This window comes from Ursus americanus, chromosome 10 (genome assembly GCF_024610735.1).
Source record: "Ursus americanus isolate L20-20 chromosome 10, mUrsAme1.1.p, whole genome shotgun sequence".
Classification (NCBI taxonomy): Eukaryota; Metazoa; Chordata; class Mammalia; order Carnivora; family Ursidae; genus Ursus; species Ursus americanus.
Window position 1 is genome coordinate 58,353,149 of NC_142136.1, and position 60,948 is coordinate 58,414,096.

Consider the following 60,948-nt stretch of genomic DNA (forward strand, 5'->3'; position numbering starts at 1 on the left):
CGTAAACACCAAAGTGTAGGAAAAAAACACCAAACCCAGAAACGAAGAAAGCACTTCTTTCCCTTCTATTTCAAGAAATGCCTTTTGCTTATCAGAGTTTTGAACGGGAATCACAGGCTCTGAGGCATAAAGAGCACTTTGTTAAGTACTCTGTTAAGGGACTAATTGCTACCCACACCCCCAGGCATGAACACACACAGAGAGAGCTGCCAGTGACCCTCCTTAGCTGCCCTTTGATGAAGAATGTCAGCATCTGAAAATGTAACCGCTATCAGCCAGGATGTTAAAACCATATAATGTGGGGCTTTCCTGTACCCTGCCCAGCCCGCCCCCCCCCCCCCCCCCGCTTCAGCCAAATCACTTCAATAATGAAAAGCAAAAGAACAGTGCTGAGTGAAACTGAGACAGCTTGAGTATTTGATTTGGGCAAATGCTCCAACAAGTTCTTTTTACATCAAATTCCCAAATTATGGAGAGAAAACTGTGGTCCTAAGGAGGAGAGGTGAGAGCTGTCAGTGGCCCCTTGGAGTTTTCTGTCTCCTCCCATCCTTCCCGATGTCAGTCCCAGGCTCCTCCCTCATCCTTTAAATTTGTCCACGGGTGCCGTTTCCAGAGATGAATAAGGCAGGCCCACCCAGAGAGGGACCCCTAGCAAGCCAGCAGTGGGGCTGGGCTCTCCATTTGGAATGATTGTTGAGGAGGCTTTTAAACTTCATGGCAAGAAGGATTGTGGCCTTGAGAAATCTATAGCCTGCGAAAAGTTACCTTTATTCTTGGGAAGTCCCATTCAGCCTCTCCTCACTTTTACAAACTCGTGTAGATAGTAAGGGCACTAGTATGCGCCCCTTGGATCCCAGCAGAGAGGAATGTGGGGTAACAGTTGAACAGACAGGGCCTGCTCTCAGTAGCTGGAGCTGCATGCCAACACAGGCCACCCTCCACCTTCTCACTAGACAGCACCCTCCATGAGGTTGCCCCAGATGTCCTCAGCTAGTCCCGGCGGTCACTCTGCAGCAGCACGGAGCTGCCGTGTGCCCTTTGCAGTGGGTCACAGCTCCACAGTTTTCATCTTTGAGTGTCCTTTCTCTATCTCTGTTTTATGTTGCAAGAACCTGTCCACCTTAGTAACTTCTGCATCCATTAACACAAGAGATCAGTGACTCAACACTGACCTCCACTGGCTGGCATAGAAATCCTTAATCCCTTTCTCTCCAAACCTTGCACATTTCCACTGGCTGAGCAGGGAGCCCGCCAGCACTGTGCATGGAGAGCTAGTATTTCACTGTTGATTGAAAGTTAAAATGATTATAAATCCACCTCCCGGGGGTGTGTATGCAGATTCTGCAAAACTCTGGTCCGACGACATTGAGCTATGGGACCACAGACCTTGGAGCGCTTCAGGCCCCCCATGCTGCCGAAACCAAAACAGGACATGCCACCATTTTGCCTATACCAGGTTTGGATGCTCAAGGTGGAATTCACAGTGATCTGAGAAATCTAGGCCAATCTGTTTCCAGGGTGGTATCAATGACTACTCAATTGCCAACTAATGTATTTTTTTCTTTTAAATACCTTAAACTCAAATTGGCAATTGTAACCCCCTTTTCAATTGGTGTAGTAACCTCACCTGCAAAACACAAGATGTGCTAGATGCAATGTGGCAGATGCCTCTGCTGTCCTGGCAGGTGGGCGAGGAAGGTCTCCTTGGAGCAGTGCCACCAAGGATCGGTTGTGATTCTCCTCCTGGGAACCAGCCAGGTTTTTCTGGAGACATGAAAGGTTAAAGTCAACAAGGGGGCTTCTGCACCCTGAAAAATGTGCAAGCTCATTGTCTGTCCTGGAAATATGTCAGGAAATACTTACTGTATGCCTTTCAAATCCAGAACGGCCCTTCAGAAATTTGGGTGCTTGCTGACTAGAGTGGGAGCCTAGCTGTGACCTCCCCACTCAGGAGCTTAGAGTAAAACGAAGGGAGCAATTGGTGGAGGAGATTCTGACTTGGAAATAACTGCCATTTGGTCCCACTGAACAGAAAGGTCTAAGTAAACAATATAACAGGTGTTCCTGACTGTTGAAAAAACCAAGCCAAAAACTGTAACTCAGAGAGTAAACCTGTGTTATTCGGGTTAGGACCTGCATTTGGGACAGGATGTTGCCTTAAAACTGCCATGTTGAGGTGAATTTTAACCACAAATTTTAAAATATCCATTTGCGGCGGATACAAAACATTTAGTGAAATAGCTTTAGTAAATATTCTTATTGCTTCAATGCCTCTTATTAGATTTAAATATTTTATATAAAGTTTGAATAGGTAATACATACTAGTGGTACTAAATTAAAAGCCATAAAAGGACAATAAAAAGTAACTCCCCTTCTTATCTCTGTTCCAGAGTGAAGCAGTTCCTCTCCCCATAGGCGATCTCTATTCCTAATTACTTATGGATCTTTCTCGACATTCAATATGTCTGTATATATGTATATAATATATATACATAATTTTTGCACAGTTGTTACTAGACTTGGTATTTATACTTGTCTGTGCCTTCCTTCCCCACCCCCCCATAACAATACAGCTGGAATGACCTCCTATATGATTACATGAAAACACTTCCTTATTAGTTTTGATTGCATATTTCATTTATAGTATTCCATAATTTATTTAACCTGTACTCTACTGATAAACTTCTAGGCACTTTCCAATTTTTTCCACTTAGAAACAATATCTCAGGGGCGCCTGGGTGGCGCAGTTGTTAAGCGTCTGCCTTCGGCTCAGAGCGTGATCCCGGCGTTCTGGGATCGAGCCCCACATCAGGCTCCTCTGCTGGGAGCCTGCTTCTTCCTCTCCCACTCCCCCTGCTTGTGTTCCCTCTCTCACTGGCTGTCTCTCTCTCTGTCAAATGAATAAATAAAATCTTAAAAAAAAAAAAAGACTATCTCAATAAATCATTGATACATAAAAAATTTTTCACATTTGCAAATACATCTGTAGGAAAAAATATTGGAATTGGAGTTGATAGATCAAAGGTATATGTACTGGTCATTTTGATACTTACTGCCAAATCTCCTTCCACCTAGATTGTGCCAACTTATCCTCTTATCATCATTATATAAGATGGCTGACTCTCCTCTTCCTCATGGACCCAACATATTCTAAAATTTATTGATCTTTGCCAATCTGAGATAAAATGGAATATTCTTTTCTTTTCTTTTTAAGTAAACTCTAGGCCCAACATGCAGCTCCTGCTACGACCCCGAGATCAGATCTAGAGTCACATGCTCTACTGACTAAGTCAGCCAGGTGCCCCTGGGATATTATTTTCTCACCGTATTTTAACTTGAAATTCTCTAATTTTTCGTGAATTAAAAATGTTTTGTCCTTTTTTTTTTATTAGGTTGTTGGACGTTTTCTTACAGATTTATGAGAACTCTATGTTAAGATACTGTATGTTAAGGAAGTGAACTCACTAAAGCACTGTCAAATATGATAGCCAACAGCTACATGCAGCTCTTGAGCCCCTGACATGTGGCTCATCCACACTATGATGTACAATGAATTACAAAATACACACCACATATATAAGTACAAGAAGAAAAAGATTAGGAATGTCTCATTTATAACATTTTATTATTGGTTACCTATTAAAATGAAAACACTTTGGATGGGTCAAGTTAAATATAATAAACTATTAAGATAAATTTCATCCATTTCTTTTTACTTTTTTGACATAGCTACTAGAAAATTTGGAATCACGAAAGTATTTTGCATTATATCTCGATTGGACAATGCTAGTTATGAGTTCCAAAGTTTTGCGGAGTTATATATTTATGTTGTCAGATTTATCAGTCTTTTCTTATATGGCTTCTGAGTTTTGTGATATACTTTGAAAGATCTTCTCCACTATAGTCCTTTTGTAACTTTCCCATAGAGTGTCCTAGTATTTTTATGTTTTTATTATTTACATAGAAATCTTTGATTCATCAGAAAAGTATTTTGGGGGCGCCTGGGTGGCTCAGCTGGTTAAGCGACTACCTTCAGCTCAGGTCATGATGCCAGGGTCCTGGGATCAAGCCCCACATCAGGCTCCCTGCTCAGCGGCGAGCCTGCCTCTCCCTCTGCTACTCCCCCTGCTTGTGCTCTCCAGCTCTCTCTCTGCCAAATAAATAAATAAAATCTTTAAAAAAAATTATTTTGATGCAAGGCGTGAGGTTAGAATCCAATATTACTTTTGTCCGGAAGGCAACCCAACAGAATAACTGAGGTAGAATAAGTGAAATGTCTCACTTATTATATCTGATATATGTTAATATCTGGTGGGGCTAATACTACATACTTTTTTTTCCCTGAATTTTCCTGGTTATTCTTGCTTGTTTATTTTTCTATATGAACTTTAGAACCATATATAGATGTCAAATTCCATTGTTATAGTAACTGTATTAAATGTTTACATTAATTTGGAGAGAAATGAAAGCTGCATGATATTGAGTTTCCCTTCCAAGAATATTGTGTATCTTTACATTTATGCTGGTGCTTTTTTGTGTCTATGAGTAGCATTGTAAAAATTTCTTCATATAGATCTTCCACATCTGATAAATTTATTTCTAAATATTTTCTAGTCATGTTGTTATGAAAAATGAAGGTTTTTCTTCTATTAATACTTCTTTTATTTTAATATATGAAGGATGATGATTTTATATATTAATTTTGTAATCAAGGGCTTACCTACATTCCACTATTCTTTCTTTCTTTTTTTTTTTTTTTAAGATTTTATTTATTTATTCGACAGAGATAGAGACAGCCAGCAAGAGAGGGAACACAAGCAGGGGGAGTGGGAGAGGAAGAAGCAGGCTCCTAGCGGAGGAGCCTGATGTGGGGCTCGATCCCATAACGCTGGGATCACGCCCTGAGCCGAAGGCAGACGCTTAACCGCTGTGCCACCCAGGCGCCCCTCCACTATTTTTTCTTAATATTTTTTCAGTTGGATTACTTTCAATTGTAATTCAGTATTAAACCTTCTAATCTACAAACAAGTATGATTTATCTTTTTCTTTTCTAAATTGTATACATTTTGTTTCTTTCTTTTATGTTATTGAATTGGCCAGGATCTCCAGGTCAGTGTTTACTAGTAGTAGTGATAGTAGACATCCTTGTCCTGTTCCTGATTTTAATATGAATAGTTCTGAGGTTCACCGCTTAACATGATGCTAGATTTGGGATTAAGAAAAATGCATTTAATTATGTTAAGGAAGTATCAATTACCATTTTATTGATAGGGTTTTTTTAAAAAAGAAGAATAGATGTTGGGTTTTATCAAATGCCTCTCAGCATCTAGAAAAATGACTTTTAATCTATTAGTATGGTGAAAATAAATTAATAGGCTTCCTAGTATTGAACCATCCTTGCATCCCTGGAATAAGTCACACTTTGTCATGGTGTATTAGTTTTCTAATGCGCTACTGGGTCTTTTTTAATAATGTTTTGTATTGATTATTTTTGTGTAATATTCCTTAGACTGATGTCTATTATTTCAGTTTTTTTCTTTAGGAACATCAATTATATAATCAATTATGTTTAATTTATTTTGTACGTATTCCATATCTATCACATCATCCCTGTAACTTCTTGTGTGTTGATTCTTTATACTCCTTTTTTCTGATCCTGTCTTCCACATCCCTAGCTGTCTTTCATCAGTTCCCACCTTTGTGCAGCTTCCAAGCTGCACTTGACCTGCATTCTGTGATTTTTTTTTCATAGCTTCCCTTAATTCTGCCAGTACATGAATAAACTACTTCTGTTGCTTTGTCATTGTTTCCTGTGAAACTGCATATTGGTTTTAAAAAATTGAGGAATATTTGGTCACCATTTTCGTTTCTCTCATTAGACATCTTTTCTGGCAAATATTTCTTGATCGTCATTTAGTTTTCGTTTCTTTTCTGCTTTTTTCCTTCTCTTATTATCTTTTTATAGACCCTGAGTTGATTCTTTTTGATTAATCACATTAGAATAAGGCAAGTTTTTCCAAATCAGCTATTTTCAAAAGGCTTCTGTGAGAGAGGGGTGTAGACCATGTTCCAACTTGCAAGAGTTTTTCTTATGAGGAAGTGGGTTATGTTAGCCTTTAACTTTGTCCCGCCAATTGATAGCAGCAGATCTGGGCCATTCATAAAGCAAAGTCACTTTCCTCCTCACTGACACACCAACAGATGGCTTTCAGCAAGTATGGCTTTTTTGTACAGCTTTTCATTCAGTTTCGTCTCTTCTTTTTCTAGAAACCTAACCGGCCTGAGATCCAGACCAGAAGAGCTCTCATTCGAGCTGCTATACTCTTATTACTATAAAACAAGGGTCAACAAACAATAGCCCACAGGCCAGTGGCCTGTTTTTATAAAGTTTTATTGAAACACGGCCACGTCCATGTGTTCAGTACTGTCTACAGCCGCTAGAGCTCTACAGGGGCAGCGTTGAGAGGTCGAGACAGAGACCGTATGTCTACAAAGCCTAAAATATCTACCGTTGGGCTGTTTAAGAAAAAGTGTGCTGGTCTCTGTTGTAAAAAGCTGGGTTTACATTTCGATGTGTGTCACTTACGACTCTTTCTGTGCTCACTTCCACGGACAGTCTCCCTCTGCGGCTGGCTTTGCTGCCACTTGACCTTCGCTGAGTTTGCAAGTCTTTTATTTTATTTTTTGTTTGGGGGTCTCTGTTGTTTCCTAGATTTATAAAAGATAGATAGCCTTTGCATTACTGTTTTTCTTGTTTTCCTTTCTGCTTTTGAGTGGTTTTTCTGAGACGCCTGAATGAGAAAATGCTCATTTCACTCTGTATTCTTTGGTTGGCTGGTTTTTGGTCATTGGAGAGAGATCCCAGCGTCCTGTCTTTGTCCTAAATACATGTAGACTTTTTTCTCCTTAATTTAGTACTTTTTATGATATAATCATTTTGTATTTAAATATATACATTTATATAAGGTTGTGGCAAGGGGAGGGGGACGGTCCATGAAAGGTGAGAATATTTCTGGAGGAAATGTCACCTGAATGTAATTGCTATGAGGACAGAGCTCCACATCTGTCTTGTACACAACTGTATCTCCAGTACCCAGAGCAGGGTCTGGCACATAGTAGACAGCCAATATCCATGTGCAGAGTGAAGGGGTAGAAAGGCAAGCCTCTGGCTACAAGGTTTTTCATTTGGGTAGGTAGTGATGCCAAAAGATGAGATAAGAACTCCAGGTAGAGGAGTCAGTTTGATACAGGTAGAAGTGAAGAGGAGGACTGATTTACAAACCAGGTTTAGAAGTCAAAAGTTAAGCTGTAGTAACTGGGAATAGCATAAGGTATTCAAACGAAAAATTGCTGATATTCTTTGCAAACTGACCTTTTCTATCAAATCATGAAATTAAAATTCTATCTTCATTTCAGAGCAAAAAAGGAAGAAAGAAAGAAAGAAAGAAAGAAAGAAAGAAAGAAAGAAAGAAAGAAAGAAAGAAAGAAAGAAAGTAAAAAAGAAAGAAAGAAAAGTCAAAAGGAATAATAAGGGAAATAAAAAAGCCACAAAGAGAAACTACTATGGTATCTGGAGGTCCATTTTAAATTAGAAGGCACTTAAGCAAAATGTCCTTTCTGTGAGGACATTTAAAAAAAAAAAATAAGATCAATTTCCAGTTTCCCAGGTAATTCCCCACGTCCAGAAGCTTACCTACCTTCTTGACTGACCCAAGCATGAAAATGATAGTAACTTAACAGACCGATAAAGCTTAGTGACTTTTCCTCAGCAGTCGCTGGCCCCACAGGAAATATTAACCACTGCAGTTTTTATCTTGTATCTGATATTTTAAAAGTAAAATCTAAGAAATTCACTTGCATGTGTTTAGGTTGAAAAAAAAAGAAAGAAGTTTCACTCAATCTATTTCAGAAAATATAGGCACCTTGAGACTGAACATTTCTTTCAGTCTTGGCCCAAAGGCAATCACATTAGGGACATTGCATGCATTTGGGGTGATAAAAATTGAGCTGTGGTCTATCCTGTTGCATAATTTTCATTCTAAAATTACTTGCACTGGACATAATGACCCCATCAGTCAACCTATCATCTGGTTAGTTAAATGAAGTAAAATAATCTCAGCTGGTCTCAGAGGAGTGGGGCTGAGATTTCCTGTGGGTTTGTTCTAGATCTCTGTCGGCCAGCCAGCATTGGCTCTTACCTTCAGTCTCCACGGCAAAGACTACGCAGGCCGAGGGAGAAGCCGCTTTAGATGAGGTCTGTAACCCAAGATGGAAACACTTAACGAGGCCAAGTTTTTTGTGTTTTTTTTTCTTTCTTCCTGGTGGATCTAATGCACAGTGATTGTTCCTAATTAGGCGGTCTTACTTGAAAAGTCCTCCCCAAATGCCAGGAGAGAGCTCTCTTTAAGTGTCTTTGAAACAAAGATACATTGGGGTAGAGAGTCCGTTTTCACTTAAGAAATCACAGCTGCATAAACAATGTTTGTTCACTACAAGAAGAAAATTTATAGTATTTGTCAGGAAAAAATAAACACATTGGGGACTGTTGGTGACAGTGTCACACTTTGTGATCCTTTGAGCCAGCCAACACAAGAAACAGATCAACAATGGAGGCAACTTTCTCATAATGTTTTGAAGCAGCGTTTTTAGTTTGTTTTTACCTTACCCATTTTCTGTTTCACATTTCAAGAAGACCTATACTTCTATGGATGTTGAGAAAAGATAGTAGGGTAGGGTCATGGATCCTTCACTAGTCTCATTCTATACTTCCTCTCCTTAAAAAAAAAAAAAAAAAGATAAATTCTCAAGAATTTCAGTGGTTGTAGGCATTCGCTCCTGGTCTTGTGTTTTGACTCAGACTTAGAGCAATGTTTTCCAGAGTAAATTTCATGGAGAGTTAAAATTTGTTTTAAAACCAATACAGAGTTTCCATCTTTTAATTTTATAAAGAAAGGTCATTTAAACGAAACAGAATATTTCTATCATCTACTATAACCCTCGCTTTTTAGAAGAAATGAACGTTTTAATACCAAAAGAGAAAGGCAAGAAAAGCAAGCATAAAAATCTCAAAATAAAATTTCGCCAAATACATTTAACTATAGAGACAATTCAATCTATTTTCCTGATCCTTCTCATTTCACCATGGGAAGTTGAAGACCATGTCAACAATTGGCCCCTGGCCATGACTGGCATTTGGGATTCACTATAGAGGGAAAGGCCACAGAGAACTTCTAGTGGCGAGCGTTGTAGAAAGGGGAGGTGTTTGTTTGCATGCTGCCCATGCCTGGCCCTTTCATGGTCATCCATCACTACCCCATATCTCAGCAATCTCTAAGTGTTTAAAGGGGCCTTGGGGGATTCAACTGTTGTGAATTTTTTAGTGTAAAGCTATGGCAAAATTTATATCAAACAGCCCAAAAGTTTTAAATCTTTAAAGCCCAATGGAATTTCAAAGAGCTTAAATAAAGATGTTTTCTTTTTAATGATTAGACCCTAGAAAATGAATTTTAAAAGTAGTATTACTGTAAAAAGGGTTCTGAACATTTTTAGGACAACTTGTGGTACCAGTGAGAGCACATAGACTTCCTGGTGCTTTCATGCAGGAAGGGGTGCGTGTGTGCGTGTGTGTGCACAAACGTGTGTGTCTGTGTGCCTGTGTGCCTGTGTGCACCTGCCCATATGCATATGAACGTGCACACGCCCATGTAGCGCACCCTATGCATGTATGCACATGCATGTGCATGTGCACTTGTGTGTGGCCACTGGAAGCACCTGTCAGGGAGCACCCTGCTTTTGTTTGTGAGGGCCCCAGAGACTTGTTGCCATGACCTAATAGACTAACTCCAAGTTTTTGGTCCGCTACGGGGCGGGGGAGGGCATCTAAACAGAAAAAGGAGAGGCAGAATGGCGGAGTGTAGGCAGAAACTGAATGTTAAGGACCCAGAGAAGAAAGCAGGTAGCAGGAGAAGTAACCAGAGGGGTGCATGGAGGAAACACACCAAGGGGAAGTAGCGCCTACCTCAAGCTTCTTATACTGAGTCCTCAGGCCTCCACAGATGCGTGGCTGTACTGAGCGAAGCCTCAGGAGTTGTCTTTTACGTAGTACTCCTGTCTGTTTAGCAGAAATGCTTATACTGGTTTGGAACCTTCTGGCCGAGAAAGGATTGTAATGATTGACATTTCTGAGAGGAAATTCTGCTCATCTACAGAAATTTCCCGGCAAAGACTTCTGTGGTTAGGCCCAGGGAGAAAATGGACCCTTCCTACAGGGTTAGCCTTCATGCTCCCGTCTGCCTCTCACCAGCTTTTCCACCACGAGCCATGGGGCTTGGGAATGCTGAGCTGAGTAAAGAAAGACTGGCTACGTGGACAGCCTGATGTGTTTGAGTTTTAGGGTCTACCAGAGGGAAGACTCGATCAGGACTCAGAAGAACTGGAGGGTCTCTATGATCTTCAAAAAGTCACCTAAATTCTCTAGCCTTGTATTTAAAAATCTCTAAGACAAAGAAAACTGCTGTTTATCAGTGGTTTGGGTTTTGTTTTTATTAATTTGATTGTAGTATTTGCTTGGTACTTTTTCAATAGCAGAGTCCTGTTTCCCCTAGAAATGCTCTTTGAAACTGGATATAAATAAAATAACCATGAAGCCAACCTGATAATGCAGAGAATGTCATGGGGATGGGCTCTGGAAGCCACACCTGAGGCAGTCTGTGGACTTAGCCCATCTTATCCGTTCTGAGAAGCTCTTGTGGAAGTGGTGGGGTAGATGAGATCTGGCATCCTTCCGCCCCCACAGCAGCTAATGCTGTGCTCCGGTCCTAGAAAATCTATTTGGGGGTGTGTGTGGTTAATGTTTCAAAGATGCGTTTTAGTCTGTACATACAGATACAGGGTAAATGGCAAGAAAGGCCATGGCAAGATAAACAGCTTACTCCTCAATAAGCACGAGAAGAACAGTTACGAAGGTCCTGAGGTCCAGCACAGACCCGATACCCGATACGTAAGTCACCCCAGCAGAAAGGCGTAAACCTTAGTCTACTGAGTAAAAACAATTCAGAGTGTAATTTGTTGATATATGTGAATAATCACATATAGTTTTATGTGTAGAATCTACTTCATAGATTAATATATTTAAAGTAATGAAGAAAATCTTGATCTGGATGTAGTAAAAGCTATAGAATAAATGGAAAAATAATATGTCTTAAAATTAAAACTTCGGTTCAAAGTTGAATATGAGTTGTTGCCTATGAAAAGCAAATTCTCTCAAAAGATAAAAATGAAATAAATTATTCTCCTTTTCACTGAGAAATCTACAGATATCAGAAGTCTTCAATGTGGTGGTATGATAGCTGTGTCAGGTGAAATACACACTTAAATTTATGCATCTGAGTTTTATTAAAAATGCTGTTAACCTTGGGAAGAAGGATAACTAAGAGTTTAAATATTCTTTCTTGAATAACTAAAACATCTCCATAATTTTTTTGTCATTTTTTAATATCCAATATGTAAACACTTTAAGGTAAACAATAGAGATAGGGGCGCCTGGGTGGCTCAGTCAGTTAAGCGTCTGCCTTCAGCTTTCGTCATGATCCCAGGGTCCTGGGATGGAGCCTCGTGTCCCAGCTCCCTGCTCAGCGGGGAGCCTGCTTCTCCCTCTCCTTCTACTGCTCCCCCTGCTATGCTCTCTCGCTCTCTCTGTCAAATAAATAAATAAAATCTCAAAAAAAAAAAGTAAACAATAGAGATCTTTGGTTTAAATATTGAAGTGATGATTCTGGAACTTTTTGGTAAAATAAACAGGTGCTGTGTTTTATGGCTCAACCATCTTAGGAGACAATATGCATTATTTTATATAAGTTCTATTTATTTTCCATGAGATACTTACTTTATTTAAATTATACCAAGGTTCCCTCTGATTAGGTTGAGATACATTTTCTAAGAGATATTTCTGTCTATAAAGTCTTTCTCATCTATTTTACAATGAAATAGCAAATGCCATATTTTGATCTTTGAAATACCAATTTATATTAAAGAGACTAAGCTTTTATATCTCATGGCTAGGATAACAAAAACACGAAAATGGCATCTTAAGCAATATGTATTTTTAAATTGAGTGGAGCGTCAACATGGAAAGGTTTTAAATTAGCAAAGTATTACCAACCACACCTGGTAAGATCAAACAGGCAATATTTTACAATCGAATTTAAACTCCAGAAAAATGCATTAGAAATGTGAAAGGCTGGCTCTGCATCTATTTGAGCGAGGTCACTGTCACCACTATAATATTTTAAGAGGTCTCTTGTGAAGTGAAAATGTGGGAAATCACTTAAAAGGACAGAGTCACACTTGGAAATATTTAGTTCATGATATGTGTCATATGGGTTTTGGGAGAGTAGTCCACATGTGGAAATTCATTCTACCAGCCCAAGAAAAGAAAATGCTTTCACTCTAACAACTTTGATGAGGATTGTGATGGCAGTCGTTTTTGTCACCAAGAATTAACCAGCTTAGCAGAATTTCCAGATATGAGCATTATATGGATTTTACAAAGCTCTTTCATTTAAGAAATGAATTTTGGAAACAAGAAAGTGAGACAAATAGAAGTTGACTCCATGAGTCGTTAGCTCTCCTCTGCAATCCAGTTTAGTCTCAGTCTAGAAAAAGCCAGGCCTGACATTGATGGAGCGCTGAGCAACCCAGATTGTCCATCCATCCATTCATCCATCCATCCATCCATCCATCCATCTAATCATCCACTAATATTTTTGAGAGAACAACTATGGTGATTGAATTGAGTTTTAATTAATTCATAGAAATTATATGGTTTATTCATTAATATTTGGTAAATGAATACTTACTGATTTGTTGTTTATTCCTATAAGTTATGTTGTCTCTACAACAAACTAATAATAATGAACAATTATACTTAACATTTATAAATAAATCACAACTTTTCAAAGTCCTTTTGTCCTACTCATGTCAGCAATCCATGCGTGGTGTCTGTCAGTGGCATCTAAAATGGAGTGATTATCATCCCCTTGTGCAGACAAGATTGAAAACCCAAAGGCTAAGGGACATATCTGCAGTCACTCTATAAGTTAGCCCTAGAACCAGAGCTAGAATGCATGTTTTCTGACACCTGATGCTGTCTACTTCTTACTTTGATTCCCTGGTTCTACCTTTACTTCAAGGAGACAAAAGAAGCCATACCATCTCTCCCATGTCCTCTTGTGAGGAGGAGAAAAAAACTAGCCATGAGTCATAATGAGTAAAACAATGTGACATGGTATGACGACCATAAGCAGTGGAATCAGGCAGAAAAAGGTTTGTATCTTGGTATCAACACTGATTTCAGCAGGAGTTTGGGCAAGTTCCTACACCTCTCTGAGCCTCAGTTTCCCCATCTTTAAAATGAGGATAGTAATACTATTTTTGCAGGCTTCTAAGTAATAATTAAATGAGGTGCTTATAACATACACATAGTTTCAGGGCACCTGGGTGGTTCAGTCACTTAAGCGTCTGCCTTCAGCTCAGGTCATGATCCCAGGGTCCTAGAATTGAGCCCTCATCTGGTTCCCTGCTCAGCGGAGAGTCTGCCTCTCCCTCTCCCTCTGCCCCTCTCCTCCCACCCTGCTCATGCTCTCTTTCTCTCTCTCTCTCTCTCTCTCTCTCTCTCTCTCTCCTCTCAAATAAAATTTTTAAAAACACATACACATAGTTTCTGGCACATGGTGAATAACAAGTGAATAAGTGGGAGACATTTTTCATTAATAAAGGGGAAGATTGAATCTGCTTCCAACTAGACAATAAACAGTATATTATAAACATTGATGTAAAGTAGCCCAGTTTACTGGTCTCTATTGATTGTCCTATGAGAATCCCAGCCTTGTGGTCACTAGACCCCTTGGGTGACACACAGTAAAGCTGAGCAATAAATACTCAGTCTGCCAACCCAATTAAGGGCCCACAGCATACGGTGCCCATAGCTGTCCCAGAAACATAAGGTGAACACTCAACACTGTCTAGACCAGGGGTAGCAAGCTCTGGAGCCAGCCTCATAAATTAAATGAAAGAAGCAGACTGAGGTTTGACCGTGGGAAAATGGAAAGCATGCGTCCTCTTGGAAGGAGGGAGCAACACTGAACTCCAGGACACTGGAAGGGGTAGGGAGAGCAGAATGCATGGACAGTGTTTCCATCTCAATGTTTCAAGAGAAACTGGAAGTCCGGATTATGTGAACTCATCCAGTGTCTAAATGTGGCTGACAAAATCACTCTCTCTGGGTCCCATAAAACACATCCACATCCCAGTTGGGCACACAGACCAGTATTTGGGACTCTATTCTGCACCTCCAGGTAAGGGAAAGAACTCACTGGATTTCAAAGGAAAGCATAATGGCTTTTCAGTTCATATTTGTCTGCCCTTCTGTTCACATCAAATCACATGAATGACTTTTTCTGAACACAGAACATAATATCTACATTCTTATTGCCCTACGGTAGCAGAGTGAGAAAGTTTTGTGATCAGAATCTTGAATTGTGCAAGAAAATTCCTTGTGCTATTAACACTCATCCTTTGATGGAGTCTTAACTTATTTCTAAATTAAGTGTCTGCTGGCCAGTCTCCTGATGGACCCCTGGGAAAGAATCTTCCTTCCAGCTGGAGTACTGGAAGTGGCAAATCTGACCCTGAGAAACATGTTTGCCTACATCTTTAGACTCTGAGCTGTGTAACCTCCTGTTTTTCTCTTGTGACTGCCAGGAAGCTGAGAGCCAAATTTTCTAGCAACTCTTTGCATGTATTTTGTGTGCTTACCTTAGTCCTGCCTTCATATTAAATTTTTTGAAAAATCATTTATTTATTATTGAAGTGTAATTGATATACAGTGTTATAGTAGTTTCAGGTGTACAGCATATTGATTTAACAATTCTGTACATTACTCAATGTTCACCATGATACTCAGATAAGTATAATCACCATCTGTCACCATCCAAAATTATTACAATATTGTTGACTACATTTCCTATGTTGTACTTTTCATCCCCATAACTTATTTTATAACTGGAAGTTTGTGCCTCTTAATGCCCTTTATCTATTTCACTCATCCTGTCTCCATCTGGAAACCACCACTTAGTTCTCTGTATTCGAGTCTGTTTGTTTGTATGTCTGTTCATTTGTTTTGTTTTTTATATTTTACATATAAGTAAAATCATATGGTATTTGTCTTTCTCTGACTGACTTATTACACTTAGCATAATACCCCCTAGGTCCATCCATGTTGTCACAAATGGCAAGATTTCTTGTTTTTTTATGGCCAAGTATTGTCCTATTGCATATATATACATAAATATATACCACATTTTCTTTATTCATTCACCCATGGATAGATACTTGGGTTACTTCCATATCTTGGCTATTGTAAATTATGTTGCAATAAACACAGGGATGCATATATCTTTTTGAAGTAATTTTTTTCATTTTCTTTGAGTAAATACCCAGTAGTGGAATTACTAGGTCATATGGTATTTCTATTTTAATTCTTGGAGGAATCTCCATATTGTTTTCCACAGTGGTTGCAACAATTTATATTCCTATCAATAGTGCATGAGGGTTCCCTTTCCTCCATATTCTCGCCAACACTTGTTTTTCTTATCTTTTTGGTACTAGCCATTCTGATAGGTGTCAGATGATATCCGATGGTTTCGATTTGCATTTCCTTGATAATTAGTGATGTTGAGGCTCTTTTCATTTGTCTGTTGGCCATCTGTATGTCTTCTCTGGAAATATGTCTACTCAGGTTCTCTTCCCACTTTTTAATTAGATTTTTTTTGAGTTGTATGTTCTTTATATATTTTGGATATTAACCCCTTAACACATATATTATTTGCAAATATCTTCTCCAATTCAGTAGATTGCCTTTTTGTTTTGTTTATAGTTTCCTTTTCGGTGCAAAAGCTTTTTATTTTAGTATAGTCCAAATCGTTTATTTTTGCTTTCTTTTCCCTTGCCTGAAGAGGCATATTTCTAAATATGTTGTTAAGGCTAATGTCAAAGATTACCGCCTATGTTTTCTTTTAGGAGTCTTGTGGTTTCATGCCTCACATTTAGATTTGTAATCCATTTTGAGTTTACTTTTGTGTATGGTATAAGAAAGCGGTCCAGTTTCATTCTTTTGCATGTAGCTGTCCCGTTTTCCCAACAACATTTATTGAAAAGACTCTCTTTCCCCCATTGTATATTCTCGCCTCCTTTGTCATAGATTAATTGGCCATATAGGCATGGGTTTATTTCTGGGGTGTTTATCGATCTATGTATTTTTGTGCTTGTACCTTACTGTTTTGATTTCTATAGCTTTGTATCACAATCTGGGATTGTGATACCTTCAGCTTTGTGCTTCTTTCTCAAGATTTCTTTGTCTATTTGGGTTTTTTTATGGTTCCATACAGATTTTAGGATTATTTATTCTAGGGATTACATTGAATCTGTAGATTGTTTGGGGCAATATGGACATTTTAATAATATTAATTCTTCCAATCCATGAGCATATTAATATTTTATTCCTGATTCTGATTTTCTCCTTACATATTTTTATTTTGCTATATTGCATCTATTTTAGTGAGCTGCTTAATTCCCATTTTGGGAATGTGCTGTGGCAAGAATCAATTTTAAAAATAAATAGAAATAGAATGCTGCTTAGCAATTTAAAGGAAAAAACTATTGATACGTGCATCAGTTTGGATAGGTCTCAAGGACATTATGTTTAGTATAAAAGTCCAATCTCAAAAGGTGATATACGGTATGATTCCACTTGTATAAAATTCTTGAAAGGCAAAATTATAGAGATGGAGAACAGATTAGTGATTGTCAGAGATATGGTGGGTGGAGAGGGTGGATTCAACTGTAAAAGGGTAGCACAAGAGAGTTCCTTGGAGTGATGGAACAGCTTTGTATCTTGATCGTGGTGGTGATGACAGAAATTTATAATGGAATCAAATTTCGTAGAACTACACACACACACAAACACACACACGAGGACAAGTAAAAACTGATGAAAACTGAGTGAGGTCTGTAATCTGGTTAGCACTATTGTACCAATGGCAGCTTTCTAGTTTTGCTGTTGTACCACAGTCATATAAGATGACATCATGGCAGAAAGTTGGGTGAAGTTCACAAAACTCATGTGCTGTATTTTGCAACTTCCTATGAATCTGTAGTCCCTGGATAATCTATGAATATAATCTATAGATCTAGAATTATTTTAAAGTAAAAGATTAACAAGTAAATAAATGCATGACAAAGAGTTACCTGGACATGTAAAAGCACCTGAGTTATTTATTTGGCAAATTCTTTTCTTCTCTAGTGATTTTGATTTTGCTAAGGGCCTCTCATTTTCCCAGAACTCACTTTATTTGCAACAAACAGTTTTAAAACCTGTAGCTAAAGCACCCCTGGGAAATTGTGATGTAATAATTAGCGCTCAAAAAACCCACTTGGAAACATGTTAGATATGTAATCGTTGCTTAGAACAAGACGTCACCCTGGAATTTCTTATTTTTACCCATAACCATTGCTAATAAAGAAATCTCTCCACTCAAAAGTTTTTTTGAGCCTACTGAAATGAATGAAGAAAAATGAGAAGGGACACCTAAAAATTATGTGTATATTGATATAGAAAATTACACATAACCACATACATACACACTCCCACTGAACATGATTGGATTTGTTGTCAATTATTTTTCAGTTATTTCCATCCTGACCAGATCAAGTATTGAGCAGGTTCCGTCATCAAAACACCTGGAAACATAGAAACAGCTACGGTTTGCATTTAGAATAGATGATGTTTTGCATAGAGTTAGACCCAAATTAATGAGTAAATTTGAAGTAAACTGTCCCACAGGCCCACTGAGGCTGCATGTGAGTTTGTGAGTGTTTGGGGACTTAATGTCGAAGCCAGCCCTGAGAACAGGAGCAAAGCAGTGTTCAGTGCAACTTCATAACAGTAACTCCAGCCCCATCAACTTTATAGCTCCTGATACCACTAAATAGCAAAAACGCCCACCTTTTTATAAGAAAATTCACAAGTTTCATTTTGAGAACAGAAAGTGTTGTTAAAGCGGCTACAAAAAATACAGAATTTCATAATATAGAGTAATGGGAGTAACATAGCAACCATTTCCATTTAATTCAACAAAAGTGTGAGGGAAATTACATCAATTCTGAGCACCAATTCCAATGTGTATGTATGTTTTGGGCGGGAGGGGTTCCCCACGCCACCAAGCAATTCTTTGACACCAGTTGCGTGTCCTACAGTTCAACTGGATTCTGATACTACCAGCCAGAGAATACATCAAGTTAACCCACAGATTAAGGGCTCAGTCCCACAAAATGTCTTCCCCACTCCACATGCCAATCCCAAGCCCCACTTGATACCTGTGCTTCTGACTGACTGGCTGTGAATCAGATGTTGCCATCAGCTCCTTCTTGGGTTCTATTAATTTTCTCCCAGAACTCAGGAAACTAACACTCACTAGATTATCAGTTTCTTACAAAGGATATTAAGGGATATGAATTAATAGCCCAATGAAGAGTTACACAGGGCAAGGTCCCAAGGAAAGGAGCTCTGCCCTCATGAAGTTTGAGGCCTGGCACAATGGCACACAGAAGCATTCTGGTTTGCCAACCTGGAAGGTCTCAGAACACTGTCTCAGAATTGAACTATACCTGTATGTAGCAGGAATTCCTGTATTCCATGCACGTATAGTTCAATTCTGAGACACGTTCAAAATGTGAACTCCTGTCATGTTTTGGGTTCTTATGGAGACTTCCTGACATAGGCATGATTGGATGTATCCTTGGCCACTGGCATTCGATTTAACCTCCAGCTCCTGTCTCCTCCCAGAAGTTTGGGTGGCACTGAAAATTCCAACTCTCCAAACACAAGGTTGATTCCAATGGCAGTTAGCCTCCATCCTTAGGAGCTTTCAAAAAGTCACCTCATTAACATAACAAAAAACACGTTTACAGTTCTCAAGGCTTAGAAAATTCCAAGAGTTTTAAAAGCTCTACAAGGTTTATCTCATTCTCTCCTTTTTTCTTTTTTGTCTTTCAAACAACATTGCCTCAAGGCAGGAAAATGGATAGAAGAGTTTTATTCATATTATTCTAGGTAACTATTCATTCAATGTGAGTATAAATAGTTTCCTGTTATACACACATATAGTTCAATTCTGAGTTCCGCAGGAAATGGGTGACTAACAAATATCATATAGTCTGAGACTGTATGAAAGGCAAGAGAAAACATGAAAAATTGAGAAAAAGAACAAGAAACCAATATCCATTTATTTATGCATAAGATAATGTTTAGATACAAAAACCATAATGCAATTAATAGCCTTATGAATGGCTTTGCCCTCAAATTCTATGGAATATGGTCCAAGACATGGAGAAGATTGAGACTGAGAGATGACAAGATGCTGAAGACAGAGAATTGTGTATAAAATACCTGTCACATCAGCACTACCCAAATTATAAAGATGACATGAACAGCTTCATGTGTGAGAATCACTATATTTTTCATTTGAGCAAATCAACAAATGAACCAAACTCATTTGATGAACTCTTCAAGGTGAGTCAGTGGATATCCCCAAGGACATTAACTTTCCAAATTATTCTGCTTTCTTCATGTGTGGGATTACAGCACCTCACCTCAAGTGTACTTCCTTGCCTTCTCACTAGCCCCCCACACATACACACACACACACACACACACACACACACACACACACACACACACCAGATTGTTCCAAGTATATCCTGTACTCTTAAACTACATTCAGAGCTACAGTGACACATGCAGGAAAAAGAAGGGGATTTTGTAGAACCTCTTTTCTTCTCTTTGTATCAAACTTAAGTCAACATGGTTTTCTGTGACTTTTATCTAAGATCACTGTGAATTTACTTCTATACCAGATACTCTTTAAGCTCCAGACATTTTACAATGCTTTTCTAAGGAAAAAGAAAATGAAGCCATAATGATTATCAAAGTCTTCACCAAGGCAAGGGGAACAATTAGTGTTACTTCTGTGCTGGAAAAATTTCTGCCAATTTTGAAAGTATCTCCTGATTTAGGACTATAAGCTCAAATACAAGTTTGTCTGTAAGAAGAGAAACTTTAGAAACTATGGCTCAGTTTTAAATATCACTTCTATTGAGTATAGCAGAAAACAAGTCACATCAGACAAAGGTAAACTCTCTGGTAACACATGCCAGAGCGGTGACAGCCCAGACCTTTGGTTCTTATGTATATATTTTTTTAAAGATTTTATTTATTCATTTGACATAGAGAGACAGCCAGCGAGTGAGGGAACACAAGCAGGGGGAGTGAGAGAGGAAGAAGCAGGCTCCCAGTGGAGGAGCCTGATATGGGGCTCGATCCCAGAATGCCAGGATCACGTCCTGAGCCAAAGGCAGACGCTCAATGACTGAGCCACCCAGGCGCCCCTGGTTCTTATGTATATTTAAGTGCAACCAGGACTGTGGTAAATTTTTTGGCTGTAGAATGGAATACTGGGATCCCTGATGAGGATACCCAGATTATATGGAACACTTACTTGAAGTTCTGCTAAATTAAATGTGTCTTGAAACTCATGGGTCCAAAGAATTTATACTCCTCTCAGATAGATTTACTACATAAGTATCTGGCACTGGAGCATGAAGAACAATGGAAAATGGTGCTGATTGTTGGAGGGAAGTTTTGGATATGAAAGACTTGATTCTCACAGTCCTATGCTCTGTATGAAAAAAGTATCTTACAGTTTTCTCCTCTCCCAAGTCCTTCATTTAAACCAAGAAAACGAATCTACTTTGGACAGAAACTGTGCCAGATAGAAGAATGAGAGAACACTTATATGGGGGAAGAGAACTGATTCAGAGGAGGCAAAAGAAAATGAAACACAGCCAAAGGAACCTGAAGATAGTTTCTATGTCAGCATAAGGCATGTCATCAAAAGATGTAGGAGGAGGTTGATCTGGAAGCCTGTGGGACTTCCAGAGAAGTAGAGAAAGCAGTGAAAAGACCATCTAAGGAAAAAAGAAGGTGTGTAGGTACCATCTTGTCATTGTTTGCCCACCCTTGCTTAGGAAGTTCCCAGTATGGCCCCTCTTTTTACTCCATAAGCAAATGTGTTTCTACCATCCAGAAACCTACCATTATGGAGCATTGAAACATAAGAGTCTAGAGGAATAGAAGCATGAAGTATCCAAGGAGATCCAACAGAGAAAATATCAGATGACTCAACTTTTCTCAGCATTATGAAGAGACATCCAGAACCTGTCCTTATGCAAGCCTCACATACTGCTCAAGGCACCGTATGGTCTTAACCCAACAAACAAAAAAACTACAGCCTGACACCAAGATGAAAAAATCCCTCCAAACGTTGCTGGAGCCACAAAAATGTGGGAATCTTTATTAAGATGGTTGTTATTGTTGTTGCTGGTGATAAAGATGATGATGATGATGATATGGCTATGGAAGAAAATAGCCCACAATAATAAAGTTTAAAATGTACCTTTCTAAACAGACACTTATGTAACATTTGAGATAAAGGGGAAGAGGAAAAAGACTGCAAGGAAAAGCTGAGGAGAAAAGAACTACTCTTCAGAGAGACTTAGACTGGCCCCATCATTGTTACAATGAGCACCATGATCATTAACCATTTACTGAATAGTAACTACATGACTGTTTTTAAACCAACACTTAATCAAAATGTTCTGAATAATTTAATTCTTAAAATTGTCCTTTTAACTTTTTTCTTTGTGTTTAAAGAGTTACTGAAAGATGTAAGACTTGGAGAATACTAGAGGAATCAAATTCCTCGGTAAAATGCCACTTCTGATGGCATTTAGGGTTCACTCAGATAATTTCAGAAAATCTAATCTCATTATCTGTAATGTAATCACCTGTTACTATCTAAGGTCATATTCACTTGTTTGGGATATATGGTAATAGTCACACATTCTACTGATTAGGACATGGACATACCCTTTGGGGGCCACCATTCAATCCACTACAACGGTCAATATACACATAAATTTAGGCCATTACAAGATGGCTTTATGAAGAGAACAAAGCAGGGAGAAGGGATAAGAGAGTGATAGGGGATGCTATTTTTGATAAGGGTTAGAGAGGACCTCTTTAATGAGACCTACTTGAAGTAGATGGGAGAGAAGTCTTTCAGGCAGAGGAATGAGTAACACAAAGGCCCTAAAACTAGTTGTGTTTGAAGAAGTGAGTACAGCAAGGAGACTGATGTTGTTGGAGTAGAAATGTAGTAAGAAATGTGTCAGAGGCAGAATTTGAATTTTAATCTGAGTAAAAAAGGAAGCCATTGGTGGATTGAGAGTAGAGGAGTAATCAGTCTGATTTATACTACTGTGGCTGATAGATAATAAAGAAAATAAGTAACAGGGAGAGGGCACTGAAGTAGTGTAACCATTTAGGAAAGTACTGTGATACTCCAGGCAGGAATAGGACTAAGGTAGTGGCTATGGAAGTGGTGAGAAGTGATATGATTTGGGATATATTTTGAAGGTTGAGTCATTAGGATTTGCTGATTGAGTGCCTGCCTATATGTGAGAGTAATAGAAGAGTCAAGGATGATTTCAATGTTCTTTTTGCCTGTGTGGCTGGAAGGGTATAAGCCACCACCAAGTGAGAGTTAGAATATGGAGGAGAGGGGCGCCTGGGTGGCTCAGTCGTTAAGCGTCTGCCTTCGGCTCAGGGCGTGATCCCGGCGTTCTGGGATCGAGCCCCACATCAGGCTCTTCTGCTGGGAGCCTGCTTCTTCCTCTCCCACTCCCCCTGCTTGTGTTCCCTCTCTCACTGGCTGTCTCTCTCTCTGTCGAATGAATAAATAAAATCTTTAAAAAGAAAAAAAAAAGAATATGGAGGAGAAGCAGATTTAGGGATCAAGAATTCTGTTTTGAAATTGAAAAAGCCTTTTAAACATTCAAGTAGAGATACTCTGTAGTGATTTGGCTACAGGAATCTGGAGTTCAGGGTAAAAGACATATGTCTTGGCATCATTGGTGAATAGCTGGTATTTAAAATCACTGTGGAGTAAGTGTAATATAGAAAAAGGACCAAGACCAAAACTGAAGAACTCTAAAATTAAGAAGTCAGGGGAATGTGGAGGAAGTAAGAAACAGTTCTGTGAGTGAGTTAATGAAGTAAAACCATGAGAGTTGGCTGACCTGAAAACCAAAATAAGATGATTCAAGGAGGGAGTAGTCAACCATGTCAAAGCTGATGATAGATCAAGTAAGATGAAGATTGAGAATTTACCATGGAATTTATCAATGGGCAGTCACTGGGAGTCATGACCAGAACAATTTTTGGTGGAGTGTGGGCACAAAATCCATTTAGAGTGAGTTCAGAAGGGAATTGGGAAAGAAGAAGAAGAAGAAGAAGAAGAAGAAGAAGAAGAAGAAGAAGAAGAAGAAGAAGAAGAAGAAGAAGGGGAGGAAGAGGAAGAGGAAGAGGAAGAGGAAGAGGAAGAGGAAGAAGAAGAAGAAGAAGAAGAAGAAGAAGAAGAAGAAGAAGAAGAAGAAGAAGAATTGTAGACAACTAGTTTGGACAATTGCCATGAGTTTTGCCCTTAACAGGAAGAGAGAAATAAAGTAGTAGCTGAGGGGAATTGTTTTTTAAAGATTGGAGGAGATTCTATAAGATAATAGCAGCTGATAGAAATGCTCCGATTGAGAAGCAAGAAGTGATACTGCAGCAAAGGAATGAGTGCAAGAGGGAAGTGCTCAAATAAGAGAGAGGAAACAGGGTCCAGTGCCTGAGTGGTCAGTCAGCTTTGGGTAGCAGTAGGCCATATCTTTCTTATATAACAAAGGGGAACTCAGAGTATACAGTTGATCTGTTAATGTGAAGATGAACATGTTCTTCTGAGGGCTTTTATTTTCCCTGTGCAATGAAAAACAAGGTCATCAGCTGAGAATGAGGAGAATGGAGAAAGAACAAATGTGAGAAGGTGTGGGAAAACCTTCCCGAGAGAGTAAATCAAGCACAGCACTGAATTGTCTAGTGAATTTTCTAAGACATCACTATCCATAGAAATACAATGCAAGCTGTGTATGGAATTTCAAACTTTCTAGTAGCCACCTTAAAAAGGTAAAAATAAAACTGGTAAAATTAAGTTTAATAATATATTTTATTTAACCAAATATATTCAAAATAGTATCATTTCACATATATCAGTATAAAAAACTGAGATCTTTTACATTCCTTTTTTTTAGTATTAAGATTTTAAAAGCCAGTGTGCATTTTATATTTTCAAGTGTATCTCAGTTCAGACTAGCTATATTCAAGTGCTCAACAGCCACATGTAGCCAATGACTACCATATTGGATATTGCAGGCCTAGGAAATGAAGTAGTTCTAATGGATAACATGAGGGTCCCTTGAGATTGGGAGCCATGAATTGAAGTAAGATTTGCATGGCTGTGTGTTGTTGTCAAGCGACATTTCAGAACTCATATAGAGATGTGGAATAAGCAGAGAGTTGGTCTTGATCAGGAATGGAGTTTTGCCAGCAGTATTCAACCAAAGAAAAAGAGAAGAATGGAATTGGTGGCATGTACAACCAAATGATTATACAAATTGAGCAGAGAACATAAGCCACAGAAGTAAGAAGTGGGGGCAGTGTGAAAAGTTGGTAGAGACAACAGAAGTTCTAGTAGAGTCAAAGAACTTTTAGAATTGTAGTTGTTATGCAATATATAAATATGTTTAAAATAATCCCTGCCCTCAGCAAGCTGATCTTAGTTGCAGGTATAGCTTTGCTATAACATGGTATGTAATAACACCACTATGAGCTCAGAGGAAGAAGAAACCGTGTCCTCCTAAGATGATCCAGGAGAGTGCAAGGAGGAGGTGGTGGGTAAATCAGGACTTGAAGTATGGAATAGGGTTTTAATTGGTCTATGGTAAACACATTGTAAAATGAGGGAAAAAACACAAGAATAGATAGAAAGAAGCAAAAATGTTCAATATTTCTTGGGGATGAGAGTAAAAAAAAAGAAACAAGTCTTAATGTTACTATTTATTGAAAGAGCTATTGATTATAACGGGGAAAGCAGCCTATAAATAATGATAGGTCTTTAGAGAACAGTCCTGGGATAATTTCCCTGGGGAAAGAAAGACTTCACTATAAAATATGGTGACAGTCCCAGAATACAATGTTTCCTAGGAATGAGAGAACTAAGTACCAAAGACTGTTTCCAAGAAATAAATGCCCTTCTTTCCTGGCCCACCTCACCCTGATACACACACACACACACACACACACACACACACACACGCACAAACACACACCCTTCATCTTTCATTTAGAATTCAGTCTCATAAATGCAATTTGCTTCTAGGGAATGGTCAGTTACATCTAAAGAGAAGCAATATATTTACCTTTCATCATTATATCCTGGAATAAAGTTTTGGAACCAACGAGGATTAGAATATGTGGGATTAAAAAGTCTTTGAGTACTACTAACACTTTATTTTTTAAAAGCAGATCTACTCTCACCATACAGACCTAGTTTTTAATTCCTTCAGAAAATAAGCTGCACATACACAGTATACTTTTTTTTCTAAATCTGATGCCATTTCTATTAAACTTTCAAGGGAAAGGCAGCATTTCAATTTACTTTGGTTCTCAATACAGTCATCATTAAATAACAGGAAATTTAGTTTTTCCTAAGCATGTTCAGATCATTGTTGCAAAAAAAAAAAGTTAGCCTCTCTTTTCCCAGCTCTAAATATTTAGGGAAACCTGCCAGTGTATCCACTCCCTCCTGTTTTTCACAAGAATTTCCTACTTCAATTGGAATATTTAGAAACAGTAAGAAGAGCTACATGTTTCCACATGAGACTTTAATAATACTGTGCTTTGTATTTACATATCATATATCCTTCATACTTCATAGCTCATTATCATTGTAAATTTACAAATCAGTATATGAAAGCACAAGGCTTAGAAGCAACTCTTTTCCTGTCCAACAGTAAGTTATTAATGCCAGGATTGGAACTCATAATTACTGACACATGTGGTCCTACAACATCTTAAGATCATTTTCATAACATAAAATGAAGTGCTCAGCAAGTAGAACATATCAATTATCAAATATCCTATTTATTCAAGATAATTTTAAGAACCATGAAGCTTTAATCATATAACCATATATAAATAACCATATTAAATAACCATATTAAACCTCATAGGCCTACATTAATGTAAGTACAGATAAATGTATCATTTGATCAAAACTAATACTTAATATGAATTAGTAAATATATACATATATAAGCCAATCAGCCCCATGAAGTAGAATATATTCCAATCAAAAAGTAAGCAAATACATCAACATACTTAAAAATGTGAACTACTGCTTTAAAAAAATTTCACCAACATGCTATAATTCTAAAGGGTACAGATGCCATTGGTCAGACTGCTGTATATGTCATCAAGTCTCTCCTTACTGGGAATAAAAGCATCCATTGTCTGCTGATTCAATTAGGAACGTAAGACACCCAGTTCTCCTGGCTGTACCAGCTGTGGTTTTAATTCTGGTGTCTTGAACATTCATATGTCTGGGAGATTCTGTAAGATCTGTCTTAAAGAAGCACAGGCTACCACATGGGCATCTGAAGGAAGATTAGCAAGTGACTGAATCAGCTTCTTGACTATTGTCTTCAAACACTGGTGGGCAGCATTCAAATCTCTGTCAAACTGTTGTCCTTGAATTTGTAGAGCCAAATGACTGCAGATGTTTCTAAACTCAACACTATCCTGAAATAAACAGCAAACATAAGCAATTAGATAGGTTATGGGGACATTTGTTGTGTTTTGTCTACCCAGCTTCTATTCCCATCTCTTCTCATCACAGGATCTCAATTTTTCTCTGAGAGAACTACTCTTCTCCATTTTCAGCCTATGTGATTTGCCCAAAGCTGACCCCACCCACTCAACAACTCCAGGGGCCACGCCAGTCAGAGACTACCACCCCTCAGTCACTTTGGATTGACCAGGAATGGACAGGTGATCTAACACAGACTGATAAGCCACAGTTCTAGAATGTCTGTTAGACTGGGAAAGAGAAGCTTTCTTTCAGTGAGGCGTTTGGAAAGCATCCTGCCACCATAAGGGGAGAATCCAAATGAAAATGAAGCCAGCACAGGAAAAAAAAAAAAGAGAGGCAGAACCAAGGGATTAAAAGAGATTGATTCTAATTACATTCTCTGAGCACACTGATCCAGCTATACTCGAAAAATAAACCCCAGGAGTTTTTGGTTATCTGAGTCAATAAATATGCCTTTTTACTTAAGCCATTTGGAGTTGAGTTTTGTTATTTGTTCCTAACAGAGCTTTGAAGAATACACAAATAGCCTCTGTTCCTATTATTCCATACTCATAGTCTTCAAAATTCCAACACAGGATTTGGTATTTAATGAACATAGTGTCAAGAACTTTCCAATGCAAATTTAGAAGGAACAGTTCCCAGGTAGTTTAAGAGAACAAAATAACTAAATAGATTTTTTATTTTTTATTTATTTTTATTTTTTTATAATAATATTTTTTATTATATTGTTAGTCACCATACAGTGCATCCCTAGTTTTTGATGTAAAGTTCCATGATTCATTACTTGCGTATAACACCCAGTGCACCATGCAATACGTGCCCTCCTTACCCATCACCAGCCTATCCCATTCCCCCACCCCCCTCCCCTCTGATGCCCTCAGTTTGTTTCCCAGAGTCCATAGTCTCTCGTGGTTCATTCCCCCTTCTGTTTACCGCCCCTTTCTTCTTCCCTTTCTTCTCCTACCGATCTTCCTAGTTCTTATGTTCCATAAATGAGTGAAACCATATGATAATTGTCTTTCTCTGCTTGACTTATTTCGCTTAGCATTATCTCCTTCAGTCCCGTCCATGGTTTAATTCCCAAAAGTTTCACATTCTAAAATCCATTGTATAGAAATGGTACACTAGAATTATTCCAATATGAAAAAATAAAATTATTCCATATCAGAGATAATGTTGAATATATAATTTATTTTAAATATATGTAAGTGATTCTCCACAGACTTCTGGTTCTGGTAACATGGCACACTTAGTTTCCCCCAAAACCCTTTGGGGAAACTGAATTCTAAATAAAATAGAGCAAACATCCTTTCTGATATTGCAAGAAAACAATGGAAATCCCTAAGAGCAAGAGATAAAGGAAAAGTAGATTATTTTAGCTGCCCACCAACATTCATCAAAAAAAGAAAGTTAGTCTGGAGCTGGGTATGGGGTAGAGGATAAAGTTGCCCCAAGAATGCATAACTGTTGACCTATACTATACAACAGCTGAAGTTGGGAGCTGCCCTCTATACCATACACATGTTCTGGGAACACTCATGCTAAGAAATTAACTTAAAAATTGGAACTGGACTGAAATATCCATGGACGCATGGTAAAAGTAAATAAAAGCCTATTTCATGGGGTCATGTCCACAACCCATGCCCCACAGTAGTATTCCCATAACACTCTGTCAAAGACAAACTCAGAATATGAAATTTAAAATATAATCCACCATGATACGGCAGATACCAATACAGGGCAGGATTAAACTCCAAGTATTTCAGCTAGAAACTATAAAATATGTTTAAAGTGATTAAAAATATAAAAGAAGGAATAAAAAACATTTTAAGTAAAAACAGGCTTGGAAAAGAACAAAATACCATTTCTAGAAATGACAACTATTGTGACAAATTAAAAACTCAATAGACAATTTAAACACCTGAATAAATACATTCGAAGTGAGGAATAGTAAACTGGATGATGAATATGAGAAAATTACTCAGAATGCAAGATAAAAAGCCAGACATGAGAAATACGAATTTTGGGAAGTTAAACAACATGGATGATAGAATGATGAAGCCCAACAGATAACACTTCCAGGAGAGAGAAGAGAGAGGCTGGTGGAGAAGAGGAGAGACAATATTCAAAGAGAATAATGGATAAGAATTATTCAGAATTGATCCAAAACATGAATTCAGGTTTATGAACATAGATTCAGGAAGTAAAATGAGCCTAGAACAGAATAAGTTAAATGAGATTCAAATCTAAACTTATTAAGGCAAAACTACTCATAAAAGCAACCAGAGGGGAAAACAACTGATGGCTTTCAAGGGATGATAAGACAGACAGCCAACTACTAAGCTACAACGACCAAAGACAGAAAAGAATGGGAAAATTTTTCAAATAACTGTCAACATAGAATTTTTTTTAATCCAACAAAACTATTATTTAAACCATCAGGGCAAAATAAATATGCCTTCATTTAAAAGGACAACAGGAGTTACCACCCTCACTGTCATATTTTCCTAGAGATATAATTCAAGAGGGGGGAAATTCAAATCAAAAGGAAAGAATGAGATATAAGAAGAAACAATGAGCAAAGAAACTTAAAAATATGATGTAAATCTAAAGAAATGATTGTTCAAAACCAAAATTATAACAATTAACTTGGTACTTAAAAAAGCAAGATGGTTCCAAAATGCTGAATAGTAGTAACATATGGATGGAGTGGCATTCTAAGGCATTGTACATATCAGAAAGGTGGCAAAGTTGATACATTTCAGACTTATTAAGTATGCATGTGAGAAATGTAAGGGTGTTCATTAAAGTACAGAAATAATATGTAAAACTTCAAAATCAACAGACAAAAGTTATATTAAAACTTAACTGATCCTATTTTTAGAAGATAAAAATGAAGAAAGATACAAACATAAATCAAGGTGAATAGGAAGCACCAAATAAGACACCTTTTGAAATATAGTGGTTACCAGATTGGATTTTTAAAAATCTATTGATAAGTTCTTCACAAGAAACACATTCAAAACTAAAAATACCTCAAGGCTTAAAGTAAATGGATGCTAAAACATATACAAAGCAAAGAGAAGCCAAAACAAAGCCAGGAAAATCATTATTAGGGATAAATAAAGTATAATTAATAAAAGGAATTATTCTCCAAGAAGGTATAATAATTTTGTACTTCGTGTGTGCCTAAAATGATAATCTTAATTTACATTCAATCCACAAACATAAAAACTGATTTTTACCCAGCTTCCTCAGACACTGATAAATCAAACAATAAAATGATCAGCCTGGAGAGAAAAGACTGAAACACTAATCACAAGCTTGACCCAATAAAAATAAGCAAATAAAAATTATTCCTAAAGATATATGGAATATTTATGAAAGCTGACTATATTATAATATGCCAAAAAAATTTCTCAATGCATATCCAGAAGTCTGTATCATACAAATCACCATGCAAATAAATGAGAAATCAATAACATAACCTTCCCAATACATACATGACTTAAAAATCTACTTCCAGATAATTCATGGATCAGTGAAAAAATAATTGAAATTTTAAAATACTTTATACTGAACAATTATGGAAACAGTATATCACAAATTTGTGGAATTCACCCGCATTGAGAAATTCATACACTTAATACTGTGTAAGTACAGAATAATCACTGAAAAAGCATGAGCTAAGAATTCAACTCAAGAACTTAGGAAAAGAAAAAACAGATAATCCAAAAGAAAATGAAAGAAAGAACTAAGAGCTGAACTGAAGTTTAGAACTAGAATTTTCTTCCTAATTCTGTATAGAAAGAGAAGCTGTTCTTCCTAACAAAAAAACTCTGTGTTTTGGGTTAGAAGGACCTGGGTCTCTGGCAAAGTGTTTAGTAGAGAGGATCTTCTGGGAAACAAAACAAACGTTCATCTATTGAGTTGGGCCAACAATGGCAGCAGGACCCCAGTGTGAGTGAGGTGCTGGGATAGAAAGATCAACACAACACACCACAGTTCCTTTACTCAAGTATTCATAGGCTACCATGCTTCTTGTTTTTTCTTCCTCTTTAAAGCATTCTTGCTTCCCTGTCTTTGCGTGTTGCTCATTTCTGCTCAGAAGGTATCAAGGGGCTACTTAGATAATCTGTCCCATAGTTTATGGAGTAACCTATGTTACTGGAGCATATTGGTTGGGAATGGGAAAATTGAGGGGGAAAAATGTCTCTGGACTACTTCCCCTAGATCCACATCAAGGGAAATTGTCTGCTTGCTTTATAGAAGTAATCCAACTCTAAGTACAAAGTGGAAGGATCAAAGACAACATGCAAAGGGAAATTCAAAATTGAAGGAACCACTGAAATGTGTGCTGACGTGTGACTATTAGCCAGTCTGCAAAGGCATTCATCACCCAAATAAGATTAAAATGCCTTTAAAAATATGTTTGTGGGCCTAAAATCTGAAGTCAATTTCACGTTTACTGTAAAGAATCAAAGAAGGCATCGTTTGGGGAAAGTATACATATAATAAAATTCCACTGCTGGGCTGTACTGGTCCCTGAGGCCCTGGGTAAACTTCAAATCTCTGGCAAGCTTTGCAAAGTCTCTTTATTTTACCTTTTGGTACAGTATTTCTTTTTAATCCTTTCTCAAATATATTAACAGTCAAAGAAAACAAATTAATAGGCATAGGCTTTCCATGGGACTCTTAAGCCTAGGGATGGAAAAATAAAACAGGTGGTTGCTTTTCCTCCTTTCTGAAGGGTCTGAAGGCCAACTGTGAATCCAATGATCATGGCCACCAACCAAACTCTATTGATTCTGTTGCATAGGCGGGGGCCAAAAATTCACAGCGTTGAGTCAGTGACATATTGAATGGCTCATGGGCTTTCAGTAGAAAATCACATGATCGATATTCATGATGATTTCATGTATGGTGCTTTCCATTCAATGACAGAACACATCCTCCCAGCAGCTTTTATTTAGCAAGTCCCAAATGCTTCCAGAAATGATGTAATATCCTACGTGGGGTTTTGAGCACATTGCCAACATTAGAACACTCTGACTGAGCAATCTAAAGACAGGTTTTGGAACTTCTAAAGCCTTGTGTAATTTCAGATTCTGGATATGAAATGTATTGGATGCTCCAGTGGTCCAAACTGACAGGCAGCATTTACATTTTATAATGACTCAACTAAACTACTGGGGTAATGGCCTCAGCCTGTTGGACTCAGTTAATGAAACAGTTAAATTTATTTCAAACATGTGAAGTCTCCACTACATGATTGACCACACTGAGTAAAAAGCAATAAGACTTGGGTACCTAGTCTCTAAAAAACTTATAACCTAGTAGGAGGATTGAGACACATAGAGCATATATCCTAATGCCCAGTGAAATGAAATGGGGGCTATGGGAAAAATGCAAAAACCCAATCCTACAGAAGAACAGACATTTATAGACTCGTAATCCAAGTGCCGTAGAAGGTTCATACAAAGCTCTTTGTGATGTGTGAATCCTTTCTAGAGCATACTGCTGTCACTGTTTGCCACGCAGGAGAAACCCAACACTTGGCTCTAGTTTTCAGAACATTTTTTCTTAATTCTTAGCCGAAATCTGCCCTGTAGTAGACAGAATAATGGCTTCCCAAAGACGTCCATGTCCTAATCCCCAAAACCTATAAGCATGTAACCCTGTATGACAAAGGGACTTTCCAGATGTTAGTTAGGATGGCAGCCCTCCAGGCACCCACAAAACCCCTGGGATGCTGGGATTATTCCTTCATGAGCACTGGACTTGCCATCAAAGCCCTGGTTCTGCCCCTTTGACAGGCCATCTGTGGACAAGACGTTTTACCTATGGAATCTTCAGTTTTCTAATGGGTAAAATGGAAACAAATAGCCACCACATGGGGCGACTGTGAAGGTCAAATAAGCTCATGGTCATGCGAACTCCGAATTAATAAGGCACTCCATCCACCTAAAGTTGGGCATAAAGTACTCCACTAAACGGAAGGTCAGCAAGAAGGAGAGAAGGGGAAGGAAGGACCGAAAGAAAAGAAAAGTATGCCCTATGGAAGCTAGGAATCTAATTGGTGAGATGGAACTATTTAAGCCATTCAGTAGAGATATCACACAGAATAGGCTCAAAAAGATTGGTCAAGTTCACCTCATATCCATTAGGATGACTACTATCGAAAAAACCCTGGAAATAACCAGTGTTGGGGAGGATGTGGAGAAACTGGGGCCCTCGTGCACTGCTGGCGGGAATGCAAAATCATGCAGCCAGGAAAACAGCATGGAGGCTCCTCAGAGAAATTAAAAATGGAATTACCATATATGACCCAGCAATTCCACTTCTGGAATATATATTCAAAAGGATTGAAATCAGGATCTTAAAGAGATATTTGCACACCCCTGTTCATAGCAGCACTATTCACAATAGCCAAGAGGTGAAAGCAGCTCAAGGGTTCATTGACAAATGAATGGATGAACAAACTGTGGTATACACATAGAATGAAATCCTAGTTAGCCTTAAAAAGGAAGGAAATTCTGATACGTGCTCCACATGAATGACCTTGAGGACATTATGCTCACTGAAATAAACCAGACAGGACAAGATAAATACCACATGATTCCACTTACATGCGGTACTTAGAGTAGTCAAATTCACAGAAACAGAGAAGAATAGTGGATGCTAGAGGCAAGGGGAGGAGAAACGGGGATTTATTGTTTAATGTGTACAGAGTTTCAGATTTACAAGATGAAAAAATTATGAAGATTGGTTGCACAATAATCTGAATGCTCTTGATACTGCTGAATTATACACTAAAAATGGTCAATTTTATGTTATTAAAACATAACCACAATATTTTTTTTTTAAGTGGTCAAGACCATCAGAGTGCTGCCGACCTTGGCAGAAGGGAACGGAGGTTAGGATGAGGCATCAGGGAAGGCTGCACAGATGTTACAAGACAGCTGGTGCTAGGGCATGCAGTCTTTGCCTCTCAGGGAAGAGATGGCCCTCACAATTAGAATGAATAACACAAGCAAAGGTCTGAAGTCAAGTAGGGGCTGGGACTGGGAGGAGGCCAGTCTGAAAGGAACAGAGCTTTGTGCTCGGAACCAGGACACAAACTAGTGCAGGAGCCTTGAATGCCACAGTAAAGTCCTTGGGTACTTCCAAGTATAGGGATGACATGGCAAACCAGCATTTTAAAAACAGTGGTCTGGCCTAACCTGCTAGGTGCAGGATCCAAAGCCAGGCTCCTGGTCTACCCTGTCTCACTCAAGCCTCACAACAGTCCAGAATGACAGATGAAGAAATGTGGCTTAGAGAGATAAAGCAACATACCCAAGTCGCACAGCAAATGAGGGGCAGAGCTTGAAATATCCTCTCTTCCCAAACACAAATGACTTGCCCCAAATTAGAAACTGGGCTGGGTACAGTGATGACTCTGAGAGCAGAGCTCACTACCCAGGGTGGGAGACAGACTGGGGAACTGGAACTACAGAGCCTCAGATGCCCCAGTGGGATGGGCAAGGATACCATGAAAGCAAGCAAGGGAGTCACCAAACTAGCTTTGAGATGGAACAAAAATGTCTACAAGTGAATGTTTCTTTTTTGGCCATATTCACACTATTTTTCTTAAGGTTAACGGAGTGTTACGAAGCTCCAATTGGCATTGGTCACATCCAAATTGAAGGTGGTCTGTTGGCCCATCCCTCTTCCCTGCAACATAATTGAGAGGGTTTGGCTGTCTGGAAGATATTTAAGGCGTGGAACCTTCTACTGCCCATGTTAAGCCAATCCGTAACTAATCAGAGATCCCCTAGCTGGAGCTCTCCCTTCTTCCGCTCTGTTCTCTCCAGCCCGGTATAAGGGAGTCTCTTAGAAAAACTGCCACACTTGCACTTTTCTGCATTATGCATTGTGTTTATTAGGAATGCACACATCTGGAATCCTTGAGCAACTGCAAATGCACCTGCAGGGTCCAAAAGGGAAGAAAAGCTAAGACTTTTTTTTTAGCTTTGTACTGAAAATAAACACTCCCAACAAACTGAAGTCTTGAAGGCAAAAAGAATCTGGCATCAACAGTCAGTTTCAAAGCTTATTTTCTGAAACCAACACCAATGGATAATAAAGTCAAAAATACAATATGACTTTATAGGCTCTACAATGCAGATAACTTTCAAACAATCCACAAGGAAGATTTTTGGTTTTTCCCTACCTCATCGCCTTCAAAATCACTTCTCGATCTACATAAACTATAAATCAGCTCATATCCGCTTCACCACTGGCTTTAAAATAAGTTGGTTCTTTTCAAGACAGTCACATCTTGAGCTATATGGTCTTACACTGGCCTCCACAAATTTGTTTCTTCTCACATTTTCCTTTCTCACTTCCCCTGAATGCCTAATGCCCCCTATGGAGAGCATTGAAATAAGAGCTTTTCCTGGGCCTCCTGACCTTAATGAACTTCAGGAAACTACTCTCCACTAAAGGTGCCTGGTGCTGGGCCATACAAAGGAGCACAAATCCTTTCCCCAGGCCCATCACGATCTTCCATACTGGATGTGTACAGAAAATGGGAATACCATTTCTCTATTTAGAGGGATGTTGTGAAAACCACGCTATCAGAAACAGTATACTACAAATTGCCCCCTTGGTTCATCAACATCTGGCTTTGAACTACAAGTTCACGGGGCCCAGGGGAGCCACCAGTTGCCTGAACCCACGGTCAGTCTCAAATAGATATGTAACTGTGTGTTAATAAAACACTCAGTGAAGAACCAAAGTATCTGCCAGTCACCATAAAAAGTCTATCGTCCACAGGAAATTAAACATTTTTACTTGTGGTGTACCCAGTGTAAATGCTCACAAGTAACTAAGGTTCCTTACGCATTTGCTTTGGGTACGCTACCATTTTCATTAGAAACGTCCACTTAAAAGCACTTTGTGATGGATACAAGCACTTGATTCAGGTATGTTCACAAGGCAAACCCCAAAATAATAAAACAAAGCATGGCAGCATTTCCACCAAGATGTTAAACACAAGTAGCTTTGTTTTAGGGCCTTCCTGCAATATCTTTCCCAAAATTTTCGTTTTGGCAATTGTAAATGTCCTGATTTTCCTATCATTCACATTATGAGCAAGGACAAGGCTATAATTAAGCTACTTGTAGTCACTGGGCCTTTTTGTCACAGAAAACCACCATTTTATCCCGAATGAAGAGCAATCCCCTGGCTATACTACTAATCGTATAACCCTGAGCATTTATTTCTTCAATAGTTTGTTAGTAATTTTTAAGGACGGGATTCCCAGATTTGCAGAAACTGGCTTCTCACTCATGTTAATGGGGGAAAAAAGCACTTATCACCAATGTCTTCCTCTGAGTGACCCAATGTTCACACTTGCAGCTTGCAAGGAGCATTAGCAGTGACCGTGAAGCCAAAACCTGTGGTTTTATAACTGCCATGCTTGGTATGTAAAATGAGAAAACCAGCAAGGACGACTGAACGTGATGGAATAACCCGTACCAGAATCAGCTAATTGGAATGGGAGAACTCCCAGGCAAGTTTAATCTGTAATAGCAGGAAAGTTCTCCTGCCTCTGAGAGTTGGCATCAGCCATAGTTTCCATGAAACTTGCATCAGAGCAGAACTCTTGGAAACTATAAATGCTTTTGACTCTCAAAGGAAGACAGAAAAACTCAATCAGAGTGACTTCATAATTGGCTTTGTTAATGGTGTCTATGTGAGTTGGTCATTTTCAGCAGTTCTTAAAATCCTAGACTGGCTTCCCTCTGGTCTATGCTCCCTTTGAGTGGTGAGTGCCTAAGACATTTTTGACAGTTATTACTAGCTTGATAATGATTTCCTACATTCACCTAGTGCTTTGGGTCACTAGGTAAAGTGGCCATCATATAAAGAGACACACAAATCACCCAGTATAATGGATTAAATGGTGTCCCACCCCACGAAAAAGTGCATGTGTTAAAACATAACCTCCAGTGTGACTGCATTGGAAATAGGACCTTTAGGGAGGTAATTAAGGTTATATGAAGTCATAAGGGTGGGACCCTAATCCAATAGGATTGATGTCCTTGTAAGAAAAGGAAGAGCCATCCAAGATCTCTCTCTCTCTCTCTCTGCATGCACAGAGGAAAAGCCATTCAAGACAGAGCAGGAAGGTGGCAGTCTGCGAGCCAGGAAGAAAGACCTTACCAGAAAGCAAACTTTTGATCTTCAGCTTTCCAGCCTTCAAAACAATGAGAAAATAAATGTCTTAGGTTTAAGTCACCCACTCTATGGCATCTTGTTATGGCAGCTCAGGCTGATCATGATACCCAGTCTGCAAGGTGACTGTTGCAGCCCAAGCAGTGTGCAGTGCACAGCATGTCCAACCCTGCCCTATCAACCAACCATACATGCTCATGGACTTTATTTCTGCCTGATGTTCATCACACCTCTCTAATCCAGCATGGTGATTTGGTAGAAAACGCCAGATAAAACCATGTTTGAATCATGGGCCATCACTTCCCAGCTGTGAGATCTTTAGCAAAATCCTAAATTCCTGAGTCTGTTTCCTCCTGTAATAAATGTTTGTCTAGCTGCTTAACTCTAGCCTCTCCAGCAAATTTAACAAGACTCAGTACTGTGAAGCATTTTTTATCCCCTATAAAGAAACTCACTTCATGTATTTTTTGCATATGTGTGATAATCTCTAATTATTCAAAAAGGAGATTAAGTGTTGGTTTCTTTAAAAAAAAGAGTAAAATACTATAAAAAATGTCCATTAGTATTGTGCTGAGAGTTTCTCTGCTTTCATGCCTGAAAATTTCACTTCCTTAAGCCTCAGTGGTTTGATCAGCAAGTCATTCAGTGGCAACATCTCTGAGGCAGTCATCAGGCATAGGCTAAAGCCGACCTCTGGATAGTGGAGGCTTCTTGGAACTCTCCTTAGGTCATCCTACCTCTGCTTTTATCAACAGTCTCAGAAAAGTAAATAGAGTCCATGGGTCAGATCCATCAATATCAGGACTGGAACTCACAACAATAATAGTCAATGAGAACATGAGGCATCAACCTGTTTAATAATAATAATAATAATGAAAGTTCAAAGGTATTAAGAGTTTATATGGGCAGCCACTAGCTAAGACTTCATGTGCCTTGTCCTAATAACCCTGTAAGGTTAGATACCTCTATCCCCACTTTAAGGCGAGGAGACCGAGGCACAGGAAGGCTATATAATTTGCCCAAGAGCCTACAACAGGAAGTGGCATAGTGGGGTTGAAAGGCTCCACAGGACCGGATGCCTGAGCTGGGCTGCACTCTCTCTACTTTGGGTCCCTAATGCCTTTCATCTGGGCCATGGGCTTTAGTTCAAGTGAGTCCTCCTCCTCTCTGTGGCAAGTAACACTGTGGGAGAGAACTGATGTTAGAGGGATGTTTCCACACACTTCCAAGTAACACACAGGTGTTACTTCCATTAGCACAGATTCCCCTGAAATCATTCTGTGTATAAAATCAATCCACATGTTCTTAATTTAAAAACATAGAAAACATGAAAGGAATTGGAAAAGACACACATAAATGGAAAGATATTCCATATTTTTGGATTGAAAGAATTAATATATATTTTTAATATTGTTGAAATGTCCATACTACTCAAAGAAATCTACAGGTTCAGTGCAATACCTATCAAAATTCCAATGTCATTCTTCACAGAACTAGAACAAGTAATTCTAAAATTTGTGTGGAATTACAAAAGACCCCAAATAGCCAAAGCAATATTGAAAAAGAACAAAGCTGGAGGTATTATGCTCCCTGGTTTCAAGATATACTACAAAGCGACAGTAACTGAAACAGGATGATATTGGTACAAAAACAGACACACACATCACTGGAACAGAATTAAGAGCCCAGAAATAAATCCACAGAGATATGGACAATTAATCTACCGCAAAGGAGCCAAGACCATACAATGGAGAAAGGACAGTCTCTTCAATAAATGGTAACGAGAACACTGACCAGCCACAGGCAAAAAATGAAACTGGACCACCATCTTACACTACACACAAAAATTAACTCAAAATGTATTAAAGACTTGAATGTAAGACCTGAAACCATAAAATTCCTAGGTGGGGAAAACATAGGCAGTAAATTCCTCAACATCAGTCTTAGGAACATCTTTGTGGATCTGACTCTAAAGGTAATGGAAAGAAAAACAAAAATAAACAAATATGACTACATCAAACTAATGAGATTCCGCACAGCACAGGAAACCGTCACCAGAATGAACGAGCAACCTATTGAATGGGAGAAGATATTTGTAAACCAAATATCTGACAAGGCGTTCATATCCAAATATATATAAAGAACTCCCACAACTCAACAACAAAAACATAAATACACTACTGGTTAAAAAATGTGCAGAGCATGTGAGTAGATATTTCTTTAAGAAAACAGACAGATCACTAACAGGCACAAGAAAAGATGCTCAACATCACTAATTATGAGAGAAATGCAACTCAAAACCACCATGAGATACCGCCTAAGACCTATTATAATGGCTACTATCAAAAAGACAAGAAAGAACAAGTGTTGGTGAGGCTGTGGAGAAACAGTTGTGCGCTGTTAGTGGGATTGTAAATCAGTGCAGCCACTCTGGAAAACAGTACGAAGATTCCTCACAAAATTAAGAACAGAACTACCACATGACCCGGCTATTCCACTTCTGGGTATTTATCCAAAAAATATGAAAACACTAATTTGAAAAGATATATGAACCCTTGTGTTTATTGCAGCATTATTTACAATAGCCAAGATATGGAAGCCACCTAAATGTCCAGTGATAGATAAATGAATAGAGAGGTGGTACACACGCGCGCGCGCGCACACACACACACACACACACACACACACACACACGGTGGAATATTACTTAGCCAGAAAAAAGAATAAAACCTTGCTATTTGCAACAGCATGGATGGACCTCGAGGGTATTACGCTAAGTGATATGAGTCAGACAGAGAAAGGCAAATACTACATGATTTCACTCATATGCGAAATCTAAACGATGAAACAAATGAACAAACAAAATAAAACAAAGACAAAGTCATAGATACGGAGAGTGGGCTAGTGGTTCCCAGAGGGGAAGGGGCTGAGGGGTGGGTGAAATGGGTGAAGGTGGTCAGCTGTATGCTGATGGAAGGTAACTAGACTTACGGTGGTGATCTCTTTGTAGTGTATGCAGATGTCAAATTAACACTAGTAATAATGAAGCCAAGTCAGCATAACCAGCCCCCTAGAAAGACAGACTACTGTATCTTTAAGTCTAAGTTCTTTGTAATCACTACTCTACAACCAAAGAGAAATACTACCTCTTCTCCAAAAGGAAAACCAAGCAAAATTCCAAGATGTTGGCCAGGAGGCAAATCATCCAGAGAAACTTCTCCCTGTCTCTCTCCCTTCTGAAAGCACTGGCTGTTCTCAGGAGCCCTCAAAACTCATTTCTCCCCTACAGGTGATCAGCAGACTCCTTTAGGTTGGGGGTTGAGGGGACCAAACAGCATTTCTTTATTAGAAGAAAGAAGAAAAGTAGAAGTGAGATTTTTTAGGTAGAGAGGAAGAAATGAGTTCTGAGGGCTCCTGAGAACAGCCAGTGCTTTCAGAAGGGAGAGAGACAGGGAGAAGTTTCTCTGGAGATTTTTTAGGTAGAGAGGAAGATATTTGTGTCCGATGGCCTCAATTTTCTCAAAAGAGGAGTGAGCAGGTTGAGGTTTGGATAAAGAAAGCTTGAGAATGTTGGAAAATGTTGACGACAAAAAGTCAAGTAGAAAGCGTTAGGAGGGTTACCAAGTAGAAGTGACGGCTGCAAGAAGCTCAAGTGGCATGATTTGTAGGCCACAGCAGAGAGCTCCAGCACATCGGAGCTGGGCCCGGCCCTCGGACAATGGTCTCCAGCCTGACTGCCAGATTGCAGCCTCACTGCTGTGACTTATCTAGGGTTAGCTCCACACCTCAGTCATTTCAATGTCGCCTGCGAGACAAGTGAAGGTCCTCTGCATGACATGCAGGCCTTTCTTGCCATCTGACCCTGCTTACCTGTCCCACAACCTGTTATACCTTCTGCCATAGTGAGCTAATTTTAGTTCCCCCAAAGGCTCTTGCCTTTTCATTGCTTCTGGCCCTTGGATCACACAGCTCCCCTGAAAAGTTTTTTCCCTTTCATGCCTGTGGGGCAAACATTCATCTTTTATTAAAAAGATTACTTCCTCCAAGAAGCCTTCTGAGATCACCTAAGGTAAAACTGATCACTCAGTCCCTCCTTTTGCCACCCTATCTGTACCCTGTATATGCCCCTAACATCACACAGCACTTCCTAGCTCAGCGATTCTAAGATGCACCCTTTTACACGTCTCAAAAATCCCTGATGTGATCTTACAATAGATGGTGCGTCATAGTTTAATTGGCAGGATTTTTTATTTCTTTGTGGTACCAAAAAAAGGTCCATTCTATACGAGAGCATTAGTGAAATGCAGCTTCATTTTTTAACTTCCTACCATGAGTGGGGCAGTGCTTTGCATTTGGAGGCGATCTTATTTCCCTTCCCAACACACATTTGGGAATATTTGGTTGTATCAGTTTGTGGGTGGGTGGGTAATGCTGCTGGCATCTCCTGGGTTGATGCCAAGGACCGTGCTAAACATCCTATAATGCACAGGACAGCCCCACAATTATCCAACCCAAAATGTCACTAGCGGGAGATGGAGAAGCCATCGTGTTAAAGTAACAATACTTATTTGGGTGTATCCTATGCTTAATTATATTTAATTTCAAATCAATCTTTTACAGTGTATAGTAACCTAAAACATAGCAATTTTTTCCAAACCTTGGCTTGTAGAGCAAGAATAGCAACTCTTGAGAACTGCTCTAAGCTTTCTTCATCATTCCTCCCCTCATTTCCTTCTGCTAGGCTCCCAAGGGGAAGGAAGGAAGCAAAATTGGAAAGCCAGAAGATCTCAAAGAGATTTGTGACCTTAAACCAATTAGGTTAGTTAATGACAAGGCAGAGACTGGATGGCCAGACTTCCAGATTTCCACAGTCCCCTCAGCCTGAGAGGCCGCCGCTGCGCTGCTCCCTGGCTAGACTGACTAACGCAGTTTGGTACCGTGAGAGGAAACGTGCCCTACAAACATGAGCTGCGTGACTTAGCAGGAGTTTAGCATTAGTATTCACGCTTCAACACCCGGGACCCACCCGGCTCTCACCCCACTTTATGAGAACTTAAGTTGACTCTGTAAGGCCTCTGAACTCTGCGGGGAATTGGGTTTATGCAAAAATAATTTTGATTCTTAAGTGTGAAGGAACTTTAAATAAATCTAGGAGATTTTGTCATACAAAAGGCAGAGGGGACTTAATACGCGTATTTAAGGTTCTGGAGGAAGGGTTATTAATTTGGAGGGGGGAGCAGGGGCAGCTGTCCTCCACCCTAGAAGCCGCACATGTGGAAAGGGCCTTCGCTGCAGCAGGAAGCTGATTTATGTGAGAAAGAGAAAGGAGTGCCAGAGGGAAGGTTTTGGCCAGGCCTCCCCGCCTCTCAGTTCCGCAGTCAGGTGGGCCCCAGGTGGGCCCCGAGTTCCTGGACTCAAGTACCGGGGGTGTCACCTCCCCCCTTCCCTCTCACAGAGGCTGAATCCCAGTGGACCGCTCAGCTTTTCAATGGGTGGCCCCTCCCGGCTTCATCCCTGCCCCGCAGCCCCGCCCTGTCTCGGGATCCTGCGCCCGAGGTGGGTGCTGGAGGCCAGACTCACCTTCAGATGGATGGGGAAGGACCGTTCCTCCTGGAGGGGGCCCAGCAGCGTCTGCTCCACGCTCACCAGCTCCGAGGTCGAGTCCACCACGCGGGCCAGCGCGCTGCGCATCGCCATCTGGGCCAGGGTGCAGGGCCCCCGGCCCCTGGGGAAGGGCAGCAGCTCCGCGCCCCCCTCGGCCCCTCGCACCACTTCCACTTCTGGGGAGCTTGCCCGTGCCCCAGACCCGCCATTCCTGGCCCCCCGCCTCCCTCCCCCCTCTTCTCGCCCCGGCCCCGGCCGGGCCCGCCGCGGGCCTGTGCGACGCGCTGGGGCGGCGGACACGTGGTCTGGATCGCGCGGGATCCCGGGGTCGCCCGGGCCGTCCCCCCAGCCCCACTCCTGCTGCAGCAGCTGCAGAGTCTGCAGAGCCACCATTTGGTGACTGATGGAGGCCACTAAGGGCGCAGGGCTAGCCATCGCCTCTGCCGGCGGCTCCGCGCGCTAGGCGGGCAGGTGCAGCAGTGAGCGAGAGAGGCGGGGGCGTGTGGGGTCGCCAGGGTCACATTTCCCAGCCAGCTTATCGGCCTTCTTGCCTCTCGAGGGTGGGGCAGGGCCCGCCCCAGGCCCGCAGAAGGTGACCTGCGCTGGCCCCGGAATTCTTAGTCCGAATGGGCGTGTCCGAACCCACGGCTGCCTAAGGCACTGCTCCTTGTGCGCTTGAAAATCAGCCAAATGCTGAGCGCTGGTTCTTCCTCTTCTCCAGGCTTCGCTGGGAAAAGGCGCAGCTCATTGCAGATGCATCTATCGGCAGGGATACCCCGCCCCCCTCTCCTCTGAAGGATGCCTGTCAGTGACCATTCCTGCCTTGGGTGCTGGGGCTGGTAGGTAAAAGACCCGCCCTGATCAAAAGTGCCAAGAGCCAGAGAAAGCTCACAAAAGGAAGACCGTGCCCGAGCCTCCTCCCTCTCTTTTCCAACCCTAGGACAATTTTCAGCAACTTCTTGGCGTAACCTTCAAGGCCTCGTGTCCCCCAAACAAAAGAAGACTTGTGTCTGTGGAAGTTCTGCTCTTCTCTGCTTTGCTCATGCCACATGAGCTGGGGGAAGCTGACGGCTGCCCTCGGGAAGCGCGGGTTTGGCACTGCCCGGAGGAGGAGCTGAAATGGCTTTATGTGAAACTCCCCAGGGACGTGGGCAGCGGGGGTTTGAAGCTAAATCCTTTTACAAGCCATGAACCCAGGGACAGCTGTACAAATAGTTGCTGCTTTTAATTAAACCTAACTTCTCTGCTTCCTTGACTTCGGAGAAAAGACTGGGAAATTTACGCTTTGATAGATTGGAAACTATTGGTGTGTGATTACATTTTAGGGGAAAAAAGCAGCACACGTTTGAGGAGAACGGAGTGGAAGAGTGTTACAGAGTAGCATGGTCTCTGCTTTCTTTCTGCATGGGAAACCATTTACATAACTTCACAACGCAGGGAAGCAGGGAACCGGGGTGCAGGCGCGGCAGACACTGGACTCTCCCGCCCTGAAGAGTTCCCACCCTTTCAGTCTTCCTTTCGAAGGGAGAGTCCCCCCCTTGGTGTGGTGGAGTAAGAACTGGAGAGGCCTTTGCATGGGAAAGCTGCTCCAGTGAGTCTACTAGTCTAAAGGGCGGTCATCAGAGGTATGGGGTGGAATTCGGGTCCTTTAAGGTTTCTTCAACTCTAGGATAACATGACCCCGTATAATCCTCCCAGCTCTCCAGTGAAGGTTCCTTCTAGTTCTCAGTGTTTTCTTCGCCTGTGAAAACAAATCTGAATGCCAAGGTAAAGAAAACCTTTCTTAAACAAAAACGAGTATGTTCACACTAATTATAACGAAGTAAAAATGCGTGTCTGTGCATTGACAGGGAATTACTTTGGAGGGAAGTAAATACTTTGATGTTGATTAGATTCTCTTGATGAAGTTACCAAAGTTCATGATAAAAAAATGTGTGTGTGCGTGTGTTTTAATCCTCAAATATTGAAATGCATTAGGTTTAGCAGAGACTAACCAGGAATAGCAAAACTAACCCCTAATTTTCACAGAGCATGTCAGATCTCCAGGGGTGCTCCTCTTTCCAGATAGGCAGGAAATCCAGTTTCATGGGCTAACTCTTCCACTATCAAATGGCTGACTGCAAAACCTTCTTGACAGATGGAATTCCAGCCAACAGCAGAATTGAAATCACTAGACACAGCCTGGCCTGAGGCGTCACTGTTCTACATCCCACGCTGACTCCAAGACCCATGAGACCAGCTGAACTTCAGGGAATATGAGAGAAGGGGCCAGAGAACCATGGGGCCTATGGGATGGTACATGCTGCTTTAATCACTGTCTGGGTTTCCTCATGTCTTTTAGAGAGCCCCGGATTATCCAGCATCTCAAGGGTTGTCTATCTTAACCATGGACCACATTTCTTTTTGCTGTGACCTTAAAATGGCTGATATCCCAAAGCTGGAGATACGAGGCTCTAAGTGAGGAAAAGTATTCATAGGCTGTTGAGACGGGTTAGTAGCCCAGCAGGTCTGCCTTTGATCTGAACACCTCCAAAGTTATACATGCTGGGCTACCAGACCAAGTATCGAATCACACACTCCCTACTCTCTATACTGAGAGGTCAAGGCCACAGTGTAATAAAAGTCACACTCAAAAGGATGAAGTCCCAGACACCTGATATTTCTGCTTCACAGTATCTATTTCACTACTTTACGGAAACATACCCTCATTTGCCAGTAGATATTCCTCCTCCTCTATGTTCAGTCCATATAGTCAGGTAGGAGGAAGCGGTCCCACTGCAGAAGTCGACTGGGGCATCTTAGGCTGCGGCCAATCACACATCACATTCTCATTGTGAATGGTCAGGAAGGGGCATGTGACGCACCTGGAGCCAATATGACAATAATATTTAGGATGCTTTCAGCTGAATGTACTGGATAAAATAAAATAGTGGTACTAGAAGAAAGTGCAGGCCAAAAGATGAAATAGCAACAAACATGAATTCCCTTCTAACAAGGAAACTTAACATAAAGTCATTTAATCAATAAGAATAAGTTATTGTCTCCGATCACAAGTTTTAAGATAGGATGGCTCCAGGGCTGGTTAATCTCTAGGAGTGTCAGATCTCCAGGCATTCTCCTCTTTCCAGATACCCTGGAAATCCGGTTTCGCGCAGCTCACTCTTCCCCTCTCAAGAGGCTGACTGCAATGGCCTCTTCCGGATGTGAAACTAAGAAGATGTAAGTTCCGGAGCTTCCGCATCTCTTTTGTGAGTCGGAGGTGAGAGCCTGCCTATGAATGAGCCAACACTAAAGAGAGAAAAGCAAGAGATCTATAGAGAGAAGCCATTGGCCTTACAATGCCATCCAAGCCCTACAATTAGCAGTACAAGGAGACAGCCCCCACCTCTGAGCTTTTCAGTTATGTAGGCCACTAAAATCTCTTTGTTTGAGCCACTTTGGGTTGAGTGTATGGCCTCTTGCAACAGAAAAGGGCAACTAAAGCGAACTGCTTGACGTATATTGTAGTGCAGATATGATGTTAATGGAGTGATCTTTGACCCAGTGCCTCTCAGGCAAAACACCCCTAAAAGGTGCCTCTGGCCATTTCCAGCAACACTTCTGTCATTCACCTAAGCTTTCTACTATTCTAGCAATTGTGGGGAAACCTCTTTGAGCAACTCTGGTCATTCCTGACAATTGATGGGAGCATTACTAAATGAGCAATGGAAATACTCATGAGCCTGGGTAATGTGCGATGAAAACTCAGTGAAGTGAGCAGTGTTCTACCTGTTAATAAACATGGTAGAGTGTGGTTAGAGAAAGGAGCATTCTGGCCCTTCTGTGAATCTAAAGGTTCTCTTCCACAGGATTCTTTCTTTCTTTCTTCTTTTATTATTTCTTTTGTTTGAGTGTAGTTGGCGCACCACATGACATTAGTTTCAGGTGTACGATGTAGGGATTCAACACCTCTACACATCGTACTGTGCTCACCATAAGTGTAGCAAGATATGAACTTGGGCGCAGAATCCTGAGGAAGCCCAGCCCAGCGAGAACAGAAGGGAGATGGAAGAGGGTGCAGCCATGTGAAGCCTTCCTCAAGGGACTCGGCAGAGCCCTGATACATTTGAGCCCTCCTTATATACTTTGGCACTTTTCTCCAAAAGGGATCCAAGAGAATTCCAGAAATGGAGCTGTTAACCTTCAACACGCCCTGGCAAAGTTCACAGGCGGGAGCAAAACAAAACATGTCCAAAGAGACCAAAGAGTTATTATTTTTGAATGAAAATTATGGTTGAGGAGAAACAGATGCTGAAGAGATATAGCAAGATCTGAAAATGGACTGTAAAAAAGAAAACAATGGCACCGGAAAAGATGGAAGCCCAAAGAAGAAAGAGCAAAAAAGATCAAATTGCCTTTTGAAACATACAATTGTGATGTTTGAATATGCCAGGTCATCAAAATGCACATGCAATTCCAGCTTTGGCCTAAACATTTGATTTTCAGAAAAAAAAAAAAATGCAATCCTGCCATGAAACCTCTGAATTGCCAAAAACAATTGTTTACATAGGGCAGTGTGTTTTCAGGACGTCATAGAATCGCTGTCTGCCCAGATCCTATTAAACTGGTGAAGCTAAGTGCGGTTTAGTACAACTAAGTGTAGAAAAATAGGTAAGTGTAGTAAAGGGAGGGAAAAGAGAAGTTTAAAATGTTGAAGCTCACCTGCCTGTGCCGACATAATGAGAGGTACAGTTCACCTCCTTAACACAAAATGCAATTCTTTCCGGACGTATAAATTGGTTTACTTGGTTCTGTTCTTACTAATAGTAAGTAACTAACTTTATTTTCAGGAGGAATTCCTGACATTGGCAGAAAAAAATCAAAAGCAGATTTTAAAAGAGCAGATATGATTTTTCCTAATTCTTGTAGCTTTGGTGGGTGATTTTCTGTTGAAGAGTGATGCGGTGGCCAGGGATTTTCCTGCTGCCTACACGTAATTTCAACAAGACGAGCTTGCTGGGTTTGCCCCTCAATTTCTGATTATAAAATGTAACCCCTGAAGACTATCCTTTCCCTTGGAGGGGAGAATTTAAAAGCTGCTTAATTTCCTGAACTATTTGCAGCTTCTTTAATCTCAGTGGGGGGAAAAAAGTCTGACCACCCTCATCACTTCCCATGACCGCCCTCATATTTTCAAGTTCTAGTAGGCACTCTCAATATGATTGAAAGAGACTTGACTTGGGTTAATATACTTAAAACTTAACAAAACAAAACAAAACAAAACCCTCCCTGATTCCTTTCCATCTATTTATCCTCATTTCCTTATGCACTTTTTTCCTCTAAGGAGTTTTCTTCTCTTGTTCCCCAGTTTCTCTTCTGTCAGGCTTTATGGTGGAACAGACCTTGGGGTTTTATCCATCCTCTCATTTCCTCCTCTCTCCCTTCTATTTTTCCAGACCTTTCTTTCCTAAGAAAAATGAGAAAAGGGGGCAGGAACGAGGGATTTTGGAGGCACATGGTTCTTCTGTGTAGCAAGATCACTACGCTTATGTTTTTGTGAAGTCGAAACTTCTTACTGGGAGTTTTGGTCCAGTTTCCAACTCTTAAACCCTGAGTGCGGCAAGGGGGAGCTCATGCAGTTTTGGGAACTGGATTAGTGCCTTCCCACATTGGCTCTCTGTGTTAGGAAAACAAGAGAGGCCGACAGATCTGCTTGTTTTATTTGTTTGGTCATTTCAATCCTTTTGTTTCAAAATATTATTGAGAATAGTCAAAAGAGTTGAAATAAGGTAAAAGACATTTTAAAAATAAAGATTTGTTGAACATGATTGAAGTGATCCATTTTTTTTCCCCTTGGAGGAAAAAGATATAAACTATTTTAAAACTTATGTTTACATAAAAATATGACATTGCATATTTTAGCATAAAGAATGTCTGCATTTTAATTCTCATCATTTGGTTTTGGGTTTTTTTTTTTTTGTTTTTTTTTTACTGTTCACTGTTCATTAGCAAAGTGGGGTCTTACAGATGCTAATCTGACCATAAAACGCCAATGGCCCATAGATGTGGTCAAATTTCAAGGATTTGTTCAAAAAATATCACATGTAAATTTTATTTGGTCTGTACTCCCCATTTGAAAATTGAAACCACTTTCAATAGGAACTTTAATGCCTCTGTTCAAATATCTAAGCTTACTCAGGCTCACACTGCGGTCTTTGATGGATCGTTCATAGATAATGGTAGATAATCTGTTAAAGCAGTGAAGGACTTCTTAATATTCTATTCATTTCAGCTAAGAAAAAAATCTAATGCTTTCCAGGTAAATGTTAATTTTAATATATGATTCTATTTTACAAAGGCTTAGTTTTAAAAGTCAGCACAAGATATAAAATGTATATGATGGGGTACCTGGCTGGCTCAGTCAGGACAGCATGTGACTCTTGATCTCAGGGTCATGAGTTCAAGGCCCATGGGCATAAAGCTTACTTAAAATGCATATGATAGGCAAAAATATACCTTAAAATATCCTATTTATTTATCACAATTTACACTATGCTTTAAAATAAAACTTTTGTTAGCTTTCTTAAATTTCCATGCTAATATTTAAATTCCCAAATTTAACATTCACAGGGAAACAATGTAGCATGGAAGCTAACAGATTGGGCTCTTATGGATGATAGAAACATCTGCCTGGGGAATCCAAAAAATCAACTTAAAAACTGTAAGAACAAATGAAAGTTTACTTCAGGTGTGTGTAGTCAACATACAAGAACTGATGAGCTTTCCCGTATACCACAGTAACATTAGAAATGTCAGGGGGGAGATGGTCCAGTTCATAATAACTATAAACCTACAAAAGAGCTGGAAATATAGTAACATGAACATTTTCAAGACTTATGATAAAAACCATACATATAAAACAAAATTATTAAAATCTGTAAAAGAAGGGACGCCTGGGTGGCTCAGTTGGTTAAGCGTCCTACCCTTGATTTCAGCTCAGGTCATGATCTCAGGGGATCAAGCTCTGAGTCCTGCTCCACGCTCAGAGGGGCGTCTGCTTGAGGATTCTCCCTCTCCCTCTGCCCCTTCCCACGCTCTCTCTCTCAAATAAAATAAATAAATCTTTTTTAAAAAACTGTAAAAGCAGATCTAAACAAATGGAGCAAAATACTCCCTTTCTGATTGAACAGTTCAAATATATAAGCTATAAATTTTCTATAAATTAAAGAACTCAATACAATCCCAATAAAACTGCAATAGGATCTTTATGAAACTAAGCAAGCTCATTCTCAAGTTCACCTAGAAGAGAAAGCATCAAATAGCTAAGAAAATGTTGAAATAAGAACAATTAGGGGGTGCCTGGGTGGCTCAGACAGTTAAGCCTCTGCCTTCAGCTCAGCTCATGTGATCTCAGGGTCCTGGGATTAAGTCCCGCTTGGGGCTCCCTGCTCAGCGGGAAGTCTGCTTCTCCCTCTTCCTCTGCCCTTCCCCGCACTCGTTTTCTCTCTCTCTCTCTCTCTCTCTCTGTCTCTCTCTCTCATTCTCTCTCAAATAAATAAATAAAATCTTTTTTAAAAAGAACAATTAGGAAGGACTTTCTCTACTGTGTATCAAAATGTGCTTATAAGCTATACTAATTTTGAAAGTGTGATAATGTAAGAAACAAAACAGGGGATCATAGGGGAAGAGAGGAAAAAATAAAACAAGATGAAACCAGAGAGGGAGACAAACCATAAGAGACTCTTAATCATAGGAAACAAACTGAAGGTTGCTGGAGGGGTGTGGGGGGGAGGGATGGGGTAACTGGGTGATGGGCAATAAGGAGGGCTCCTGACATAATGAGTACTGGATGTTATATAAGGCTGATGAATCACAGGCCTGTACCTCTGAAACCAATAATACATTATATGTTAATTAATTGAACTTAAATTAAAAATTGTTTTAAAAAAGTGTGATAATGGTACTCAAATGGACAAATAGTTCGAGTCAGAACCAGGGCTGCACATGTGGAAAGGGCCTTCAGCAGCAGGAAGCTGATTTATGTGAGAGAGGAAGGACTTCCAGAGGAAGGTTTTGGCATGGCCTTCCTGGAGCTCTGCTCTGCTGTCAGGTGGACCCCGTGTGGGCTCCAAGTTCCTTACCCCAAGTGCTGAGTGCCCATAAATATATACAAGATACAGGATGTATACATCACAAAGGAGAACCTGGATAGATTTTATTATATAAAATTATAAAACTTTTATTTGATGAAAAACCATAAATAACATTTAAAAACTAGTGCAGTCTGAGAAAATATATTTGCAGCATTAAAAAAAGCAAAGGATCAATATATGAACATACAGAAAGCAACTATACAATTTTGTAATGATACAGATTTTGATCAAATATAAGCAAAAGCTATAGAGAAAATCAGTGGTCTAATAAACCTATGAGAAGATAGTCAACCTCACGGGTTCTCAGGAAAATGCAGCTGAAATCAACATTGAGGTAGGGCTTCCCACTCCTCAACCCCTCAGACAGGCAGAAATAAAAGCTGATTAATATACACGTGACCAACAATGTCAGATAATGGCTAGTTTCATACACCATTCGTAGGAGTATACTAAGTCCATCCTTTTGGAGGACAACTTTTATCCTACAGAAATAGTCACATGTGAGCGCTGTTGTAGTACAGGAAAAATGCAAAGAACTAAAATGCCTATCTGTAGGGGAATGGATAAATAAAATCATGGGACACCAAATAGTATATACCCCTGTTACAAAGAAAGCTGATACAAAAAATAGGTAGAGCTCTAGTCATTAACACAGAAAGGACCAAGTCACAAAGCCTTCACCTCACAAATATTAATACTGATTGAGTATCTCAACTGGTCAGGCACTGTTGCAGATTTTGGGACACAGACATAAGTATAACAGATCGAATTCCTCCCTTGAGCAGCATATATTCTAATGTCAGTTTGACAGTAAACAAATCAACAAATGAATGTAGCTGATAATGCTCGGTAAATGCTGTGAAGAAATAAAGCGTGCTGTGTCATTTTTTACTGCGTTCAGCTGTGGGAGAAAACCCAATTAGCCGAGGCTTAAATAAATAAGGATTTATTTATCACATGTAACAGAAATTCAGGAGAGGGAGAGGGAAGCTGGGGGTAGCTTTCCAAAGAATGAAGCTCCTTTCAGGTTTCTCTCCGCCATCCTCAGTATGTGGTTTTGGTCCTCATGGTTACAAAAGGGCTACTGGTCACGCTAGGTCAGCATTCCAGGCTGGGGACCATTTTTCTTTTTTTAGTAAGCTCTGCACCCAACATGGGACTTGAATCCTTTAACCTGAGATCAAGAATCATTCCCATGGAAATGAATATGGGTGAAATCATATAGTATTTGTCTTCCTCTAACTTATTTCAGTTAGCATTCTACTTCCTAGCTCCATCCATGTTGTTGAAAAAACAAGATTCATTCTATTTATGGCTGAATTATATTCCATTATATATATAAATCTTCTTTATCCATTCATCTATCAATGTACACTGGGCTGCTTCCATAATTTGGCTACTGTAAATAATGCTGCTATGAACATAGGGATGCATGTATCCCTTTGAATTCTTTTTTTTTTTTTGCATTTTGGGGGTAAATCCCAATAACGTGATTACTGGATCATAGGATAATTCTACTTTTAATTTTTTGAGGAAGCTCCATACTGTTTTCTACAGTGGCTGCACCAGTTTGCATTCCCACCAACAGTGCATGAGGGTTCCTTTTTCTCCACATCCTCGCCAACACTCGTTCTTTCTTGTGTTTTTGATTTTAGCCACTCTGACAGCTGTGAGGTGTTATCCCATTGTAGTTTTGACTTTCATTTCTCTGATGATGAGTGATGGTAAGCATTTTTTCGTGTGTCTGTTGGCCATCTGTATGTCTTCTTTGGAGAAATGTCTATTCATTTCTTCTGCCCATTTTAAAATTGGATTATTTTGTTTTCCCGGTACTGAGTTGTATAAGTTCTTTATATATTTTGGATAATAACCTTTATTGGATATGTCATTTACAAATATCTTCTCACATTCTGTAGGTCGCCTTTTATTTTTGTTGATTGTTTCCTTTGCCTTGTAAAAGTTTTTTTATTTTGATGTAGTCCCAATAGTTTATTTTTGTTTTTATTTCCCTTGCCCCAGGAGACCTATCTAGAAAAATGTTACTATAGCCAATGTCAGAGAAATTATTGCTGGGATTTTTATGGTTTCAGATCTCACATTTAGGTCCTTAATCCATTTTGAGTTTCTTTTTTATATATGGTGTAAGAAAGTGGTCTAGTTTCATTCTTCTGCATGTAACTGTCCAGTTTTCCCAACACCATTTGTTGAAGAGACTGCCTTTTTTCCCATTGCATATTCTTTCCTGCTTTGTCAAAGATAAATTGACGATATAATTGTGGATTTATTTCTGGGTTTTCTATTCTGTTCTATTGATCTATGTGTCTATTTTTGTGCCAGTATGATACTGTTTTGATTTGATTACTACAGCTTTGTAGTATAACCTGAAATCTGGAATTGTGATGCCTCCAGCTTTGCTTTTCTCTTCCAAAATTGCTTTGTCTATTCAGGTCTTTTGTGGTTCCATATAAATTTTAGGATTGTTTGTTCTAGTTCTGCTGAAAAATGCTGTTGGTATTTTGATAGGGATTACATTAAATGTGTAGATTGCTTTAGATAGTATGAACATTTTAACAATATCTGTTCTTCCAATCCATAAGCATGGAATATCTTTTCATTGTGTCGTCTTCAATTTCTTTCTTTTTTTTTTTTTAAGATTTTGTTTATTTATTTGACAGAGCTAGAGACAGCCAGCGAGAGAGGGAACACAAGCAGGGGGAGTGGGAGAGGAAGAAGCAGGCTCATAGCCAAGGAGCCTGATGTGGGGCTCGTTCCCACAACGCCGGGATCACGTCCTGAGCCGAAGGCAGATGCTTAAGCGCTGTGCCACCCAGGCGCCCCAGGCTTCAATTTCTTTCATCAGTATTTTATAGTTTTCAGAGTACAGTAATGTTTCAGCTCTTTGGCTAGATTTATTCTTAGGCATGTTATTATTTTTGGTGCAGTTGTAAATGGGATTGTTTTCTTAATTTCTCCTTCTGCTGCATCATTGTTAGCATATAAAATGCAACAGATTTCTGCACATTGGTTTTGTATCCTGTGACTTTACTGAATTCATTAATCAGTTCTAGTAGTTTTTCTGGTGGAGTCGCTAGGGTTTTCTATATATAGTATCATGTCATCTGCAAATCGGGGAAGTTTTACTCCTTCCTTACTGATTCGGATACCTTGGTGTTTCTATTTTTAAATTTTTGAGTGAACTCCATACCATAAAGACAATTTTTAAAAACATCAGCAAAGTCTGAAGTCAGACAGATATGGATTTAGGCCCAAAACATCTCTTATTAGTTGTGTAAATTGAAGGTTTTATTTATTCTCTGTGATGTAAGTTCCTCATCTGCAAGCTGGGAGTAATATTAGTATTGTATGAATTAAATAAGAAAAAAATACATAAAACAGTACACAAAGCAATTTCTGAATTCTTTTTTATTTTGTTGTCTTTTTTTTCCCCCTTGTAAGGTTCTAAGTGCACTCTTTATAGTGGCTTCTTTCCATCAAATATGCTTATTATTTTTCACAGCTTAAAAAGTCCATCTTCCTTCAGTCCAGCTTCCTTCCTTCCTTCACGTCTTGAAGGACCTGCCTATTCTCCCTGCACTTGCCTCCTCACTTTGAACTCCATCCCCACGCTGCAGGAATCTGCCTGCCAGCCTTCCTCCACTCCAGAAATGGGCCCTCCCCAAGGTCCTGTCATCCTCCCGTTGTCAATCCCATGGCCACTTGTCAGTCTCTTAACCGTTCCGTTCTTGGAAAGCTCTCTTCTTGTGGCTTTTGCTACCTTGTCTATGGTTGCTCTCCCAAATCTCAGGCCAGGCCTTTCCAGTCTTCTTTGTGGGATCCTTTGTCTCTTTGGCCCTTAAATGTCAGTTTTCCTCTGGCTTCAGTCCTCAGTCCCCTAGTCTCTTGGCTCCAATAGTACAACATCTCCTCAGAGAGTTCCTTCCCTGAACACCTGATTCTCCTGCTCCCTCTGCTGCTCCCCCTGCTTGTGCACTTGTGCTCTCTCTCCAATAAATAAATAAAATTTTAAAAAAATAAAATAAAATAAAATTTCAGTTAGGAAGGGTAAGAATTATGAGGTTGTGGTTTTCTGGTCCAAGGGCACTGCCCAATCCAAGTTTCTATGGTTGCAGAAAATTATGGAAAAAAAACCCACATCTTTATAGGTAAATATGCCAGAGATAAGATTGAGAGACGGAAAAGCAGCTGGAAACATAAAGGGGAAATCTTAGCAGTAAGACAGCAAGAGAAAAAGTGAAATACAAATTATGAATATAAACTCTTCCTAAACCCATAATGGCTAAAATCTACAGATATTGGAGGAGGTCTTAGGGATCTAATAAACAAGCATACAGAAGAAAGATAAAATTACATTAAAAGATTATCTAACAACCAAAACATGGAAGCCAGAGAGCTTTGAAATGCTGAGAGGGAAAAAATGTCAACTTAAGAATTCTGTATCTGGGCACCTGGGTGGCTCAGCAGGTTAAATGTCAGACTCTTGGTTTCAGCTCAGGTCATGATCTCAGGTCCTGAGACCAAGCCCCACATAGGGCTCCATGCTCAGAGGGGAGTCTGCTTGTGGGTTCCCTCTCTCCCTCTTCCTCTGCCACCCCCCTACTCCTGCTCACTTTCTCTCTCTCTCTCAAATAAATAAATATTTTTTAAAAGAATTCGATATCTACTGACATTATCCTTCAAAAAAGATGGCAAAACAAAGACACTTTTATATTAGTAAAAGAAAAGAGTTTGTTGTTATAGCACTCAACTGCACTACAGTAAATGAAAAAAAATCAAAAAACAAGAAACAACTTTTAGCAGAAGGGTGACAACACTAGATAACAATTAAAATAAATCGAAGAAAATGAAAAACACCAGCAATAAAAATATGTGGGTAAATAAAAAATTACTATAAGTTTAAAAAATTCATTAAAAGACCTAAAGTTATTTAAAGAATTAATTATAATATGTAGATGGGTTAAAATATATAGATGTTGTGTATATGACTAAAATAGCTCAAAGGAGGGGTGGTTGGGGAGCCTGGGTGGCTCAGTCGGTTAAGCATCTGCCTTCGGCTCAGGTCATGAGCCTAAGGTCCTGGGATTAAGCCCTGAGTCAGGCTCCCTGCTTCTCCCTCTCCCACTCTCCCTGCTTATACTCTCCCTCACTCTCTCTCTCTGTCAAATAAATAAATAAAATCTTAAAAAAAAAAAGGTGGGATGGTAAGTGGAAATATACTCTTGTAAGATTCCTATATTGTACCTGAAGCCAGTCAATATTAACTCTAAGCAGCAAGGATTATGTTAAATATTGTAATGCATAGGTAAAAAATAAAAGCAAAAGGTTATAGCTAGAAAACAAAGAATAACAGTGGAATACTATAAAATATCTGATTTTAAAATAAAAATGAAGAAAGAATAGAGAAACAAAAACATAGATGAGGCAAAAGAATAAATATCAAAATGGCAGCCCTAAATACAACCACTACACCGCTGCAGACTCTACAAATATTAAAAGTATATTAAGAAATTATTATGAACAACTTTATGCCAACAATTTTAACAACTTAGATAAAATGGATAAATCCTTGAAAGACACAAACTACCAAAGTGCATAAGAAAGAACATTTAGCCCAATTAGAGAAAAGCATTTAAAAAATTAATATATATTTACTACAAAAAATTAATCTATAATTAAAAACATATCCATAAACAAAACTCCTTGTTCAGGTGGTATAGTCCACCAAGCACTGAAGGAAGATACAGTATCAATTCTATACAAATTCTTCCAGAAAATCAAAAAGTACAGCATACTTTCTAATACATTCTATGAGGCAAGTATTATCCTGATAACAAAACCTGGCAAAGATATTACAGGAAAACTGCAGACCATGTGTTTCATAAATATACCTCATAATTCTAATAAAAATTTTAGCAATTGAGGGGCGCCTGGGTGGCTCAGACGGTTAAGCATCTGCCTTCAGCTCAGGTCTTGATCCCACCGTCCTGGGATCGATCGGGCTCCCTGCTCAGCGGGAACCCTGCTTCTCCCTCTCCCACTCCCCCTGCTGGTGTTCCCTCTCTTGCTGTGTCTCTATCAAATAAATAAATAAAATATTTTTAAAAAATTATTTTAGCAATTGAATCCAACAATCTATAAAAATTGTAACACATCATAGTCGATTGATGTAGAAATGCAAGGTTGATTGAATATTTAAAAAGCATTCAGTGAAACACACCATGTTACCAGTCTAAAAAAGGAAAACTATATGATTGTATCGATAGATACAGAAAAGGCATTTGACAGTATCCAACATCCATTCTTGATAAAACTTGCAGCAAACTGAGAGTGGAAAGGAACTTCTTCAATCTGAAAAAGTACATCCTTGAAAAAATTACAGCGACATCTTACTAATGGTAAAAGACTGAAGGTTTTCTCACTAAGATTTGAGATAAGGAAAGGATATTCACTATTACCACTTCTATTTTATATTATTCTAAGAGATTCTGGCCAGTGTTAACAAGGCAAGAAACATAAATTATGCATCTAGATTGGAAAGGAAAAAGTAAAAGTATCCTTCTTTTTGCATTCAACACGATCATCTATGTAGAAAATCCAATGGGAATTGGATTAAAATAAATAAATCACTAGAACATGAATATAGCATGTTTATAGGAGAAAGGTCAATATTCAAAAATTGATTGTATTACTATACATTAGCAACAAATAATTAGAAATTGAAACTTTAAAAGAAGTGTCATTTATCATACAACAAAAAGTAAGAAATAATTAGGAATAATTAACAAAATGCACATTAACAAAATATGTGCATTACTTGTATGCTGAAAATGATAAAGCATTGCTCAAGGAAATTAAAGAAGATACAAATAAATGGAGAGACATACTATGTTCATTGATTGAAAGCATTAAATATTATTAAGATATCAACTCATCCTAAATGGATATACAGATTCAACACAATCTCATTCAGAATTTTGGCAGGATTTTTTTGTATAAATTGAAAAACTGACACTGAAATTTATATGGAAATGCAAAAGCCTGAAATAGTCAAAGCAACTCTGAAGAAGAATAAAATTGATTTCAAGACTTTTTATAAGTCACAGTAGTCAAGATGGTGTGATGTTGGAATAAACTAGGCAAATAGATCAATGAAACAGTAGGGTACAGAAATAGACTCACACATATGATCAGTTGGTTTTTGACAAAATTGCTAAAGTAATTAAGTGGCGAAAGAAAATCATTTTAACAAATGGTGCTGGGATACTTGCAAAGGATTTAAAATAGTGAGAATTAATTCTGAAAAAAGAATGAAACCAGAGAACTTCTATATATATATTTCAGGTGATTTTTTTTTTCCAAAAATCAATCAATGGGGAAAGGGAAGTCTTTAAAAAAAAAGATTGATTGATTTTAGAGAGAGAGCACACACTCATGCACGTGTGAAGAGGGGGAAGGGCAGAGGAAGCTGGAGAGGGAGACAGAATCCCAACAGACTCCCAGCTGAGCACAGAGCCTGAAGCAAGCCTTAATCCCATGACCCTGAGATCATGACCTGAGCCGAAACCAAGAGTTGGACACTCAACCACCTGAGCCACCCAGGTGCCCCAAGAAAGTCTTTTGAATAAAGGAAAGTGCTAGAAAAAACTAATATCTATATTTTAAAAATAAACTTCAACCCCCATGTCACTCTGTAGAAGAAAATTAACTTAAGATGAATCACAGCCTTAAATATAAACAATATATAATTATACAGCTTCTAGAAAAAAATAGATATTCTTTGAGACGGCTCCAAAAGCACCAACAATAATTGCAAAAATATTGATAAATCGGACTTCCTGAAAATTAAATTTTCTGCTATTCAAGAGATATTATTGAGAAAATGAATAGGCAAGTCACAGACTGGAGAAAATATTTACAATTAATATCTGACAAAGGACTTGTATCCTGATATACACATATTAACGATTGAGAAAATCCTGTTTTTAAAATCGACACTAAATTTGAACAGACATTTCACAAAAGAAGACATTAATAGCCGACAAGCACAAGAAAAGTAGCTGAACATCGTTAGTCATCTGGAAAAGGCAAATTAAAACCACAACGTGCTACCATCTCACACTCACTAGAACGCCTTAAAAAAAAAAGACAGACTGGCAATAACAAATGTAGGGAGCACATGGAGCAGCTGAAACTCTCATACATTGCTGGTGGAAGTGTAAAAAATTGTACAAGCAACTTGGAGGACTGTTTGGCAGCTTCTTATAAAATTAAACATACATGTCCCCTATGACTCAGCAGTTACATTCCTAGGTACTTACCAAGAGAAATGCAAACACATGTGAACTAAAGGACTTGTAAAAGAATATTCACAGCATTCTTATTCACAATAGCCAAAAACTAAAAAACACACATGTCAATCAATTAGGAGAGTGGATAAACAAACTATGGTGTATTCATGGAATGGAATACTTCTCAAGAAAAAAAAAGTTTGAAACTATTGATAATTGCAAAATATGCCTAAATCTTACAGATATTAATCTGATTGCAGCAAATGAACAAAAAAAGAACACTTACTATAGGTGAGAAAATTTTTGTTCCATGACTTTGGTCATATTGTTATGCTTGTGAATATGTTACATTACTTGGCAAAGGGACTTTGCAGGTGCAATTGAGGTCACTCATCAGTTGACTTTAAAATAGGGAGATTATTCGGGATTATCCTGGGAGGCCCAATTAATCACATGAGCCCATAGAAATAGAGGCCGAAGAGGAAGTCAGAGAGATTCAAATCTAGAGAGGAACTCAGACTGGATTGAAGGTGGAGGAGTCCATGTGGAAAGTGTGAGAAGGAAATGGATTCTGCCAACAACCAGTGCTTGGAAGAGGACCCTGACCCCAGATGAGAACTCCCCTCAGCCAACACCTTGATTTTGGCCTCTTTGAGACCCTGAGCAGAGAATTGAGCCATGCAGTGACAGATTTCTTACCTATAGAAACTGTGAGATGATAAATGTCTGCTGCTTTAGGCTGCTAAATTTGTGGCAAAGTTTTATGCAGAAATAGGTAACTAATACACACTGTATGACTTCATTTATTTTATTACTAGAACAGCAAAACTAATCTATAATAATAGAAGTCACAAAATAGTTGCCCGTTAAAAGAGAGGGATGACTCAAAGGGGCACAAGGCAAATTTCTGGGGTAATAGAAATGTTCTATATGTTGTTTTCCATGGTGATTGCGTGTAATTAAATCATCAAAACTCATTAAACTTTATATCTCCATCAACAACGAAGAAACATAACGAATGCCCATTAGAATGGCTAAAACAAACAAAACCCACCCCAAAACCAGACAAACAAAGCACTGACAATAAGTGTTGGCAAGAATGCGGAGCATTGCTGGCGAGAGTATAAAATGGTACAACCAATTTGGAGAATGTTTGGCAACATCTCATAAAGTTAAAGATACATTCTCCACATAACCCAGCAATTCCACTCATAGGAATTTATCAAAGAAAATTGAAAGCTATGTCCACAAAAAGGCTTGTGTAACAATGTTCAAAGCAGTCGTATTTATAATGGCCCCAAATTGAAAAAATTACCTCATGTTCACCCGTGGGACAATGGACAAACAAACGGTAGCATATGCATACTGTGAATACAATGTATACTCGGCAGCAAAAAAAAAAAAGAGTGATACAGCAACATGGATGAATCTTTAAAATGATAGATTGAGCAAAATAATTTCTGCACAAAAGAATGAATATGGTTGATTCAATTTTTTTGAAGTCCACGAGCAGTAAAGACTAGCTATGGTGATAAAAATCAGAGAATGGTTGCCTCTGGGTTTGGGAGATGGGTAATGAATTGGAAAAGACCAGGAAGAAACGTCTGGGTGATAGAAGTATTCTATATTTTGTTTTGGGTGATGATGACACAGGAGTAAGTAATTAGCAATTATTAGACTAATAGCATCATGTATAAACTTGTCAAATCACTAAATTGTGCACCTGAAACTAATGTAACATTGTGTGTTAGCCATGCTGAA

At 39.3% G+C, this 60,948-nt stretch overlaps 1 protein-coding gene across 1 annotated transcript; it reads right to left on the reverse strand.

The window, feature by feature from the left end:
- Window positions 1–25,587: 25,587 nt before the first annotated feature.
- Window positions 25,588–43,355, reverse strand: DLEU7 (deleted in lymphocytic leukemia 7). Its single transcript, XM_045796725.2, has 2 exons — window positions 42,726–43,355; window positions 25,588–26,851 (listed from the first exon to the last, which is right to left on the reverse strand). Exons 1-2 carry the CDS (start codon window positions 43,182–43,184, stop codon window positions 26,645–26,647), a joined length of 666 nt encoding a protein of 221 aa, XP_045652681.1. The 5' UTR covers window positions 43,185–43,355; the 3' UTR covers window positions 25,588–26,644.
- Window positions 43,356–60,948: the final 17,593 nt, after the last annotated feature.

Coding starts and splice junctions, on each gene's coding strand:
- DLEU7 (XM_045796725.2), bottom strand. CDS start 43,184: ATGGCTAGCCCTGCGCCCTTAGTGGCCTCCATCAGTCACCAAATGGTG. Junction 26,852..42,725: donor CCTTCCCCATCCATCTGAAG/GTGAGTCTGGCC, acceptor TGTTTATTTCAG/GATAGTGTTGAGTTTAGAAA.